The 71731-nt window shown below is 50.2% G+C and overlaps 1 long non-coding RNA gene across 1 annotated transcript; it reads right to left on the bottom strand.

The window, feature by feature from the left end:
• Positions 1 to 27647: 27647 nt before the first annotated feature.
• LOC107970286 (uncharacterized) lies at positions 27648 to 46821 on the bottom strand. The gene is made up of 3 exons (XR_001712809.3): positions 46673 to 46821; positions 39475 to 39598; positions 27648 to 28359 (listed from the first exon to the last, which is right to left on the bottom strand). It is a non-coding gene; the product is annotated as an uncharacterized LOC107970286 (long non-coding RNA).
• Between the last annotated feature and the right edge of the window lie 24910 nt (positions 46822 to 71731).

The following is a 71731-nucleotide window of genomic DNA, read 5'->3' as shown; positions in this document are numbered from 1 at the left end:
CAGTTCCCAGCCAACCTGCCAGCTAAACACAGCCACATACCTGAGCCCAGGCAAGAAGATTCACCTAGGAAACCTGGATTCACGAGAAATGATAAATTGTGGTTATTTTAAGCCACCAAGTTTTGGGATGGTTTGTTACACAATAAAATCTAATGGACACACTTTCCTTATTGTTCAGGCCATTATGAGTCTGCATTGTTTGTTCCTCATTGGTAGAAGCATCCTAATAGGGGACAATCATCCAGCCCAGGCTCCAACCCAAGGCAGGGTTTTCATCTACAGAATCCGGTTGCTGCCACTTTGCTGATGTCTCTTCAGAGCAGGCTGTCATTGCTAAACTACATCCCTTTCTCTTTTGAAAATGCTGGTGCGTATTGAGTAGAGCCCTCCGTGTCATGCCCATGAGTTTGCCTGCTCAGCTAAGCATCATAGAGTGAACCGCGTGTTTCCTTCTGCAGAGCAGCCAGGGCTTGCTTCCCCCTAGCCTTTTCATCTCCTCTGTGACCTCTTTCCTGAGGGTGAGCTCACGGGACCTACTCAAGGTCTTATGACAAGGAGGCTACCACAGGGGACCCCAAACCTTGCAGAGTGTGAGAGATATGTTTACTAAGGCCTGGGTTTATGTTCTTAAGATCCGGTGAGATCCTTAAAAAATTATTTTTAATAAAAGTATTTTAAACTGTTAAGTAAAACAGAAATGAAGAGAATTCTGGAGAAAAATGTCAAAGCATATGTATAGAAAAAAGTCCTCCATTTTAATAATTAGTGCTAAAATAAACCCAACATTGACTGGGCACAGAGTGCTGGGCACTGTTCTCTGCAAAGGTCACAGAACAGTACCCTCTGGTCTTTCATGACGGTGCTGCCCAGAGCTGTTTCTGTTGCATGAAACCTGAGACATGTTTGTCATAGACTACATGACATTTAAACCTAACATTTTATAATGAGCATTTTCCACAACTATTAAAAAAACTTTCAATGTAACTTTTTAAAGACTCCATCGTATTCTGTTTCACTCTTTGATGGTTAGACACTTAAGCTTTTCCCTACACCTCGTTTTTATAAACAGTGCTGGATTCACCAGCTCATTCATTCCTCCAATCAATAAATAAAATCGTACCAGCTACACTGCCAGGGATTTTGTAATAAACCGCGCTTGGCCTGGGCCTCTTGGGCCCTAAAGCTAGAGAGAGGCCAGCAGGAAAGCAATCGGGTGCCTGGGGCCAGGCTTCGGGGACTGAGCTGCTGGAGGGGCTGATGGCCCCATGAGGGTGGCCTCCTGGTGGCAGTCATGGGGAGAGGGTGGTGGGGCAGGTGGGCCGTGACAGAAGCTGATGACGTGAGGACCGTGAGCCCAGCAGCCTGGGGGGTGGGGGTCAGTGTCAGCATTAGGGGCCAGGCAGGGTCATGAAGGGGGCCAGGATGGCACCACTACCACCAGCCCTGCAGCCCTCTCCCTGCGACTGCCTCTAGGAGGTCAGGGTCAAGGTCAGGGTCCAGGCGGGGTCAGCAGGGGGATGCAATGACATCATGGCCACGTCCCCACCTGGCAGCCTAGGGGTCAGGAAGGGTGGGGACACAGGGCAGCAGACAGTGGGCTGGACACAGGGAGGATGGTGGGGTCAGCAACCCTCTGGGCCATAGACCTCAGCTCAGGCGGACACAGCCAGCGGCCCACCCCGCAGGCCCCGGCGTCTGAGACCCTGAGCGGAAGTCCCAGCGCGAGCAGAAAAGATGATGGGAAGGGGGTGGGGCTAGAGTCGTCGCGTGCAGCTGCGATGGACGACGGGAAGAAGGTGCCCAGGAGCCGCCCTCCCCTCGCTGGGCAGCCAGGCCTCGGGCCTGGTGGCCTTAGGGGCTGGGCCGGGAGCCCGCGTAGAGGACAAGGAGGAGGCTGCGGTGATTGCCCCCGAGGGCTCCGTGGGTGCGTACTCACCGCCCGGGGCCCTCGGGAGGCAGCGGCCTGCTCCCCACTCCACGCCCCCAGGGCCGCCATGGATCCGGCTGCTCTGCGCGGGAGCTGCGGGTGAGGCGGACTTGGCTGTGGGCTGTGGTGGGGCCGCGCCCGTCCGCAGCTGGGCAGGCCACGTGCCTCGCAGGCTGGACCTCCCGGTGCCCGCGCCCTGGGCACACCCTGTCTCCGTCTCCGCTTTCTCCGCTGCCCCAGTCACCCCCTTCTCACCCCTAAGAATCGCGCGTCAGCCTGTGACCTGGGTGGACTGGAGCCGCCCAGGGACTGCGCATTCGCTCCCCAAGTGCGCAGCTGAGGAGTGAGGCCGGGTTCAGGGCTAAGGAGCCGGGAGGAAGCGGCCGGGCTCCTGACCCTATAGGGAGGTCATCTCGGAGGAGTGGGATGAAGGGCGGCGTGATGGACTGTTGTGACTTTGCGAAATCTGCTGTAACAGTAAATGCATGACTTCTATCAGGAGGGAAGACACTCCGAATGAGCGGAGAGGCAGCTGGCCTGGAGGGGCCGGCCCAGGCCATTCCTGGCCCAGGCAGAGCGTCTGCGCACGTGCGAGGGCAGATGTGAGACCCGGTGCCACCTAAGAGTGCTCTCCAAGAACCTGCAGCTGCAGGTGCCATTGATCCTCCACTGGAGCCGGCTTCCACCAGGAGTGGGGAGCAAACAGGAAACTCTGACGCTCCTGTGATGGCCCCATTACTCCGCGCCTGACTCCTCACCCAGCAGACCACTATCGTGGCTTTTCGTGAATTTTCCTCAGACCCTGTTTCTACCCTGGCTTTGTCTGTGAAGCTGAAGGCAGCCTGGGGAAAACGTGCAGTTTCTACAGGACATGAGCTGGTGACTTACATAATGGCTTATATAAGCCCCAAACTCAAATAAGCTAGAATTCCCTTGGCCCATCAGAGGCCCATCATGAAGTTCCTTGTTCCATCAAATGAAGTGTGAGAAGCCCATAAACATTTAGCATTGAGCTCCTCTCTGATGCAGGAGGGAAAGCAGCAGGAAGGAAGGCACCCGGGAGACCCAGAGGAACATCTTTGTTTATCCAGCGTGGCTCTGTGGTCCTCCTGCCCTTTCTCACCGCTGGGCTGGGGTAGACAGCAGCCCACCACCAACATCCTAAAATACAGACGGTAGTTCTGCTATGCTTGAGGTGGCTGGAGGTCAGGAAGCCAGGCTGAGGGCAGCCCGCAGATGGGGGCCGGCTCTTTCTTCCAGAGGAAGAGTAGGGAAACATTCACTTCATTGCATAAACGAGTCCCAATTTGCATTTTACTGTATGGTAAAACCCGAAGGCCTTACTTTAGTGTCTGATTTAGGCAATCACAGTTTCAGTAGGTTTTATTTTAGCAATATTGGAGTATTTTACTGACAGAATGGCATAAAAGTTGACAAGCAAATTAAAAATGGAAAATTAACTCCAACTGGTCATCTTCCAACTGCCATCAGTAAACAAGAGGATGAAGGTCAGAGAGATAATGTGTGTTCGCGAGGGGAGTGTGTTTGAAAGGACCATAAGCAGTTGCAGTTGCCGTTGGAATCAAGATAATCTACTTTATCTCACCAGGCGTTTTATCGGTATTTGTTTTACATTAGATTGGGAATGGGATCCATTCCAAATGATGGTTTTAGTCTTAGGAAACATAGTTGAAAATTGCTAGCCAGAGTGCTATTAAGAGGTACACACACCACTGAATTTTATACAATCCAGTTCTGTTTTCTTTTCCATTTCTAAGTTTCTCCCTTGGCAGGTCTCTTCTTCATTTTGCGGGTGTGCCAGGATTGGAGGCTGGGACTACCTGGTGAAAGGATGGAGATTTCCTCTGCAGAGACTGGAAGGACAGCAGGTGTGGGAAGTTGCTAGAGGGTGAATTGTGTTCCTTCCCAGGTTAATATGCTGAAGCCCTCAGCCCCAATGTGACTATACTTGAAAATGGGGCGTTTAGGAGATAATTGAGGTTAAATAAGGTCACTAAGGTTGGGCTCTGTAGGAGATAATTGAGGTTAAATAAGGTCACTAGGGCTGGGCTCTGATCTGATGGGACTGATGTCTTTACATGAAGAGGAAGAGACACCAGTGGGGCTCTTGTCTGGGGAAAAGGCAGAGCGAAGACACAGTGAGGAGCCAAGGAGAGAGGCCTCGGGAGAAACCAGCCCTGCCAACACCTTCATCTTGGATTTCTGGCCTCCAAAACTGTAAGAAAATGAATGGCTGCTGTTAAGCCACCCGGCCTGTGGTGCTTTGTCACTGGAGTCCCGGCAGGCACATACAGAAGCTAATGATGGAGACAAAGAGAAGATGAACTGGGATGTGTCTCCGTCAACCCTCAATTGTCCAAAGACTTAAACACAGAATTGAGCAGGGTGGGGATAGTGTCCTCGTTTTGCTGCCCTGGGAGAAAGCTGGCTTAGGCAGTCATGAGAGGGTGGCACCATACCCAGGGTGGCTTGTAGGGGTCCCATGGTGTTGGAGTTCTGAAGAGCCGGCAGTGCTGGGGCTCCATTTGGTGGGTCCGGCTATCACATCATGATGGAGGGTAGGGGGCAGGAGGAATGGCAAGTCCTCTGCATTCTCTGTGTTGCTTGTCCAGTCTCTGTGCTGCCTGACTGCAGGATCTCAATACCACAGCCACCTGGAGAAAGGCCCCAACTCTTCTCCTCAGCCCCGTGGGGGTGCAACTCTCAGAACCCCCTGAGAAGGGCCCTCCCCACCTTTGTCTTCCATAACCTCCCAGCCTGTCTTTCTGGATCTCCTCCTGCTGGGATTAAGCCAGATCACTTAGAGCCAAATCACTAACTGTCAAATCACCTAAAACTAATTGGCTTAATTATCAATTTGCCTAATGGTATATTTAACTAAAATCTATATTTATCAAATTTACATTGCTCACATGACAGAGCAATTCCGGCTCCGTCGGAGGTTCCACATCGATTCAGTTGTCTTCTGTGTTTGCTTGTTTTTGATAATGTCACAAATTTTTAGCTGGTCTAAGGATATTTCTGTCTCATTTTAATATTTCAGATAAGAATTGGTCAAATTTGTATTCACCTTATAAGTGAATATAAATAAGATTTGATCAACTTTATATTCACCTGGTAAGTTTTTGAGAAGCCTTTTTGTCGCCTTTGTGAACCGTATTGTTTGTTTGCTTGTGTTTTGAGACAGGGTCTCAGCTGTGTCAGGCAGGCTGGAGTGCCATGGCGCCACCATGGGTCACTGTGGTCTTGACTTTCCAGGCTCAAGTGATTCCTCTTCCACGAGTAGCTGGGATCACAGGCGTGTGCCACCATGCCTGGCTAATTTAAAAAAAATTTTTTTTTTCAGGAGAGACAGGGTCTCACTACATTGCCCAAGCTGGTTCTTTTTCTGTTTTTAAGATTGTACTGATTTCCTTTTGTTTTCAGCAGTTTTGTTATGATGGAAATAAACATTAGTTTTCTGTATGTTAATCGAGTTTGAGATTGACTGAATTTCTTAAATCTGTGGGCTGATATATTCCATTCCTTTTCTCACGTGCTTGGCTGTTCTCTTTTCATACCACCCTCTATTCTGTTTCCTCTCCCCAGACCTTCTGACTGATGGGGCGGGGGGGAAGGGGTCATCTGTCAGAATCTGATAATCGGGTCATTTTCATTTTATTTTATTTTTTATTTATTTTTATTTTTTTGAGACGGAGTTTTGCTCTTGTTGGCCGGGCTGGAGTGCAATGGCGCAATCTCTGCTCACCGAAACCTCCTCCTCCCGGGTTCAAGCGATTCTCCTGCCTCAGCCTCCTGAGTAGCTGGGATTACAGGCGTGCACCACCATGCCCAGCTCATTTTGTATTTTTAGTAGAGATGGGGTTTCTCCATATTGGTCAGGCTGGTCTTGAACTCCTGACCTCAAGTGATCCACCCGCCTCGGCCTCCCAAAGTGCTGATATTACAGACGTGAGCCACTGTGCCCTGCTAATTGGGTCATTTTTAATCCTATTGTGAAATGATAGGCTGGGGCCGCACGGGGAAGGATCATCTGGTCAGAATCTGATAATTGGGCCATTTTTAATCCTATTTAATTGTGAAATGATACGAATTATGGCATGTAAACATTTTGATCTGACTTAAAGTATATAACTGATTGTTTTTATTTAAAAGGTAATAAATGCTTATTAAAGGAAACGCCATAGAACTGAAAGAAGAAACCGATGGCCCTGTAGATCCAGGGAAAAGTATCTTTTAAAAGTTTAGATCAAAGGGATTTAAAAAATATCTTACATGAGAACCAGACATTAAACTCACACTTCTCTCTCATCTGCCCCAGTGTTTACTCTGTTAGAAGTCTTCTTCAGGAATGTCTTTACTTAACATCCTGTCACCAAGGAGCTGCCTCTGCCTCCGCATGGAAACCAGCACTGAGGTCTCCCCTCGCCTCCCACCCTGTTAATGTCCTTGCTAGCAGGAGCATAAAGGCCATCACGGCGGGGACTCTGCAGTGAAGAGGAGGCCCAGCTCGTGGAGCCTGCTGTAGAAACACTTGCTAACTGTGAGTCCAGGGATTTGATTCCTGACAGAGATTCTCTCCTTGAGAAACTCCACGCAGCCCCCCTGAACTTTTCAATGAGACCTCAACTTTTGGACTTCTGTGGTTGTCTCTGCCTTGTCCGCTTTTGGCAAGAACCCCCACCTAGATAACTGGTCAGGAGACGCCGCCGTTCCCGGGTGATACCCTCACTTCAGCAAGAATCCTGTTAGGTTGGTTTCACCAGAACCCTCTGAGCCCGGTGTTTTGTCTTGGTAATTTCCCGTCCCCTGCCCCCACGCTGCTCCTTGGCTGTGATCCCCTTACTCCTGCTGTCTTCAGAGCTGAATCCGGTCTCTCTCCCCCTATTCAGGAAGGGCTGAGTAAAATCTGCTTTTACTGCTTCGACTACTGCCCAGCTCTGGTTTTCTTCGACGTCTCCCTATAGCCTGGTCTTCCAGGCCATGTTTTAACCACTTTCTCACTCATGAAGGGATGGCCTGGAGTTTCCTCCTCGCGTCCGCAGGGGGCACTGAGGGCTTCCGCTAGGCATTAAAAAGACGTAGTGACCATCTTTCTATAAAGAAACTTTTCTTTTACTAGATTCTCAGAAATAAGGAGTCTGTGGTAGATGTGTCCAGATTCTTAGGTTAATACAGTATGATTTTTGTTCTTGTATTGTGTTTGCCCATTTGCAAGCAGATACAGTTTCCTGCAAACTAATCCAAGAGTCTCATGATGACCCAGTCCTGTTCTTCCTCTGACTTAATCTGTAAACTCAGGAATCTTTATGCTAAGATGACTTTTTTTGGATTTGTAGAAACCTAACAGGAAAACCCCTTAGCCGCCTCGTTGCCTTCTCCTGTCTCCAGTCCTGTAATTAGGCTCAAACTCTCAATCACGCAATTGTTCACTGCCCCGGCCTGGCTTCCTGATGCTGCGGTCTTGTTCCCAATCTGAAGGATGCTCCTGCTGCCATGGCCCTTGTCTCTCTCCTGGGGCTCGCTCGGCCCCGTCCCCACTCTCGGGGCTCCCTTGGCCCCTGCCCACTCTCCCGGGGCCCCCATGGGCCCTGCTCAACCTCCGGGGATTCCCTCAGCCCCCTGCCCACCTTTCTGGGGTTCCCAAGGCCCCTGCTCAACCTCTGGGGATTCCCTCAGCCCCTTGCCCATCCTCCCGGGGGCTCCCTCGGCCCCTGCCTACCCTCCCAGGGGCGCCCTTCGCCCCTGTCCACCCTTCCAGGGCTCCAATGGCCTCTGCCCACCCTCCTGGGGCTCCCTGGCCACCTGTGTCTGAGCTGGTCTCTGCTCAAAATCCCCCTCAGGGTCTTTTCCTTAAAGGGCCAGACCTCAATTCCATTCTTTACAAACAGTGGGAAAGCCTCACATGCAGGCCTGAGCGTCCTATCCCACTTCCCCTCACGTTGGCACAGGCATTCTTTGGTCCTTTGGAAGGTGCATATCAAATCATGACAGCAAAAAATGAGGACAAAAATTTAAACCAAAGGAAGATTGAGCCTGCAAAGCTTTTGCCCTGCAGTCCCTGTGGCCCCGGCCCTGCAGTCCCTGTGGTCCCGGCCCTGCAGTCCCTGTGGCCCCGGCCCTGTCTGGCAGCTCCTCAGGGCTGTGCAGCTCCATTGACGCCGCGAACGCCCAGCGCTGGGTTAATGTTGCAGTGCAGTGGGGGCCGTCATCACCATTTTCTTTAGAAGTCCATTTGGTTCCTGTAATTTGGTAACAGCAATACACAGGGCTGGAAAACTGCCACGAAGCCAGACAATTACCCCGGCTTCTGTCTGGAAGATAAGTTGAGGATTATAAGGACTTGGTGTTTTGAGAAGTTTACCTTGAGGAGCTCTATCAAACAGCAAATATCGTTAGCAAAATGAAATGTTCTTCGCACCAGCAAAAGGCCGGCAGGTAAATCACTGCTCCTGCTTGCGTGGGTACCTCATGGCTGGGGGGGGAGACCAAATTAAAAAAAGAGGAAGAAAGGAATTAAATTGGTGCTTCAGGTATACTATGTGTCAGCTACAATTTAAAGAATAATGAAGCATATCTTATTGCAGAGGTTAAGAGATTAGCAGTCCCTTAATTATCACAGAAATGTACTAACATCCCTTCCAGGCTCCTAAGTAAATCCCTTAACTGAATCATCTTGCTCCACTCTATGTGATTATGAAAATCTGTTTACTTAATACAGTAGAAGACATCTTTTAAGCATGTGTGTGCCTATAGTTGCTGCTTGCCATTATACAAATTAGTTTTCTCACGTTTAACCTGCCTGACCCTACATCCCTCGTTAAATGTCACGCTGAGCGGGGTGCGACGGTGACCGGGCAGATGGGGTTGTGCAGTCACACGGGGACTCCTGTGGGGACGGGCCAGCTGTGCTGGCGCTTGGTGTGGCCACAGGCAGGCTAATGAAGATGCTGCCAAGGACGGAGAATATCGTGAAGACAGAGAACGCCGCGTTGCAGCTCCTCTGTGTGTTCCCAGTGCCTGGGAAGGTTGGGTGGGGTGTCTTCTTACAAATACTATTAAGCTTGTCAAGAAAATTAAGTTATCAGAAATAAGGTAATAACAGAGGCCAAAACATGTTTGCTGCTGAGGCGAGTATAGAGAAATGTAAGATGTTGCTTCCTAAGACTAAATCACAAATAAGAGGACTTAACAAAAGAGGGAGGTGCAGGGGGTGACGGCGGCAAAACAGCTCCAGAGTCATCAGCGTGAGGGCCGTGGGACCTATGGGTGTGGCCACATGCACCTTAGGGTCAGACACAGAGCCAGAGGGCTGCTCCATGGTCCCTGCGGCTCAGGGCCTTCGCTCCCTCGGGTGCAGATGTGGTGGCTGGGAGCACGGTGTTGCCAACTTTTTACTGTTAGCCCCAGGCCATGGGGTCTGGGTGTAGGGGACACTCACCCCCTTCAGCCTCACTCCCCCAACTCCCTCTGCCTGGTCCTCCGCTCTGCTGGCTGGGGCAGAGGGTCCCGCAGAGGACTCTAAGGCTCTGGAAGAGGCAGGACCCGAGGTGGAGTGAGGTGTCGCCGCGTGCTACGGGAATGAACTAGTGACACGTGAGGTTATAATGTGTACGACGTTCTGGAAAACAAATCTCCAAGATGCTGCAGGTTTTGCGTCTATGTAGGATGGACACATTTTAAAGCTTCCAAGTAATGAAGAAAAGATTCATTTAACTATATAAACATTTCAACCTTTGGGCCAAAGACAACTCTCACACCTAAAATAATGGCACAAATGGGCTGGGTGAAGCTTTTACAAAGCGTGTTAAAGGGCCAGCATCTGTATCAGTTGAAGAGCTTAAGAGAAGTGGACAGTGGGAGCGGGTGGGGCAGCGCGTCCTCCGTGAGTCCTCCTGGTCCTTTGGCTGCTCCAACACCCTCCACAGCTCCAGAATCTGGAGACGGCACCTGCAGGAGCCCTCCTGGGTGTTCCAGGGTGTCTCGGGCTCACTGTGATCAATACCGGACCACATGCCGTAGTCCACCCCTCTCTCTCCCCACTCATTTGACTTCCAAATCCCATGGGTTCTGCCTCCTGCTCCCTCCAGGATGCTTCCATGGTCAGCGTGCCTACGGTGCCATCCTCTTCTCCCACCTGTGACCGGCCCTTGTCCACTCTCAAGGGTCTGCTTTCCAGGGAAGCCTTCCCTGGCTACCTGCAGGGAGATGCAGTCCTCTTGGGTCCCTGCCAGGGAGGCCTCTGCCTGTGTTAGAGTCGGTGACAGATGGCCTGGAGGATCCTGGCCACTGTTATGGCTGCGTGGAGAAGGGGCCAGGGTGGGACCCACTACACAGCACGGCGAGGGACCCTGGGCAGTTGGCCTGGAGCCCAGTTTCATCTGCTGCACTTTGCTTCAGAGCCCACACCTGTCTCTTCAAGGCTGAAGCTGGTGTCAGCTGGACTCTGTCACTGGCAACCATTGCTTAATGACAAATAAAACAGGACTCATGCAAAACAAACACCAAACCAGAAAATATTTGCTCCTTTGCTCCTTTGCTGAGACTGTGGCTGCAGAGTGTGAATTTACACCTGAGCGGGGGTGGGGAGATCCCAGGTGAACGTGGAAACTTCATCTGTTGCAGGAACAGAGTTCCTGGTGGTGGCTACATGTTTCCGTCTTCTGTTTTTGCTAATTACGTAGAATTTGTGTAATCTTTAGGCAGAATTTTAAAGACAGGTCACACCTGCACTTTGGGCGGTCGGGGTGCTCCACCCCACAAAGACTAAAACCCCCTTGGTTCCCTGACCCATGATCTCATCCAGGCCCAGAGTCATGGGCGTGGGGGGCAGACCGTGAGTTTGCTCAAGAGTCCCACTTTGGGGAGTGGTACTTATGAGCCCGTGTTGGTGAACACAGCCTTGATTATGGGTTACATGATCCATAGGTAAACCATGAAATCAGACTCTGCATGCTTGGGTCTGGTACTAGACACAGAAATGATCGATCACACATGAATGTCACAGGTTTGCTACCTGCAAGGAACTTAAGCCCGAGTAAGGGAGAGAGGCACAGAGATAGAGACACACCTGGGTGGGGGAGAGAGGCGCAGAGATGGGGACACGCCTGGGTGGGGGAGAGAGGCGCAGAGATGGGGACACGCCTGGGTGGGGGAGAGAGGCGCAGAGATGGGGACACGTCTGGGTGGGGGAGAGAGGCGCAGAGATGGGGACGCGCCTGGGTGGGGGAGAGAGGCGCAGAGATGGGGACGCGCCTGGGTAGGGGAGAGAGGCGCAGAGATGGGGACACGTGAACTTCACTCATGCTGAACTCCAGCTGCATTGGCTTCCCGGGGTGGCCACAACAAGAGGCCGCAGACCGCGTGGCTTAAACAACGGAGACTGATTTTCTCGCTGTTCTGGAGGTGGCTTTCTCTTGGGCCTTCCCTCCTTGGCTTGTGGACGGCCAAGGGCTGTCACATGGCCTCCCCTCTGTGTGTGTCCTGCCTGTGACCACATCTCCCCTCGGATGGGATTTCCAGTGATGGGTGGGGGCCCACCCTGATACCTCCACCTTAACACTATCATCTTCGAAGAGGAGACCCTACTTCCAAGTCAGGCCACAGTCGCAGTACTGGGGGTTGGGAGTTTAACATCTTTTGGGGGCACGATTCAGTCTGTACACCCACGGAGAGGCTCTCTGTGGTCATCTTTGGCTGGCAGGCTCGATACATCTTGCAGGGCTTCAGAGGAGAGCCAGGATGTGTGTCCAAGTCTGGGAAGCTCTGGAAAGATGTGGGGCTTCAGTTCCCTGTTGGAGGAAGAGCAGAGTGTGCCGGGGTTGGGTAGGGCGGGAGGTGGAGGCAGGGAGGGCTGATTGTTGCCCGCTTGGAGGCTGTGCGGCTGGCAGGGCCTGAAAGTTGGCATGGATTAGAAACAGACAGCCAGGGCTGCCCCTGCCTGGAGCGCCCGTACTCCTCTGTCTCCTGAAATCTGTTAGAGCTTCGGTTGCTGGCTTGCTTTCACCCAGTATTTTCTCCTTCAGAGTTTGAGCTGGTGCAGAACATGAGCACAGAATGTCTTCTTTATAGCAGAGAGTCGTGTTCCCCATGCAGGGGAGAAAGGCCCAGAGGAGGTGTAATACCAGATGTGTGTGGCTGCTGCTCCCCTCTGGCTGCCTTCACTAGGAACTTTGCCGGCTCCTGATTCTTCACGCGGGCCATGCTGTGGCCAGCCTGCGCTTCCTCCGTGGTGCCCTGCTCCCCATGGACTCACGCTCATCTGATGTACGATGCTTTCCTAACGAGTTTCTAGCAGGTCCTCCAGAGACAGGATGGGAAGCAGGGTGTTCTCTTCTATCAGCCGCTCGTGGAGAGTAACAGGTGCACTTGGCCTCCTCCTGCTCTGGGTGCAGTTCAGCCATGGGGAGCTGACTACACGGGCCCATCCAGACGCCCTCCATCCACAGGCAGGGGTGGGTGCAGGGCTTGCAGGCTCAGCCAGGGTCAGGCCAATGCAGTGAGCCTGGGAGGAGGAAGTGGGACCTGGGACAGACTGACTTTCTGTGTTTGCCCGTTGTGCCGTCTCTTGCTCATATACCACTGGCATTCGCCCTCCTTCCTCATCAATATGAAATCAAGATAATTATGGGTCAGGACTGATGGCCTCTGTGCCCAGATGCAGAGTGGGCCTGCTCCATGCACCAGCTAGGGACAGCCATGCTGGGCTGACACAGACCCAATGTCGCCAAGCATGGGCTCCTCCAGGAACTGCCAGGGGCATCTGGTGGATGTGTCTGCAGGTACATGGGCACAGCCACCTTCCTTGTGGCCCTTTATTTCATTAAAGCACTGGACATGAAAAATTAGGATAAAATGTCTTCACATTGAGAACTAAAAATAAAATCCTAAGCCCCCCAACAGACTGAACAGACCCTGACTTGACCAAGGGGATCCCAGAGGAACCTCAAAAACTGAGTTCCCAGCCATAATGAGACAAGAGGTCAGACATGCCTCATGGTATAGACAGCAGCGGAGCAGCATTTGTGTTAAAATAGAGATCAGACAACCAGCAGAACGGAGTCTTGTGGCCATAGGATACCAAGCTATGAACAGAGTCTAAGGCCAGGTCAGACAAGGGTTAGGTCATGTACCCCTAAGCTGAAAAAACAAACTGTGTTTCAGCTGCCACAAGGTTTTATTTTTTCCTTTTTCTCTAACAGCTCAACAATCACAGGACTTAACAATATGAAACAATTCCAGCTCATGAACCATCAGACAGTGATGGACTCCCCTGCTCTGCCAGCCATGGCTACAGCTTTGACTGGTCAAGAGGCTGATTGCAGTAACTTTCTTCTGGTAGGAGACGCAGACATGACTGGGTCTGGCCAGTTTACAGAGGCTGCACCCTGAGGGCTGTCGTGTCCCGCTTGCCTTTTGACCTACAGGGCCTAATATAATGCATTTAAATGTTACGTCTCCACCTGCAAATGACAAGGGATGCGTGGAATATGCATGTTTGCTTACCACGCATGTGTGTGACTCCCCCATCATGAATATTCATAACTCCTGTAACCTGTTACATACGTATCCTTGAGCAACCATTCAACATAAAGCCCTGTTTCACCCTCCCCTCTTTCGAAGCACCAACTCTGACTTCAGCCAGAGGCTACGCTTCCCAGCCTGTCAAAAAAGCCAGCTCACAGATGATACTCTTTATGAAAAGCAAAGTCTGCTTTCTAAATTTATAATTTTTAAATGTACGTATTTGGTGATGAGGATGGGATTCAAACCCAAGCACGCATGAGCACTAGAATGATAAGATACTTAACGTGAGGATGGCCTTTGCTTTAACTTTCTCTGAGTTGCTTAGTGAGGAAGGAGGCCAGCCTCTGTCCCGCAGAGGCCCCGCATGTGGGTTCTAAGGAGCCCGTGGTGTCCTGGTGAAATCTGCAGAGTTCAGCTGTCGGTACTGAGGAGGGGGGGCATGCCAACCCTGTGCCCACCCCCAAGCATGGGCCATGAGAGATCACGGTGGCAACTCCCTTCCTAACAAAGAAGGGTCAGAGTGAGCTGTGGCCCAAGGCCCAGGGCCTCCCCAACCTGCTCTGGACTCACTTGTCCAGGTGTCACAGGGCCTCCTACACCCCCCTCTAGACTCACCTGCCCAGGTGTCACAGGGCCTCCTACTCCACCCTCCGGACTCACCTGCCCAGGTGTCACACTGCCTCCTACACCCCCCTCCGGACTCACTTGCCCAGGTGTCACACTGCCTCCTACACCCCTCTCCGGACTCACCTGCCCAGGTGTCACACTGCCTCCTACACCCCCCTCCGGACTCACCTGCCCAGGTGTCACAGGGCCTCGTACTCCCCCCTCCGGACTCACCTGCCCAGGTGTCACAGGGCCTCCTACTCCCCCGTCCGGAGTCACCTGCCCAGGTGTCACACTGCCTCCTACACCCCCCTCTGGACTCACCTGCCCAGGTGTCACACTGCCTCCTACACCCCCCTCCGGACTCACCTGCCCAGGTGTCACACTGCCTCCTACACCCCCCTCCGGACTCACCTGCCCAGGTGTCACACTGCCTCCTACACCCCCCTCCGGACTCACCTGCCCAGGTGTCACACTGCCTCCTACACCCCCCTCCGGACTCACCTGCCCAGGTGTCACACTGCCTCCTACACCCCCCTCCGGACTCACCTGCCCAGGTGTCACAGGGCCTCCTACTCCCCCCTCCGGACTCACCTGCCCAGGTGTCACAGGGCCTCCTACTCCCCCCTCTGCACTCACCTGCCCAGGTGTCACAGGGCCTCCTACACCCCCCTCTGGACTCACCTGCCCAGGTGTCACAGTGCCTCCTACATGCCCCCCGCACAGACTCACCTGCTCAGATGTCACAAGGCCTCCTACTCCCCCTTCCAGACTAACCTGCCCAGGTGTCACAGGGCCTCCTACACCCCCCTCTGCACTCACCTGCCCAGGTGTCACAGTGCCTCCTACATGCCCCCCGCACAGACTCACCTGCTCAGATGTCACAAGGCCTCCTACTCCCCCCTCCAGACTCACCTGCCCAGGTGTCACAGGGCCTCCTACACCCCCCTCCGGACTCACCTGCCCAGGTGTCACAGGGCCTCCTACATGCCCCCCGCACAGACTCACCTGCTCAGGTGTCACAAGGCCTCCTACTCCCCCCTCCAGACTCACCTGCCCAGGTGTCACAGTACCTCCTACACCCCCCTCCGATCTCACCTGCCCAGGTGTCACAGGGCCTCCTACACCCCCCTCCGGACTCACCTGCCCAGGTGTCACAGGGCCTCCTACATGCCCCCTGCACAGACTCACCTGCTCAGGTGTCACAAGGCCTCCTACTCCCCCCTCCAGACTCACCTGCCCAGGTGTCACAGTGCCTCCTACATGCCCCCCGCACAGACTCACCTGCTCAGGTGTCACAGGGCCTCCTACTCCCCCCTCCCAGACTCACCTGCTCAGGTGTCACAAGGCCTCCTACTCTCCCCACCCAGACTCACCTGCCCAGGTGTCACAGTGCCTCCTACTCCCCCCGCCCCAGACTCACCTGCCCAGGTGTCACAGTGCCTCCTACTCCCCCTGCCCAGACTCACCTGCCCAGGTGTCACACTGCCTCCTACTCCCCCTGCCCCGGACTCACCTGCCCAGGTGTCACAGGACCTCCTACAACCCCCCCAGACTCACCTGCTCAGGTGTCACAGGGCCTCCTACACACCCCCCCCAGACTCACCTGCCCAGGTGTCACAGGGCCTCCTACACCCCCCCCCCCCGACTCACCTGCTCAGGTGTCACAGGGCCTCCTACACCCCCCTCCAGACTCACCTGCTCAGGTGTCACAGGGCCTCCTACTCCCCCTGCCCTGGGCTCACCTGCCCAGGTGGAGGGGGAGGCTGAGCAGCAGGAGATCTGTAGGCCACCATGCTGCTCCCTTGGAGAGAGGTGGCTGGGAGAGGGGAGGGGAAGGGTGGTATTGATCCCACCCCAGGCATCAAAGGAGGGTATGGCATTTCAGCTGCTGTGTTCTGGGGAGGGTGGCCAGCCCCTCTCACAGGCTGGAGCCAGGTCCTACTTCCAGAGGCGCTGGTTTTCCTTTGTAGTCTGGGATTCTCCCTTTCATGGCAGGCAAAGCCATCGTCAAACTCCCTGCTTCTTGCATACCACCTGTGGGGCAGCCACAATCTCAGGTAAGAAATTCTCACTGTGGAGGGCAGACTGGGCTGCGCAGCTTGTCTAGGGTCATCTTGCTCCAGCTTCAAGGATCACTTCATTCTAGCAAAAGGAGGGCCAATCTCGTGGAGGTGGAATGGCTCTGCAGCAAGTTCTCGAGTAAATGTGGACATGCAGACCACAAGGACCACAGACTGCTCCCACTGAGGTTTGGGAGTGACACTATGTCAGGCAGTGGCCTTGCTTGTTTACAGATCTGCACGTCTGTGCTCGTATGTGCACAGGCCAGCATCCTTGCAGGCCCACGTGTACCTCGCTCTGTTCTGTGTGTCTGTTCATGTGCACAGATGCATGCACACAGCTGCACGTGTGCACGTGTCTGTGCATGTGTGTGCGTGTGCCCATGTGCAGGCTTATGTCTGTGTGCATGTTTGTGCATCTGTGTGCATGTTTGTGCGTCTGTGTCCATGTTTGTGCGCCTGTGCATGTTTGTGTCTCTGTGCATGTTTGTGCGTCTGTGTGCATGTTTGTGTATCTGCATGTTTGTGCATCTATCTGCTTGTTTGTGCATCTGTGTGCATGTTTGTGCATCTGCATGTTTGTGCTTCTGTGCATGTTTGTGCATCTGTGTGCATGTTTGTGCATGTTTGTGCGTCTGTGTGCATGTTTGTGCATCTGCATGTTTGTACTTCTGTGCATGTTTGTGCATCTGTGTGCATGTTTGTGCGTCTGTGTGCATGTTTGTGTGTCTGTATGTTTGTGCATCTGTGTGCATGTTTGTGCATCTATGGGCATGTTTGTGCGTCTGTGCATATTTATGTGTCTGCATGTTTGTGCATCTGTGCATGTTTGTGCATCTGTGTGCATATTTGTGCATGTGCATGTTTGTGTGTCTGTGCATGTTTGTGCGTCTGTGCATGTTTGTGCATCTGTGTGCATATTTGTGTGTCTTCATGTTTGCGTGTCTGTGCATGTTTGTGCGTCTGTGTGCATGTTTGTGTGTTTGTGCGTGCACATAAGTGTCCAGGTCTCCTCAGCCACATGGGCTCCTGGGTGAAGCTGCTGACACTGAGATCCTAAGGAACACGTGCACCTTAATCTTTGCAAACACTTCTGTGTATATCACAACGTAGGTCCAGATGCCCCTGGAACCATCTCATTCCCTGACTCTTTGTCCTCTACATGTCTTGACCCTAAGAAGTACTGAGGAATCATCGTTGAATTTTAATGTCAATTGCTGTTATTTAATTTATACCAAGAAATTCAGGAAAGGAAAAAAGTGCATATCCAAAGAAGTGTAAATCTGATACCTGATCAATCCTTTAAGAGGTGATAAATACAAACAGCCTTACTTTTGACATTTATAAATTATTTGGTTCATTACAACAAACAGCGTTTGACATTTTGTGAGCTGTGCAGGGTGTCTCCAGTGTCAGGGTGGAAAGAAAACCATTAGGTGGGTTTCAGGTGTGTGAGCAGATATGGTTGCATTCATTACGGCAGGAAATGCCAATTAGAACCAGAAAAAGGAGAAGAATTGGTTAAATTTTTCTCATCAATTGTTACTTATTTGTGTGTCTCATATGACAAGTCCAAATCTGGAATGCCATTTCTGCTTGATTGATTTAGAAACCGTTTCCCAAAAATAACGAATGCCAGCCTGCTGTAAAACCACAGCAGACAACAGCAGCCTATGTCATGCATCATGAGTGGACACAGAGCTTGGTGCCTGCACACACAGGTGCACACACACACCTCCCACACAAACTCAGATGCATGCCCCCATGCCCACACGGCTACACACTGCACACCCAGACCTACACCCAGCCCAAGCTCACAGCACATGCCCCCACCCCCGCCCCGATACTCACACAATTTGTCCAAGCCTCAGTCAAAAGCCTTCCTGCCCCTGCCAGATAACAGAATCTTAACCGCAAATTTCATATGGGGTTGTACCTTCGGGCATGTTGGGGGCTTTGGAGTGAGACAGACCAGGAGTCAAATTCTGGCCTTGCTGCTTGTGGGTTGTGTGACTGTCAGCAAGTCACGTAACAGTGGAACTGACCTCCCATTTGTGGTCAGCCCTGAATGAGATGCGGCAGATGAGGGGTGAGCACGGGACTGCGGCCACGTGGTGTCCACGAGAGGCTCTGGGCACACTGTGCACTTGGCTGTGATTCCAGCCACCACCCTTTGTCCAGCAGCGCCTGGACTGCCCCCTTCAGTGGAATGTGAGCTCCCCAAGGCTGTCCTGTTGCAGCTCCCATTACTGTCCCCAGGGTCAGCCTTGTGCTAGGCACGTTAGGCAGCCAACAAATATTTGTGGAGGGCGAAGAGGCGTGGTCAGTCGGGATCTCCGAATTTGGGGTAAAATGCAAGCGAGGCCGTGGTGTGCTGTGCCCCCAGTCACCCCTTCTGAGGACCATGGGGCTTCCTGGTCACTGCCTGAACCTGAGCAGCGGGAGAAGCAGACACAGTTTCCTAACAGGGAGGTGGTCCCCTTCATGCCAGAGAGCTGGGAGCAGAGTGGGAGTGAGGCCAAGAGGATGGATAGGTACATAGAGAGCTCCTTGGACAGGCCTATCCGGGGCAGCACTTGAGAAATGCAGAGCTCTGGTATGCAGCAGCTGCCTCCCCAGCACATGGTATGCAGTCAGCAGCTGTATAATTTATTTTTATTTTTTTGAGACGGAGTCTCTGTTGCCTAGGTTGGAGTGCAGTGATGTGATCTCAGCTCACTGCAACTTCTGCCTCCGGGTTCAAGTGATTCTCCTGCTTCAGCTTCCCGAGTAGCTGGGATTACAGGGACGTGCCACCATTTTTGTATTTTTGTATTTTTCTTTTTGGATTTTTAGCAGAGGTGGGGTTTCACCATGTTGGCCAGGCCAGTCTCGAACTCCTGACCTCAAGTGATGCGCCCACCTCCCAAAGTGTAATCTGAAAGTGTTGGGATTACAGGCGTGAGCCACTGCACGTGGTCAGTAGCTGTGTATTTTAAAGCAGAGTGTGGTGTGTTCTGACAGATTGTGTGTTTGTCTATGTGTACGTGTGTGTGGTGTGTGCATGCATGTGCGTACGTACCCATGTGTGCATGTGGATGCATGGGATATTTTATATATGTGTGTGTGTGTGTGCACAATTGTATGGCATATGCATGTGTGCACTCGTGTGTGAGCATGTGTGCATGTGGGTGTGTACGGGTGTGTGCCTGTGTATACAAGTGGTATATGCATGTGTGCACTTTTGTGTGAGTATGCATGCATGTGGTGTGTGCATGCTTCTGTGCTTGTAGGTGTGTATGGATGTGTGCCTGTGGATACGTGTGTGTATGCACAATCATGCATGTGTGCAACTGTGTCAGTGTGCATGCACGGGGGAACCAGGGAGAGGAAGATGGGGACAGGGTCGTGTGTGCACATGTGTGAGGTATGTGTACGTGTGTGCACTTGTGTGAGTGCATGTGTGTGCAATGCCCATGTGCACTTGTGTGTTCCAGGGTCAGGGCCTTGGCACTCAGCCCAGTCAACCCTGAAGCTCTTTTCTTTAGTCGGAAGTGATTTTAGAAAAAGTAAATAAAAACGGAACTGAACTCCCTCCTCCTTTTTTCATTCATTGTGAAAATGTTAATCTACTGTGTATGAGGCTTAACAGAATCTCATGCATTACCAGGCCTCCTGCTCCACTGGGCGCTGCTCCGTGGAGCTAAAACAAAACGATTTATTTATGTGAATGACCACAGCGTTTAGGCCTCCAATGATGTCTGTCTTTAAACTCGGTCTACAAGATGAATTGAGGTGTACAAGCGAAATGGAAATGCTTTTATGCCGGGGTGCAGGTGGGGGCATGCTGTCACCTTGTTAAGCTCAGCCTCCCTCAAAGCACAACACGTACTCTCACCGTTATGGGGACAGCTCCATTCCAGCCGGATGATGCCTCCGTATAAAACACCAGTTTGTCAACAAAGGTGGCCTCTTTCCTTGAACCAGAAGAGAAAACAGAATAAGAATGAGAAACTCCGGCGTCTTGTGCTGCTGTGGAGCTTGTGCTGTCTCCTAGTATCTTGGCCCCTAAGTAAGCTCATGCCCCCCACCCCCCACCCCGGGGACCTCCCTGAAGGAGCCTCCAGGAAACTCTGAGGCTGCGCTGCTGCCGGTGCTGGGCCTGGAGCAGGAGACCAAGGCAGGGAGAGCCCACAGCACCCCCGTGGTACCTCCCGGACCTGCGTGGCTCCAGGATCTTGAGCCTCCAGGGCAGGGGCACCACGTGTGCTCAGCAGAGCACACGCCCACCACATTCCCCTCTGTGGTCAGATATCAGCTCAGAGCCTGGTGAGGGGTGAGCCATGGAAGTTGCTTTCAAGTCCTCCTGCCCAGGGCCCGTGCCGTGCGCCTTCTGTATCTTGGCTTGGGGGAAACGGGAGGAAAGCGCAGACCCAGAGGGAGTTGATGGCAGTGCTCTCTATGGATGCCAGTGCTCCGCACAGAGAACCAAGGCAAGCCCAGGAGGACAGTGCAGGAGGACTGTGCAGGAGGATGGGCTGGCAGCCTGGGAGGAGCCAGGAAGGGTCCCAGGGCTCACTCGACAGAAACACGGCGGTGCTCTCAGAACCCCAGGGAGCTTGTTAGCATCGGTTTCTGTTGTGGCAGGCAGGCCTGGAATGGGCTCTGCCCTGAGCTGCATGTTGCACGGCCAGAGCCTGGGCCAAGGGGCTGTGGGCTTTCCTCCAGGCTAGAGCTGTGCGGTTGGCTCTGTCCTTTGGAATAGAACCTTCTGTCCTACACCACCTGCACCCGATCCCCTCCCTCCACACCCTTGGCATGACTGTCACCTTTGAGACCCTGCATCTCACCCAGCAGGACCCTTCTCACCCTGATATTCTGTCGGTATTACAGCCAGTGTGGCCTCCTGCTGACCCCCTAATGCAAGCTCCTTCGCAGCCATGAGCTCCTGTGCCCCACCCCAGGACGGCCTTCAGCTGTGCTGGCCTGGGTCTCCTGGTCCCCAGTTCAGTCACTCAGCAAAGCACAGTGGATGACTGAACCCTGGAACTGAGCTTCCCTGAGGTGGTGAAATCCTTGAGTCAGCTTGGCTTGGCTACGATGCCCAGAGGTGTGGTCAAACACCAACCAGATGCTGCCGTGAAGGTATCTGCAGGTGTGATGCACATTTACATCCAGTAGACTTGGATGCACCGTGATGTGGGTGGGCCTTGTCTGATCAGTTGAAGGGCTAGAGAGCAGAGACAAAGAAGGACTTGTCCTCCAGACACAACAGTAACCTGCCCTGGTCTTCAGCTGCTGCTTGTCTGCAGGTGTCAGACATGCCAGCCTCCATGATTGCATGAGCTCAGTCTGTAAATCTCCCTCAGCCTCTTCTCTGCATGCATGTGTGTGGGGGTCTGTGTCTGTGTATTTACATTTATATTGCACTGGTTGTCACGCACACCTGTCCTGGAGGCCTTGTGGATTCCACTTTGCTGGAGGTCTGGTGGCTGCACTCTCTTGTGCTTGTAGATCTCCAGCAAGGATTCTTTCTAGGTAGGTGCAGCTGGTGAGGAAAGGGGATCTAGGGGGACACCCTTGCTCTCCCATCGGGGTCAGCTTGGGCTGCAGAGACTTCAATTATGGGGACAGTGTCAGCCACCTTATGTGGCTGCACACATCGGCCACAGCAGAGGCATCACATTTGTAACACATCTACAGGCAGAGGTCCACGTGGCCGTTCTGAAGAGCAGAACATCCTGAATGGTGAAGCAAAGGCCTGAGAAAACTCTCCACAAAAGCAATGAGAACATTGACAAAATATGCCCAAGCCAGCTTTTTCAGAACACTGGAGACTCACCAAAGGCTTGCAGCTGTTCAGGGAGTATTCAGGAAAAACAGCTGAATCTTGGTAAGAACAGTGAGTTTCATGGCATTTTAATATCCTGTCCCCATCTTCCTCTCCCTGGTTCCCCCATCTCATTGAAAGCCCATCTCCTTGCAGTCATGGAGCTGGGAAAACCAGCTGCCTGGCCGCGTGGGAGGGGAGAGACTGGGATTCAGAACCCAAAAGCCCCATCTCCAGAGAACTGTCACAGCGTGACATGTCCAGCAGCTCTGTGGGAGGGCCTTGCTGGCAGGGCCTGTCCTGACTCCATCTGCTCAGAGCTCATTGTCCCCAGGGCCTGTGCTGACGATGGTGAGTGGTGATTGCTGAACACGGCGGCTGCCTGAGATGGGACTCCTAGTTGGACAGACAAGAAGCGAACAAGCGCTTTAGCAGGAAAAGCAGGGGAATGAGATGTCCACACGACACTTTGAAGCACTCTGGCGTTTTCCTGGGGATCTGGAGGGGCACTGAGGGCCGTGCCTATGTCCAGAAGAGGCACGAGAAGGCTCTTCTCTCTCCCTGGCTGACTCGCAGCCCAGCGCATGCAGAAAGTGAGGGATGAGGCCACACTGGGAACTGCTGGGTGTTGGCGGCGTGCCCATTCACAAGCACACATCGATAGGGCCTAGTATCCAGAATATGTCAAGAGCCCTCATAGACCCTGTCATGTATGTGGAATCTACATCCAGGAAGCTGTTTTGCAAATATGATTCCTCTGCCGTGGCCGATGTGTGCAGCCACATGGGGTGGCTGACACTGTCCCCATAATTGAAAAGCTCTCTTCACCCGATCATTGGCAGCCCTGGGTGACTGCATGCCCGTGTGGGAAGCTGCCCTGTAAACCCTTCTGTGAGGAGGAGCTGTGCAGGCCTACACCACACACACCAGGGTGGGCTCCCCAGTCCTCGCAAGGCCGGGTCTGTGGGTGCCCCATGCATGCCCACTCTCCTTCAGGGCTTTCCCCGCATCGCAGTGGAGGGACAGCAATCCTGGTTATCACGGAGTGATTCATAATAAAAACCATAGACGAGGCAGTCTAGCAGTTACCCACATAGGCACGATCATCTACATACAGTCCTAACCCTGAATCATGGAGGTTTCACATTTGTTGGCAAAGTAAAATATCACAAACACACAAAGCCCCTGATGCCCTCCCCGTGGCAGGCAGACCTTAGCGTGTCCCTCACGACCCACCTCTTGGTGCTCATGCCCATGTGGTCCCTCCCCTTGAGTGCGGGTGGGACCTGTACTTTGCCTGCAGCACATGGTGAAGGTGAGGTGATGGCACTGCTTCACGTTACGTGAACAAGACTCTGCCTTGCTGCCTGCCTTGCTCTACAGATGCCCCTTGCTACCCTTATGGGGCACAGGGCTACATCGAGAAAGTCCACAGGACAGGGGACTGTGGGTGGGCTCTAGGGGCTCCTGGAATCCTCCAGGGGGTGAAGGAAGCTGGAGAGTGGACAGCAACCTCCAGCCAGCAGTCAGCAATAAAGCATGGCCCTCAATCCTACAAATAATGTGAATTCTTCCAGTAATCCACGTGGACTGGGAAAGGGATTCCTCCCCAGCCAAGCCTCCAGATGAGGCCACAGCCCAGATGACATATGATTGCAGCCATGTGAGATGCTGAGCTGAGGGCCCAGGTGAGCCACACTTGGACTCCTGACCCACAGAGGCTGTGAGGGAATAAACATAGAGGAGTTGTTCCAGCTGCAAGGTGGCTGCAGTTTGTTACACAACAATAGACAATAATATACCTGGCAAGGTCATAGTTCTCCTCTTTTCTCTCCAGAGGAAGCCGTTGTCTTTAAGGTAATAGCCAATAATTCCTCTTTTTTTTTTTTTTTTTAAGACAGGGTCTTGTTCTGTTGCCCAGGCTGGAGTGCAGTGGTGCGATCTTGGCTCACTACAACATCCGCCTCCCGGGTTCAAGCAATTTTCCTGCCTCAGCCTCCTGAGTAGCTGGGATTACAGTCACCCACCACCACGGCCAGCTATTTTTTGTATTTTTAGTAGAGACGGTGTTTCACCATGTTGGCCAGGCTGGTCTTGAACTCCTGACCTCAAGTGATCCATCCGCCTCAACCTCCCAAAGTGCTGGGATTACAGGTGTGAGCCACCACACCCGGCCCCTCTTTACATTTTTCTTAGAAGAATCTCTAGAATTTTAAAAATTATTTTGCATTTTGTAAACGTTTTTGTGACTGTTTATATACGTTTAATACATTTCATAGTTTCTGTATGGTTTTCACTCAAGAGTCTGTTCTGTAGGTTTACCCACATGGACACGTGTATCTACGGCATTAGTTCTCACTCCTGTACTCCGGTTCATCTTCCACTACGAGTTAACTTGCTGACTTATTCTTTGCTGTGGATACTGGGTTATTTTAAAGTGTTTTTTTATCACAAGGAACTAATGAAGATTCTTGTACGAACCTCTGTATACACCAGGGAGGATTTCCACAGAGGACGTATCTAGAAATAAATTGCTGAGTGGTAGGGAAAACACATGTTCAACTCCAGAATTTAGTGCCGAGGTTTGTTTGGAAAGGGCTTCACTGATTTAGGGGTCCGAAACCAGTGCATGCAGTCGGCGGCCGGCACTTGAAGTCATCGGCCGCTTCTAGCTGTGAATCTTCTGGGCTGCCGGTCAGACTGTGATGGAGTTCACGCATCTTTTCAGTGCTGCTCGGAACTCAGCTTTTCTCTTTGTGAATCGTCTGTTCACATTCTTTACCCATTTTTCTACGAAGCTATTTGTCTTTTTCTGAGCAATGTGCAAGGATTTTTTGGTCCATTCTGGAGACTATTCCTTTTGTATTGACACAGATGGAAAATATCTTCTCTTATTCTGTAGCTTATCTTTTTACTTCATTTGTCTTTTGTCAAACAGGACATCTTGATTTTGTGCTATCGCACTGATTGGTTATCAATATTTCCTTCATGCCTTAAGTTTTGTGTGGCCCTGAGGTAGAGAAACCTCGCCTCACCCCGAGTCACACGTATTGTTCCCGCGTTTCTTGCTAAATGCTCCTCCGTGTTGGTTTCTTCCCTGAAATCTCCAACGCACCTGAATTTTGTGCTATGCTAGAGGTGGATCCTCCTGCTTATTTGGTCATCACTCTTCCAATTTCTGGAAATTTCTAAAATTTCTGCATAAAATTTTTAGTTAAAAAAACTGTAACAGTCTCTTCGTTCCACTGGGCTGCATGTGCATCAGCTGTGTTAACTCTGTTTGTGAGGGGTGAGTGATTGACCATTAAGAGAAGGCCCTCAGCACTGCCCTGCACGGAGACATCAGTGAGGTGAGAGAAAGGCAGGGCCCCTCATCGGGGAGAAAGGCAGTGCCACAGATAAGCAAATCCCACGGGGGCCGGGAACCTGCGGGGGCTAAAATCCCAGCCCCACTGCTTCCCAGATGTGCTGCTGGGCTGCTGGGGCAAGCTTCTCTGCACATGAGGCGTTCTTACCTTCGGGGTGTGTACGGCGAAGGCCATTAGCTAAGAGGACTGTGAGGATGTGAGGTTTTCCCCGGGGAGCCTGGTGCGGGGGGGCGGTGGGGGGCTGCCGTGTGGACTGTTTCTGTGGCTTGTGCCCTACGCCCCACATGTTTCCGCCCAGAGGGGCTTCCCGGGAACTCTGGGTCCAGGGGAGGTCACGCTCCAGGGGCGTCCTTGGGCTGTGGTGTTCCCCGCCCCGTCCTACAGGCACCTCTGAGAGCCAGGTAGTAAAGTCACTTATTGTCCCTGGAGCATTCATTTCTGGCCTATCCACGTTTAAATAAAACTTTTATATATCTCAATAATTATATCAATAGATCTTAATCTAGGTAATTAAAATTCAACAAGACATCCCCAAGGATGTAACAAACACCCACAAGCCGTTTTAACGACTGCAAGCTGTCCCCCTGAAGGTATGTGTCCTCGCCCGGGGGTGTGGCACCGTCTTCAGGCTCTTCCAGGACGTGCACCTGGTGGCATGTTTTCATTAAGTATTTTATGAGCCTGCGTTGGATCCTTTAATAAGATGACACGCAGTGCATGACAGAATGCAGGAGGGCCGGGCCGCTGTGCTTGCACGCTGTGGCATGGCTCGGTGAGTTGCTGGCCTTCTCTGAGCTGCTGAAACTCTGGGAGGATGATCCCCAGCTCCAACGGACATTTATCCATTCAGATGACGTCTCCTGCAAACCCGCTCTGCAGGTACGGGGGCAGTGGCTGCGAAGGTTATACAAAGAGGTGTGGAGGGTTGCGGCTTGATGTTCCGTGCGTTCACCTGGCTCTTTTGCTGTGGTGTTTGATGACACCAGGATGCATGGCAGTTTCCAGTTCTGGTGAACCGCGCTTCACACTGGCTGAAGGAGGCCAGGCTGGCCTTCACCATGGTGCATCAGTCAGCCGCCTTCTAAGGGTCTTCTGTAGGGCAGTGGGGAGGGTGGTTAAGGTTGGGGGGCAGTAATGACCAGGGCAGGGCGGGTGCTGTTTTGGGGTGGGGGCCAGCGAGGCGCCCTCTGGCTCAGACAGCCTTGATTCTCTGGTCCTCATGTTTCTCAGCTCTAAAACGGGGGCAATGACGGGACGTGCCTTATAGCTGCGTTGAGGTGATGTGGTGTTGGAAAGTGGTCAGGGAGGTCGAAGAAGAAGCCGAGTCTCCAGCTCTGCGCCCAGGCATCGGAGCTCGGGGACTTTGTCCCTCAGATGGCGTCTGGTCCTGTCCCTTACTCCATGGACTGGGTGTGGAAGTCCTTCAGGGTCGTCCTGTGCCAGTGCTGTGGCAGGAGCAGAGAGGCTATGGGGCAGTGGTCTGTGCTTCTTGGGAACCGAGGGATCAAAGGAAGCAGAGCTGCCCCAGGGCAGGTGTGCCTTCCTTCCCGTCTTCGGTCTGGCTCAGGTGTGGCTGAGATGGGATGGTGCCTCACACCTGCATGGGGAGCCCACCTGGACTAGAATCTGAACCTTGTGGGTCAGCAGGGTTTGGGCCTCCAGCCAGAGGTGAACCTGCTGCCTGTGGTTTCCTGGGCTTCCCACAGAGCCGGGGGCTCTAAGAGGAGTTGGGAGCAGTGAGAGCTCTCAGTAAGGCCTGGAGCCTGATGCCTAATGAGATGCGGTGGCCAGGGCCCAAGGGGCACAAAATTATTCAGCAGAGTTGAGAATTGTTGCGGTACCCACCTCTCCCAGCTATTGGATTCAGAAATGGACTGGGATGCGAGACACTGTGAGCCACGCGAGGGGCTGAGCGTCTGCAGCCGTCATCACAATGCCACTCTTAGGAGGGGACGGGAGGGCAGTAACCCCAGATGACTGTCCCTGAGCAAAATGGAAAGGGGCTTTTTAGGGAAGGGTGGGGCAGGAAAAAACAGGAAGGGCTGGATCAGGCATAGAATCCGGAGGTCAAGACCCATCCCTCCTCCCTCTCTCCCTCCCATTCCCCTCTTCACTCAAAACAGATCTACTCTGCGTCCAAAGTCGCAGCACAGGCAATGTGGGGACAGTTTCATCTCTTTGGGTCCTTGCTCCCTCATCTGTAAAATGAAGGAACTGGATGGTGGGGTCCAAATATCTTTCACTTCTATGGCTTTTTACTTAAAACTCTATATTATTTTACTTATTGAACAGAACTGAGAAGAATTGAGTTTACTTCAGTATCAGTACATTTATGTAAATCCTTTATTGAAACATCCAAGGGTCTTGAAGAATAAATAAAATGCTTATTAAAATGCCTATGTCTTGGCATATAATAGATGTTCAGTAAGTGGCAAGTTACTTTTATTGTTGTTATTAGATAAGACATGAGTGTTATTAATAATGTATAGTCCTTTATAATTAGCATTAATGCTAGCGTTGAACAGGACCATCTAAACTGGAACCGTGACTTCCCTGAGGGGTGCCATGTGGCCCTGATGAGCCTGTGGCATACAGCACTGTATGGGACACATTCGTGCATAGGTCTCTGCCTTGGAGGCTGATGAGCTTTGTGGGCTACCTGAGTGAGATTTTATGCTTTTTATTCCATGGAATCAAAAGAATTAACATTAGGAAGGGTGGAACTATGGAGGAGGGGTTAGCTTAAGCCATTGGAGTATCAATTTCAGGGCAAAGATGATTTAACTTGACTGAACAGAGCACTGCTGGGGAGAGTCAGTGGGTTGGCATCAGTTGGATGGGGAGGTATTTAGGGACTTTGGGATTTAGCATTCCTGCAGTTTTGTGACTGAGAAAGACAGGCTGTGGCGATCGGAGGAGGAGAGGCACCTCTGCCTTGTCACTTTGAGCTCGTGAGGAGGAGAGGCGGGATTCATTTATGTGCTTGGTGATGGATAGGAAACCAGGGTACGTGTATGCCAGATGTTCAGGAGTCGCTTCCTGCAGGGGGAGACAGAACGAACGTCAGAGTGGGATCTTGCTATTGTCCTTCAGCTCAGGCTCAAGTTTGAATTTGAAGCTGGTATTTGTAGAGGCTTATGTTCATGGCATGTCAGAAAAAGCATTGCACAATTCCTCCCCCCATGGCTGCTGATGAGAAAATTCAGAAAGCATTGCCAGCAGGCCTTCTGTGTTACCTTCACGCCACCTCTTGGGGGATCCTGCATGGTCCAACCTGTCTCCCATGCTGTCCACAATCTCACTCTCATTATTAATAAAATGTCACTCCCTAAAGAACTCAATGCAATGATTTTTTTGCTTTATTTACATTAAAATCAACAGATGTTAGCAAGTTAATGTCATTTATTATATAAGATATGATGACAATACAATTAGTATTTCTAAAACTGTAATTGTAAAATTGACCTTATTAAAATTCCACTTCCTCCGTAATTAAAAAAAACTAATTACTTCTAGTAGATGGACCAGAAATGACATTTTCAGTTCATTAATATTCAGCAAATTGTTGTTGAAGATGTTCTTGGCGCCCTGCACTGTCAGGCTCTATCATTTCTGTTCGTTTCTTATTTAAACGTCATCTGGAAATAATAGTTTGCATTTTAACAAGATGTGTATCCATGAATTGATTTTATAAATAAAGTTTTTAATTGCTAATTAATGTGTGGGGCTATGTCTGTGTAACAGTTTCCAGGCATGAATGTGGTGGGGCTGGCGAGCTGATCCCGGCTGCCGGCCTGGATGGAGCCCGCCCGCTGCTGATACTCCTTTTGAAAGCGATGAGGCAGACAGGGACCTCAGGCCACGCTCTGCTGCTCCTGAAAGTCTCTGCCTAATCACTCAGCCTGGAAGGCGGAGGCAAATCAAAATAACAGAGTGTGAACTAGTTGTGTAATTAACTGGGCTCAGCTGAGAAGATTTTTAAAGAACAGAAATCAAGCCATTTAGGGCTGCCCTGGTGCAGTGGTTCTGTGTTCCAGAGCGCAGACACTGTTTGGACTGGGGGCAGGGGAGGGGCATTCTCTCTAAGATAAGGCGGAGCTTGCTGGAAGGGCTGCCATGATCCCATTCTCCCATCGTCCCCTGCAAAGTGACTGTCTTGCCATGTCCAATATGGGCTTGTTTGCAGAGAAGCATTTTCCTCACCAGCTCCCCTGAGTGTCATGATGTCCTCCTGGCGTGTGGAGAGGAAGTGTGAGTCCTGAACTGGCAGCTGCTTCCGAACAGGGTGGGCAGGGGGCATGGGGCCCCCAAGAAGGGGGATGCTGCTTTTTCCAGCAGTGGGGATGCTGGATGCCAAACGGGGTCCCTCACCGCATGCACACTGCACACATTCTGGAGAACCCAGGAGCTGGTGGACGTGAGGAGAAGATGGAGTTGGAAAAACACATGAAAAGGAAGGGGCAGGAAGAGAACAGTTCTAGGTCTTCACATGAGGCAGGGACCCGGGAAAGCCGAGGCTCGTCAGGAGGGAGCCTGGGCCACGTTCGCCTTTGTTTCTGCAGTGCCCTATTTCTCTAGAATCGACATGGCTTCGAGTAGGGAAAAATGCATGCATGTTTAAAGGAAAGAACTTCAAAGATAAGGGGACACCCCACCTCCCTAGGTGGGGATGAGAGTTGTCCCGGGACACTTTCTGCCCACTGTGCAAATAAAGACCACAGCATTGCTGTAAGGAAAGAGTTTAATTGAGGCAAGGCCAGCCACACCATGTGGAAGACAGAGTTATTACTCAAATTGATCTCACTGAGGCTCCTGGATTAGGGGTTTTTCAAAGGTAGTTTGGGGGAAGGAGCTGGGCTAGCTGGGAAATGGGTGCTTGCTGCTGATTTGCTGGGATGGAGATGAAATCATAGGGAATGGGAGTTGGGGTAGCTGGGAAATGGGTGCTTGCTGCTGATTGGCTGGGGTAAAATCATAGGGGGTGGAAGCTGAGGTAGCTGGAAAATGGGTGCTTGCTGCTCATTGGCTGGGGTGGAGATGAAATCGTAGTAGGTGGGAACTGTCCTCTAGAGTTGAGTTGCCTGTGGGTGGGGCCACAGGAGTGGTTGGCAGTTCCAGGTGGAAACCATGTAGGTCAGACATGCAAAAAAACCTGAAAAGATATCTCAAAAGACCCATCTTAGGTTCTACTCTAGTGGTGTTATCTGCGGGAGTAATTGGTGAAGTCGGATATTCTGTGACCTCTAGCATAATGGCTGGTAATCCTTTATGCCTGCGTCTTAGCAGGACTCAGGTGCCTCTCCTTCACCTAGCGGGCGGCTCTCTCATTAGCTTTACAAAGGCAAAAGCTATTGAACTTTGGGGAAAGCCTATTATCATTTAAACTATAACCTAAAGGTCTTCCAAAGTTAGTTAGGTCTAAGCCCAGGACTAATTAAGGCAGCTTGTGAGCTAAAGGCAAGAGTGGGGTGGGTGATATCGATCTCTTTCACTGTCATAATTTTCACACTGATAAAATTTCTGCAAAGGTGATTTCACCTGCTTCGTGCAGCTGGCACAGGACTCTGGGTCATGAATACAAGTGTCTAATACCCACAAGCCTGTCCTCCACAGATCCTTACTTGCAGCTCAGACCAGTGGCGCTCTTCAAGGAGTTGAGTCTAAGAAGTAGGGGGGTCATCTGGACACCCTCACAGAGGTCTGAATATGCAACGGATGTCCTCTCTATCCCATAATAATGAAACATGGGCACTCAGAGCCGGCCTTCTAGGCCACCTTCTGAAACAGCGGGTGCCATTTATCTTCATGCACTCAGAGTCTTCTCTGCCGAAGACCTTTTTCTCTCTACAAGATCCGCATACCAACTCAACACTGCGGGCTAATAAAAATGCCCAATAAATTCAGAATACACCTTCAAACAAGAACACCATATGCAAATGGCAAAGTAATTCCATTGTTAAATGTTATTCCTGAAACACTTGTGTGAGCCAGAGTTATTTAAATTGTAGGTCCAGCATAATTGCTGTTGTGTTTTCTGGCAGCAACAAAGGCTGTAGTCAAACGGCTATAAAATATAATAGGCAGTGCTCCCGGCTTTTGTTTTCCAATGTAAACTACTTGCATTACTATTTACATATCAATGAAACTTCCTTTCGCTAAATCATGCAAATAGAATAGCAGGGTTCTGCACAGTCCAGGAATGGAACACTGGAGATCACTTCGCAAGCTATTTCTTTTTTATTTATCCCAGATCCCCAAACATTTGGGCTGGCCAGGCCTGTAATGCAATTACTCTGAGTCTCTGGCTCAAAAGTGCTGGTATTTATTGTGCCCATTTGATCTGGCATAGATTTAGAGATTAGAAGGCGAGAGATGACTTCAACCCTTTGCTGAATCGCTGGCGCGCTGAGCAAAAGATGGGATTGATTGCAAAGCCGCCAGGGAATGCTAAAGTGGCCTGGATTTTTTTTTACTTTAGGAATTGCATGAAGTCTTTACACTCTTTTTACAGTCAGTAAAATCACAATTTAGTTTCAGCACAAAATATACAGTTATAAAGGGGATGGCCACTGTATTGGTTTGTTTAATGCTGCTGTAAAAAATACCATAGGCTGGGGGCTTATACGCAACGGAAGTTTATTTCCCACAATTATGGAAGCTGGAGGTCCAAGGCAAGGCTGCAGCAGATATGGTGTCTGGTGAGGACCTGTTTCCTAGATCACAGATCAGTGTCTCATGAGGACCCACTTCCTGGCTGACAGATCAGTGTCTGGTGAGGACCCACTTCCTGGTTCACTGATCAGTGTCTGGTGAGGACCCACTTCCTGGTTCACTGATCAGTGTCTGTTGAGGACCTGCTTCCTAGTTCACAGATGAGTGTCTGGTAAGGACCCACTTCCTGGTTCACAGATCAGTGTCTCATGAGGACCCACTTCCTCTTCATAGATCAGTGTCTGGTGAGGACCCACTTCCCGGTTCACTGATCAGTGTCTGGTGAGGACCCACTTCCTGGTTCACAGATCAGTGTCTGGTGAGGATCTGCTTCCTGCTTCATAGATCAGTGTCTGGTGAGGATCTGCTTCCTGGTTCATAGTCAGTATCTGGTGAAGATCTGCTTCCCGGTTCATAGATCAGTGTCTGGTGAGGACCCGCTTCCTGATTCATAGACGGTGCCTTCTCTCTGTGTCCTCATATAGTGGAAGGGGCAAGGGAGCCCTCCAGGGTCCCTTTTCTAGGGCACTAATACCGTTCATGGGGGCCCCACCCTCATGATCTTATCACTTCCCAAAGGCCCCACCTCCTAACACTACTGCCTGGGGGGTGAGGATTTCAACAAATGAATTTTGGGGGAACACTAATGAATTTTGGTTCTCCATTTTTTTCATCCATTTTCTCTATGTTCTTAAACATGGGTAATACAATTATTTTAAAATCCTGTCTGTTAACTCCAATATAAGGATCTCATGTGGGTCTACTTCTATCATATATGTTTTTTCTCCTGATCACCCATCATAGTTTCTTGCCTCTTTTCTTGTCTAGTAACTTTTTATTGTATGATTTTTGTAATCCTCCAATATCATTATTTTCTAGTACACGTGGAAAATTCCCTAACATAGACTGTGCCCTGAGTCAGAAAACAAACCTTAATAAGTTGGAAAGAAGTTAAACAAAGTATGTTCTTGGATATCATTAGCATTTGATTTGGGAAATCTGAATTAAAACATCTTGAGGCAGCAGTACATAGTTATTAGAATGGCTAAAATAAAGAATACTGACAGTACTAAGTGCTGACAAGGATGTAGAGAAAATAGAACTTTCAGACATTGCTGGTAGGATGTGAGATGGTGAGGGCCACTCTAGAAAATAGTTTCACAGCCCCTTCTAAAGCTGAACATTCACTTGCCACATGACCTATTGATTCCAGTCCTAGGTATTTACCCAAGCGGACTGAGAATTTTTTGTCCACATATAGATCTCTAGATAAATGTTTTTATATTGATTCATCATTGTTCAAAACCTAAAACAGTTCACCAAACAGGATATATGGGAGCAAACTAACTAAATACCCTTGAACAGGTGCATGGTTAAACAAACTTCGGCTGTGGAATGGAATACTACTTAGCATTGAAAAGGAATGAATGATTGATGTACATACCACCTGGGCGAATCTCAGAGACATTCTGCCGAGTGAAAGAAGCCAGTATTAAATAGTTACATATTATGTGTGATTCCATTTGTGTGATGTTCCAAATAAGACAAATCTACAGCAATGGAGAGCTGATCACTAGTTGTCAGGGTTAAGGCTAAAAGAGGTATGACTATAAAGAGACACAACATGAGAATTTTGGGGGTGATGGACTTGTCCTGTGTTCTGATTGTGGTGGTGGTCAAATGAATCCATACATACTAAAACTCTTTGAAGTATACACCAAAACAGTCCATTTTACTATATGATAATTAAAAGTTAAAATTAATAAAATATCTATGAGCCACATCCCTGCGCTTGTATTGTTTTTAGTCTGGTAGGTAAGACATACTAAGAATGATCTGAATAATAATTGCACCATTAACTGAATGTCTGCTCCTAAGATCTGTGAGTGATATATACATGTTTAATTTCTAGTAAAGCTCCTTGAGTTAAGTATGATTATTTTAATTTTACCCACATGGAATTTGAAACTAAGTGAAGGCAAATAATTTTTCCGAGACAAGGCTTCAACTAGATCATTCCTGTTAGTTTTTGTACACGAGTGTCTTCAACTTAATGGAAACAAACCAAAGAGAAATGGAAACCAAACAATAAACAGAAATCTTCTTATTTCCCTTCAGCTAATTGTTTTTCTCTCTCTCTCTCTCACACACCCACTGGTGCAAATCATAGTCCCAAAGTCACAATCCCAAAAGGTTAAAATCCCAAATGGCTGCAATCCTGAAAGCCACATTCTGGGGAAGGGATTGGTGTGTTTTCGGTTGTATGTAGGGTCGTTGCATTGTGTTAATCAGGGAGAACTACTACCTTGCTACTGTCATTATCTGAAAATCAATATGGTTTAAAGAGACACATATGAGTGCTGAGTGGACAAGGAGTGGACTTACAGCCTTAATTTTAGATGTCAACCTCTCTGGACTAAGGAATACCTAGAAATGTGGTGGGTGTGTCTGTGAGGGTTTTTCCAGGGGAGATGGGTGTGTGGATCTGGGTGGACTGCGCACGGAAGATTTGCCCTCCACGTCGGTGAGCACCATCCCATTGGCCAGGGCCTGCAGAGAACACATGTGGAAGGTGATGTGGAAGGTGAACTGGTCTCTCTCCGAGAGCTGGGACAGATTTTTCTTCTCCTGCCCTGGACATCGGAACTCCAGGCTTGGACTCCAGGACTTATAGCTTAGGCCCCAGGTCCTGAGGCTTTTGGCCTCAAACTGAGAGTTACCAGCAGCTCCCCTGGTTCTGAGGCCTTTTGACTTGGGCTGGGCCACACTGCCGGCTTCTCAGGGTATCCAGCTTGCAGACGGCCTGTTGTGGGACTTACCAACCACCATAATTGTGTGAGCCAATTCCCCTAATAAATTCTCTCTCATATATAGGTATTCGTATCTTATTGGTCTGTCTTTCTAGAGCACCCTGAATCATACAGATTTGATATCGGAGAAGCTGAATATTCGTTTTTCTTACTGTATTCCTTACAACCTAGTAGAAGGGACCTGCAAAATTGTTCCCTCGCAAAAAGGCTGCGGTCACTTAAGTGGACGATGCTACTCAACAGTGGAAGATAAACGTTTAGAAGCTAATTATCATCGGTGCCTCAAAAGCAGAAAATTGCCTAATTGCAACGACTGAGGAATAACTGGGCTTTTGAATGAACAGCAAACACTTACACAATTTGCAGACCACAGCCACTGCGCAGACACACATGCGGCAAGTGTCTTGAAGATCACAGGAGCCAAAAGGCTGGCAACAAATGTGAGGCGTCTCTTCTGCCAAACCGTTCAGTGGTGTAGGACTCCTGCCTCTTCACACATGGCACTGCTGTTTATTTCATCTCCATGTCATTTCCAATACTGGAGGTATAACTTGTGCGGAGACCTCCAGAGAGTTCTATTTTTTTTTAAAGCCCAGTGTGGTGATGCATGCCTGTAATCCCAGCTACTAGGGAGGTCGAGGTAGGAGAATCGCTTGAACCCCGGAGGCAGAGACTGCAATGAGCTGAGATTGCGCCACTGCGCTCCAGCCTGGGAGACAGTGTGAGATTCCATTTCAAAAAAGAAAAAAAAAAAAAAAAAGAAATGTGACCCTATTCCCTGGAATTAATTGTTCTTTGTCATCCCCAGTCCCCCTCTTCTGTTCAATGGGCCCAGTGGGTCCTACTGTTCTCTGCAGCTGTGACGTCTCCACCATCTTCCATCCCCCCATATCTTCTTCAGCTTCTACCTATCCAGCCAATGTCAGATTTTTCATTATGAGCGGACAGGGTTCACACCACGATTATACCTTCTTACCGCATGCTGTGTGCATTTCACTGTTATTTATGATGGGTTACCATATGGGCGCTCCCCAGGCTAGAAGCTCATGAGGGCTGGCCCGTTTCTATCGTGCACACAGGTGGGAACAGGGCTGGCATGTAGCACATGCTCAGTAAGCTTCTGTGGAATAACTAGATGAGTATAGAAAAGAACAAAACCCATCAAACCTGCGTGGGATGGAGCCTGCGTTTCAAGGCAGTTCTCATCGGCCAGAAAGTCAGGTCATTTCCATTTTGAATCCGACAAAAACGAACATCATGAGACTCCATGTGTAAGGAATGGAGAGTTAAACGGCACGACACACCTCCCTGTGCCGCCCATCTGGCCCTACGTGGCCGGTTGCCAAAAGGGTCACTGTGGATCCATCTGCGGTGCTGGCTGTGACCAGCAAAGCCACCTCCACCCGCACCCATTTGTTGACTCACTCACCCCCTCTGGGCTCTTCTTGTTGGTGATTTTGAGAAATAACATGAAATGCCATAAAGACAGAAGCCACAGGAACGAGGAGAGAAATACTGTGGGTCGTCGGCATGGCAGTGAGTCTGATATGCCTTGGTTCAATGTCTTGTCTTGTCCATCGTCATCATCATGACCATCATCACCACCACCTGATGAGGCAGGGCTGCTGCCCCCATCCCCCTATCCAGCAGGGCTAGCCACAGCTTAGGCCTGTGACAGCAAAGGGGTCGTCATGCCCACTTCTTATTATTTGAAGTTTCACTATTTGGCAGGTACTTGGCATGCTTTTTACATACGTTTCTTCATTTAATCTCCATGGATGGGGTCATTATTATTCCCATTTTACAGGGAAGAAACTGACAGGTGCAGGGGTTCATTATAATGCTCAAGATCACGTGGTTAAAGGAGGCATCTGAGATTAGAACCTGTGTTGGGTGGACTCCAGATTATGTGATCAATATCACTACCCCAGATCAACCCATTTTCTCCTAGAAATCACCTAGATTTGAGGTTGGGATGGCTCAGAGTTGTTGTTGTTCTTGTTGTTGTTCTTCTCCTTCTTCTTCTTCCTCTTCTTCTTCCCTTTCCCCTTCCCCTCCCTTCCTCCTCCTCCTCCTCCTCTTCTCCTCCTCCTCCCCCTCCCCCCCTTCTTCTTCTTCTCCTTCTCCTCCTCCTCCTCCTTCTCCTCCTTCTCCTTCTCCTTCTTCCTTTTCTGTGAGACAGAGTTTTGCTCTTGTTGTCCAGGCTGGAGTGCAATGGTGCAATCTCAGCTCACTGCAAACCCCGCCTTCTGGGTTCAAGTGATTTTCCTGCCTTAGCCTCCTGAGTAGCTGGGATTACAGGTGCCTGCCACCACGCCTGGCTATTTTTAATTTTTAATTTTATTTTTATTTTTAGTAGATACAGGGTTTCACCATGTTGGCCAGGCTGGTCTTGAACTCCTGACCTCAAGTGATCCACCTGCCTCGGCCTCCCAAAGTGCTGGGATTACAGGTGTGAGCCACCATTCCTGGCCCAGAGTACTTTTTAAAGAGTTTAGGCCACACTCTCAAAGTCCTGCCTCCCCTCCCTTCCTTCCTTCAAAATGTTTTTTGTACTAGCTCCATGATCTTTTTGGTTGACTCCAGCACATTCTCTAGGGCTGAGCCTAGATGTGCCCTCCCTAGACAACCTTCTGATCACCCTTGACTATGTTAGGTCGCTTATTTCAAGTTCTTGTTGCAAGCTACAGCTTCCCCTGGCGGCATTCATCACACGAGAGAAAGCGCTGTTATTATTAGATCATTGTTTTCCAGACTAGTGGGAGCTCCAGAGAACAGAGCTTCTTGTGATGGGCCCCTTTACCCAGCTCAGCAGGTTTACCATGGAAAAGGATGGATACCAGGGCCCGAGCTAGAAACACAGAGACATGAATGGTATGGCCCTCCCTCCAGCCCCCAGTGGAAGAAGCAGCATGGTGGCCCCCCTTTGGGTTAGAGGTGCTGAGTACTGCTGCCATGAAGCACAGAGGAGGGGCAGGTGCTCAGTGCCGAGGGATCAGGGATGGTTTCACAGGGAGCTGGGGTCAGTCCCCCACTGAAGGTGAGGAGATCTCACCGTGGGGAAATGGAAGAAGGACTTCTAGAGCTTCTCTGCGGATAGTCTGTATCTGGAGAGCTCAGAATGTCTGACTCCAGACAGTGTCCCCAGAGGTGCCTCATGCGGAGGGGGATCCATGCATTTTTAATACATGAATCGATTGGATTTGGTATTTCTGGCCGATCACGTTTCCTGGTCTGCTTATGCAGTGGTGTCTAAAGCACAGGCTGTGAAGTCAGAATACCTGGGATTGAGTTTTGATTCCTTGCTCATACTGTGTAACTTCAACCAGATGATGTAACCTCATGTGCTTCACTTTTCCCATGGATGTGTTAGGAAGAATAAATAGTATAATTGTCATATTAAATGTGATAATGAGTATTAAGTAGAGTTCCCAGTACATGGATTTAACTATCACCATCACCATTGTTATCATCATCATCATCACGATCATCACCACCATCACCATGACCATCATCACCATCACCACCATCATCACCACTATCATCACCACTGTTGTCACCATCACCCTCATCATCATCACCACCACCATCATCATTTTCGTCATAACTGTTATTATCATCATGATCATCACATTATCATAACAACTGTGATCATCTCCATCACCACCATCACCACTATCATCATCATCATCACCACTGTCATCATTTTATCATCATTATCATTATCATCACCATCATCCCATTATCATAACCACCACCCTAATCATTACCGTCACCATCACCACCATCACCATCATTACCATTATCGTTATAATCATGACCATCATCATCATCACCATTGTCATCACCATCACCCCCATCATTATTATTATCATTGTAATCATCACCACAATCATCATTATCATCACCATTACCATCATTTCTACCATCACCACCATGATCACCACCATCATTATTGTTATAGTTATCATTATCATCATCACCATTATCATCATATCATCTTTATTAACACCTATGTCATCACCACTGCCATAAATGCCATCATTATTGTTACCATTCTCATCACTATCATTACCATCATCATGTTAGAATCATTTTCCTTTCTTGTTATCAAAGTTTTGAGCCATGATATACTTATGGGAAATCTGATATTGACTTGTGTCCACAGGATTCTACAGGTAGCAAACACACATTTACTGTTTTCTAAATTGAATTGCGTTTTGCCAAATGTGGACCATTTGGAAACTAGAAATTACAGAGCTGTTGAATCAGCAAGAACAATGAATTTAACATTTGGACCTTGGCCATTGGCGATTGAACTTTTAGTCAGGTGTTGGACTATAAGGTTTCTGAAAAACTAGTAGGGTCTTCACACATGAGATATTGATGGCCTAGAATCAACCAGGGTGAACGAGGATAGTGTTGGGGCTGACCCGAAGTGGGAAAGGGTGGGATGAGGAATGGGCCACTCAGGGTTCAGTTAAGCTCAGCTTAATGGAATAGTATTCAGGGAAGAGTGAGTAGGCCCATGTTGTGGAAGGCTGGGCATCCGTAAGGGCTGGTGGGTAGCAGGGCGCCTGAGAGCTATAGATTCAGACAAGCCCAGGTAGGGGTCCAAGCTCTGCTGTGTTACCTTAGAATGTTCATCATACTTCTCCAAGACTCGGTTTCCCATCTGGAAAGTCACCATGCTGGGAGACACTGGTTTCTAGGTCTGTTGTGAACACAAGAGGAGATGTGGCAGCTGGAGCAGGCATCTGTGACACAGTAAGGGTAAGATCAGTGGGGATGATCTTGGTTTGTTGCAGTAATCAGAAACCTCAGATCTCTGTGGGTTGACATGTCAAAAGCTTATTTCTGACTCATGCAAATCCAGGCCAGTCCCTCTGTCTCTCAGGTAATCATCCCCCATGACTTGACTCAGAATTCCTCAGGCTGCTCTGACCCTAAGCACCCTCCATTTCAATGTAGGATTGCGGTGGCCAGGCAGCAAAGCACTGGGGGAATCACACCAGCGAGCGAGGGCTCTGGCCCCAAATGGCTTGTCCTGCAACTGCTCAGGACCATCACAGAGCTAGTCACATGGTCCCACCAGCTGCAAGGCAGTGGCAGGCACGAGGGCCCCTGGAGCCCAAAGGGATGAGAGAATTGGGCATAGGGCGGCATGGAGAGCTCTAGCCCATGCCTCAGCTCAAGTTAGGCAGGGTTGCTTCAGGTTTTGTTGTGACTGTTGTAAAACCCATAAAAATGCTTGAAACTATAATAACGTGGGTTTTGTTAAGCCATGTCTGAATGTTCCTGCATCAAGTTGGTCTTATGAAAGTTGCTTGCTCCAGATGGCCGTGCCAGAGTGTCTCGCTTCTGAGGCATAAAGAAAGGAATGAGTGTGGGAGGTGGGCTGTGGAGTTGGAGGGTCACAGAGAGGTCAAGTTTGGAGGAGTGGCCAGAGGGCTCTGAGGCCAAAGAGACCTCTGCTAGAGAACCAGCAAGTGGGGCCTTTATCATCTCCATCACCACCATCACCACTATCATCATCATCATCACCACTGTCATCATTTTATCATCATTATCATTATCATCACCATCATCCCATTATCATAACCACCACGCTAATCATTACCATCACAATCACCACCATCACCATCAACTCGGAGTTGAGAGACTCCGAGTAAGTTACTCCAGGCCTCTGAGTGTTGTCTGCATTTAACATTTTGCTGGGGTTGCAACCTGATTTCAAGACTTTAAAAATCTTGATGAGAAGTGAAAGCTGTTATTTATAATGTGCAAATGGCTTTCAACCTCAAGAGACAGACCCAGCCAAACCACACTGAGGCTGATTATAACTTGGTTTCAAGAAAATTAGCAGGACTGGCCTTACATGATAATTTAACCAAGGAGTTACTTGACATGTTCTACTTGACAACGTAAAAAGAAATTAAATTGTTTAAATTGGTGTAGCTCAGCCAGAGCTGAGCACTTCTTGAATTTCTTTTTCTTGGAAGTTGTATAGGCGAAAAATACATCTTGGCCAAATCGAAACTTAGGTGAACTGGGGTGTGCGGTACAGTTGGTCCTCCAGGAGTTAGGCACAATTTTATCCTAGTAAGCGCTTGTAAGATCTGTGCACATAAGGCCATGAGGCTGTCTTCTTGAATTTTGAAATTGGCCCAGGTGAGTTCACACATGGAGGTGGAAAGAGTGATGGGGGGTGCAGGTCCCCAAGATGTCACTGTGAGAGGGGAGGGAATGAGAGCCCAGAGATGTGGCCTTAGGTGGCAGATTTCAGCATTGAGGACAGAACCCAGTGGTGCCATGGGAGGCAGTGACCTTCAAGAGTGTGAGATTTTCCTGGAGCTAAAGGAGAAAGAATTTGGAAGGCGTGGTGTAAATTAAAAGGCTATGCTCCACTATGGGCGTCTTCCTGTGCCTCAATTCCCCCTCTTACCTCCACAGTCACTCCTTTGCCTACCCCTGGGGGCCGCATCAAGTATTCAACAAAAATTGGTCTCTGTTAGACATCAAGAGTCTGTCATCATCCTAGCCTCCCAGATGGGAAGCTGGCAGAGTTTCCGAGAAGGCAGCTCTATTTGAGGCATCCCAACGATTATGAGAGTGAGGCCAGAAGATGTCACACAGCATGGGATGTACCTGGTGTGACGAGGGAGCTGTGTCTTCACTCTGTACCCCCCGAACCCTGCTCTTGGATATCTGTGCTGATGTGGACACGCTGTTCCACGCTCACCTGCCCCTCTCCTCTGATTGTCAGAACTCCACTGACTCGAGAGAAACAGTTGGAATAAGGGCACAAGGAAATCTATTGTAAATTAATAGCGACAAATTCAAGCAGATGGAGAAAGTGAGAAGCTAATCAAAGTGCAGATCAAAGAAGTGGAAAATGAAGATTAAGGATCTGAAGCTCTTGCAGGCGTCTCGGCGGTTTCTGCTGTTTGCGACTTTTCAGTTGCCCTTTGCACCATTTCCGTGATGTCTTTTCAGTGAGTCACCATCCCTTCCAATACCACCACTGTTCGAATCTCCTCCCAGCTGGGGGAGGTGAAGCTGATTAATTCCCAACTTCCAACCATCACATCAGGGAAGATGAGTCCCAAGTAAAATTGGGCATTTTTGGAATTCAGCAGTGACATCAAAGAACAGAGGGTGTCTGAACTTGACTGAGGGGAAGGCAAATGTTTGAGTGTGTTTTCAAAATTGGTGTTTGGCATTTGGGTAAAAGGAATCTTTCAATCTGTAACTGAAGTCCTGACAACAGAGACAAGTCATCCTGAGTCTCCATCCTTCCAGCAGGTTCACATTGGTGACTCTATCTGGGTTTTCACAAGGTGTCATCCAGATTTACATTTTCCAATTTCAGTGTACATGAAAAAATAATCAATGTGATATTCTCTGCCGTATGATATCCCTGGTAGGCTGCATAAGAATCTAAATTCAATCCTGCCTTTCCCCATATGCTCCCCCACAGGCAGACACAGGCATGCTCATTTTTTGCATTGGAACATGAGTCTATGAGCATAGGATCCTGCTTTCAGAGCAAGAGCAAATGGTTCTTGAGCAGTGGGTCTCAAACAGGGGCTACTCTGACCCCAGGGGATATACGGAAATGTCTGGAAATATTACAGGCTGTCACAACTAGGGGTGGCAGTTGCTACTGGCATCTAGTGGGTGGAGGCCAGGGATGTTAGTAAATGTCCTACAGCACACAGGGCAACTTCCCACAACAAAGAATTAGCCAGACCTCAGATGTCAATAGTGCCAAGATAGAGAAATCTTGTCCTATGATAATTGTCCACAGACAGTAAAAGATAATTCATTATCTGATGATAGTGATGATAGATGATGGTGATGATCATGACAGTGATGATAGTCATGGTGATGGTGATGATGATGATGGTGATAGTGATAATTATAGTGATAGTGATGACGATAACAATGGTGATGGTGGTGATGATGATGGGGATAATGATAATGGTGATCGTGATGGTAGTGATGATAACAGTGATGATGATAATGAAGGTGATGATGATAATGGTGATGATAGTGATAATGATGGTGATGATGATGGTGATGGTGATAATGGTGATGATGGTGATATGATTATGGTGATGGTCATGGTGATGGTGGTTCATTGTGGTTTTGGTGATAGTGATGGTGATAATCATGGTGATGGTGATAGTGATGGTGATGATAGTGATGGTGGTGATGATGATAGTAATGATGGTGAGAGTGATGGTACTAGTGATGATAGTGATGATGGTGAGAGTGATGGTACTAGTGATGATAGTGATGATGATGGTGATAACAATGGCAATGGTGGTGATGATGGTGATGGGTATAATAATGGTGATGGTAGTGATAATGAGAGTGATGATGGTGATGATGATGGTGGTAATGGTGAAGATGATGGTGGTGATGGTGATGATGGTGGTGATGATCATGGTTTTGGTGATAGTGATGGTGACGATAGTGATGATGGGTGATGATGGTGATGATGATAGTGATGATGGTGATAGTGACAGTGATAGTGATAGTGATGGTAGTGATGATAGTGATAATGATGATGGTGATAACAATGGTGATGGTGTTGACGATAATGAGGGAATAATGATAATGGTGATGGTAGTGACAATGAGAGTGATGATGGTGATGATGATGGTGATGGTGATTAAGGTGATGGTGATGATGATGGTGGTGATTATTATGGTGATGGTGATTTAGTCTGATTTAGATCAGACTAAATTATACCACTGGCTTTCCTGGGTCTCCAACTTGCAGACCACATACTGTGAGACTTCTCAGCCTCCATGAGAAGGAGCCAGTTCCTGATAATTATCTATTTATCTATTATCTATCTATCTATCATCTGTCATCTATTTAATCTATCAATCTAATTATCTATCTATCTACCTATCTATCATCTATCCTATCTGTCTAATCTATCCTATCTAATCTATCTATCCATCTATCTAATCTATCTATTATCTATCCAATCTATCAAATCTATCATCTATCTATCTAATCTACTATCTATCTAATATATGTATCATCTATCTAATCTATTATCTATCTAATCTATTATCTTTATCAAATCTATCATCTATGTATGTATGTATTATCTATCTTTATCTATCAAATCTATCACCTATGTGTCTAATCTATCTACTATCTATCTGTTATCTATCTATCTCATCTATCATCTGTCTAGTCTATGCCATCTTATCTATCATCTGTCTTATCTACCTAAGCTATCATGTATCTCTTCTATCATGTATCTATCTAATCTATCATCTATATGTCTAATTTATGCTATCTAATCTATCTATCATCTATCTATCTTATCTATCTATTATCTCTGTCTCTCTGTCTCTCTCTCTCTCTCTCTCCCTATCTAATCCATCTATCCCCTACTGGTTCTGTTTCTCTGGAGAACCCTGGCTAATTACAGTGTCACTCTGGGTATGTGTGGAATTGTCTGCTCATTATTTCAGTCTCAGCTCTGCTGCCTTTTACTGTTTCCTTCTGCAAATGCACTTCATAGTCTCTTCAACATGGCTAAGAGCAGACATATCTGCCATGTCTGGTAGTGAAAACTTTATGGTCCTTTCATTCAGTGCTAAGCCTAACTTTTGGTTATATACATTTACATAAACTCATGAATGACAGTTGGGTGACAGTAATGCTGTCTCCCATGAGACCACATCAAGAGAGTGCTATGGGCAGGTTGGGGCTGCTGGGGGAGGAGACACCTCCTGGAAACCACAGCAGGGGTCCCAGTGCTTTGACTCAGTTTGACTAGGAAAGAGACTTAAGCAATTTTCTCAGTATCCCCAATTCTTTCATTTCCTGGAATTCATCTAAATATGAGACATGTTCCTTTCTTACTCTAGGAGTCCATAAGACATACTTAAAAACAGTCAGTACCAGTGTTTCTGTACAGAGAATCCATCTCTATCTCTATCTCTATCGCCCTATCTATCTATCTATCTATCTATCTATCTATCTATTTTTTAGAGACAGAGTTTCGCTCTGTTGCCCAGGCAGGAGTGCAGTGGTGCAATCTCAGCTCACAGCAACCTCTACCTCCCGGGTTCAAGCGATTCTTATGCTTCAACCTACCTAGTAGCTGGGATTACAGGTGTGCGCCACCCCACCCAGCTAATTTTGTATTTTTTTCTAGAGATGAGGTTTCACTATGTTAGCCAGGCTGGTCTTGAACTCCTGGCCTCAAGTAATCCACCTGCCTTGGTCTCCCAAAGTACTGGGATTACAGGTGTGTGCCACCACACCCGGCTAATTTTTGTATTTTTTTCTAGAGATGAGGTTTCACTGTGTTAGCCAGGCTGGTCTTGAACTCCTGGCCTCAAGTAATCCACCTGCCTTGGTCTCCCAGAGTGCTGGGATTACAGGTGTGCGCCACCACCCCCAGCCAGAGAATCCTTAGATATTTATAGGAGAAGATGCAGGCTGTTTTGGGAGAATTAATCATGTGTAATCCAAGGCTTTGGACGGCAGTTGGTGAGAGAGTTTTCAACACAGTTATTTTTAAGAACCAAGGCAAACAAAAGGGTATTCCTAGATGTGAGGCACTAACAAATCTGGCTATGGATACTCATTCTTGCTCATTTGTTTACACCTCCGTTCCCTCCGTTCCAGTCTGATTGGCCACCAAGGACTTCCCTGGCTGCCCTGTTTAAAATATGACCCTCCTCGTCCCTGCCGGGAGCCATTCTCTCACTTCGTGTTCTTCCCAGTACAAGTCAAGTGGTGCTCCCCACTAGCATGTAAGTTCCATGAGGAGCAGAAACTATTTTACTCACAACCCTCTCCCCAGTGGCTGGAAGGGTACTGGCACAGAGTGGGGACTCTAGGAATATTATATTCTGGCAATGAATAAAAAGAGTACGTGATGAGCGAGCTGTCGTATTTCATATCACAGGTGCGCTCAAAGTTCAGAGAAAGGAGAGAGTCATGTTTTCTGGGAAGCCAGCTGACAGGCATCTCCTAAAGCAAATGTGTGCTGAATTGGAAGGTTGGGCCAGCTTCAGGTGAGGAGGAGTGGGGAAAAAGATCAGGGGGTTCTGAGAGGCAGCAAGGACTTCGGCCACAGTGTGAATGAAGGTCAGAAGAACCTTCAAAGGCACCGGCCAGTTCCTGCCAAACGACTTGTGATGGAAAATCCACTGGAATGTTTGCGCCTCTTCAGTGTTAATAAATGTAGGATGTGCACTTCCATAGGACAAATATGCGCCCTGTTGGGTTCGAGGAGAGGCACTCCCCGTTGCACAGGTAATCGTAAGCCTGTTAATTATGTTATTCAGTCTTCTAAATGCTTACATATCATCTTCTCACTCATTCTTTTTTTTTTTTTTTTTTTTTGAGACAGAGTCTAGCTCTGTTGCCCAGGCTGGAGTGCAATGAATGGCATGATCTGGGCTCACTGCAAGCTCCAACTCCCGGGTTCAAGCAATTCTCCTGCCTCAGCCTCCCAAGTAGCTGGGATTACAGGCATGTGCCACCACGCCCGACTAATTTTTGTGTTTTTAGTAGAGACGGGGTTTCATCATGTGGGCCAGGCTGGTCTCAAACTCCTGACCTCAGGTGATCAGCCCGCCTTGGCCTCCCGAAGTGCTGGGATTACAGGCGTGTAATCCCAGGCCCGGCCTCTTCTTACTCATTCTATTAGAGTCATGCAGCACATAACAACCTTTTGATGCAAGAGGGACTACATACGTGACGGTGGTCCCATAAGATTATAATACCGTATTTTGACTGTACTTTTTCTATGTTTAGAAATGTTTAGATATACAGACACTTACCATTATGTTACAGTTGCTTACAGTATCCCTTATAGTACCTGTACATGCTGTACAGGTGTGTAGGTTAGGAACAATAGGATCTGCCACACAGCCTGGGCGTACAGGAGACTATGCCATCTAGGTTTGAGTCAGTATACTCTACAATGAGCAAACAATGACACAAGAATCACCTAATGACACATTTCTCCCTCCCTCTTCCTATTGTTACGCAATATATGATTGTATTTCCTGACAGAACTGTGCTACAAAGACCCTCCCATGGTGATTGTGAATCTTCCAAATTTTCCCTGTAATCCTTTCAGTTCTTAAAAATATTTTTGAAATTATGTTATTATTTGTATTTAATGTTCACATTCCTGTGTCTCCTTGATCAATTTTCCATTGGCCCTTTTTAAAAATTGGAATTATTCTTTTTGTTGCCTTATGTTATTTTCGCAAGCATATGCCTTGAGTATAATTCTCTTTCTCTGTGTCTCCTTTTAAAATGGCATGTTTCTTTACTTTTCTTTCTTTTTTTTTTTTGAGGCGGAATTTTGCTCTTGTTGCCCAGGCTGGAGTGCAGTGGCACGAATCTCGGCTCACTGCAAACTCTGCCTCCTGGGTTCAAGCAATTCTCCTGCCTCAGCCTCCCAAGTAGCTGGGATTATAGACGTGCACCACCACGCCCAGCTGATTTTGTGTTTTTGGTAGAGATGGGGTTTCACCATGTTGGTCAGGCTGGTCTCAAACTCCTGGCCTCAAATGATCTGCCCACCTTGGCCTCCCCAAAGTGCTGGGGTTACAGGCATGAGCCATTGGGCTCAGCATTTAATGGCATGTTTTTTCTAAACACCACGTAGCTTGAATTATTTTTAACCTAATTTGTTTGAGAGTCTCTGTATTTTAAAAAGTATATTTAACACACTTATATTTGTTGGATTTTTCATACAGTGGGACTAATTTCTGTCAACTTATTTTGTGCTTTGTACATATCAATCCCTGTCTTTGTTTTTTCTTCCCCCACTCTTTTCTTGACATTATTGTGATTGATTCAGTTTTCTTCAGAGGCCGTATTTAATAGTGGTTAAGGGCACGGACTCTGGCCTAGTTCTGAATTTTAGCTCAGTCACTTATCTGCTGAGTGTCCTTGGACAAGTTACTTCACCTCTGAGTGGCTCCGATTCTCCATTCGGGAAATGTGAATGTTAAAGAAAAATAAAGATGGAGGCCACACTTTAGACATACCTCATAACCAGCCACCCATAACCTCACAGCCAAAACAAATCATCCTGATTTCCTCAAAATTCTAGCTCTAGTCGTAAATGAAACACAAAACGTAAGCTTCACATTCTTACCGTCGTGATTCAGTGAAAGTAAACGAATCAACCTTCGACAAAACAGCTCAAACAGCTCTACTTGTGCTAAAAAAAAAAAAAAAAAAAAGTTAAAGTGGGCCGGGCATGGTGGCTCATGCCTGTAATCCCAACACTTTGGGAGGTCCAGGTGGGTGGATCACCTGAGGTGAGGAGTTTGAGACCAGCCCGTCCTACATAGTGAAACCCCGTCTCTACTAAAAATACAAAAATTAGCCAGGTGTGGTGGCACAGGCCTGTAATCCCAGCTACTCAGGAGGCTGAGGCAGGAGAATCACTTGAACCTGGGAGGCGGAGGTTGCAGTGAGCCGAGATGGTGCCACTGCACTCCAGCCTGGGCAACAGAGCAAGACTCCTTTTCAAAAAAAAAAAAAAGTTGAAGTATGCTAGTTAATCATGAAAAAGTTGGATTAGTTCCTTTTTATGCTTTATTAACTGGGCTGTGACTGCCATAAGACATGCTTTTTACACTTGGTTTAAAGTTTCTCGGATTGTGAGCTGTGCCTTCTCTAATTGTTTGACAATAGACTTTAAAATTTTTCCTAAGTTGATATGACTCCAATTTTGACAGATATAATAATAACTTCTTACCATAGCATTTGGGTGAAGAGTAAATAAATTAATGTCTGTTAAGTGTCATATAAAACTGCAGAGAACTATATAATTGCTAACCCTTGTTATTTTCAGTTTATTTCCCTCTGTCAGTTTGGTGCATTTTATGTGTGTACATTTGTGTATGAACACACAAGACATATTTATTACCCTTACATTTTAAGCATATCTTTTAAAATAAATCCAAAAGCATTCAGTGTCTCTATCCTCCTCCTGGATGAGACGGAAATTAGCGTGATTTAACTTCTGGCCACACTCACCCGTCCCCACAGCACCCACGATTCTCTCATCAATTATTTTGTCAGATGTTGTTATTTTTTGTTCTTATTTATCACCAATGCCTTTTGATATTTATGATGAGGCTCCACCATTTGTTTGCTGAGCCTTGATTTGTTGCACGAATGTGTCTCTGTGTTACCAGCAGTGTAGAATTTGGGGCTCGCCCTGGTGGTTCCTCCGGTGTGAAGGCTGCGTTGTCTCTGCGTCCTGTTGTGGGTGAGCACGCTGTTGCTGGTGAGCACCTGCAGTCAGTTCCAGGATGCTGCTCTGTAGATGGCCTGCCTTTGACCTGTGGGAAGTGTAGAATTCCTCTGTGTGTGATGTGTCTGGCTGCCCTAGATGGCCCAGGAGAGGGTTTTCCTCCCGCACTTGCGGAAGGTTCCTACCCACGACCTCTTAGACGGGACCTCCCTGTATGATCTCCGTCCTCCTCTGGCCATCCTCATGGCTCTGTGTGTCCCTCCAGCCTTGGAGTGATTCCCACTTCCCGTCTCTGGCTTTGGCTCTCAGAGCGTGCCAGCCTCTGCAAGCGCATGCATATCTGGCTGAAGCTGGGAACACAGGCGAGGCTGCCTCTTCTCTAGAAGTGAGAACTTGAGTGGGCTCTCCGTGCTTTGTTTCACTGTTCAGAATGACAGATTCCCCCTGCCCATGTGGATGGGGGCTTCTTATGGCCCAGAGTCTCCAGGTCAGGCCTGTCCGCACCCCAGGCCTGCAGCCTGCTGGGGTGCGCTCCCACCGCCTGGAGACCCCTGGGTATCTGCCCATCATCTGTATCCTAGGTGCTCCTGCAGGTGAAGCAAGGCTGCACACGGCCCCGGGCACCCCTGCCCAGCCCTTCCACACGGCCCCAGGCACCCCTGTCTAGCCCTTCTACGAGGCCCCGGGCACCCCTGCCCAGCCCTTCCACACGGCCCCGGGCACCCCTGCCCAGCCCTTCCGCATGGCCCCGGACACCCCTGCCCAGCCCTTCCGCGCGGCCCCGGGCACCCCTGTCCAGCACTTCCACTGCACCTGTGCCTCTGCTCTTGCTGCCTGCCTACCTGCCTCTCCCATGGCACCGCCCCAGGGCAGGGCTGGGTCCTTCGGCTCTGCCTCTCTGCATCTGCCCTGGGCCCGGGACAGCTGCTTCCATAGGCCTCCATGCCTATGGAAACCAAGCACACAGGTCAAGGTGTCTCTGGCTTCTAGGTCTCAGGTCAGACCTGAGCTCTCTGCTCCAACTGCATTGGAAGTGGGGGTGGGAGCACGGCCCCCCAGCCTACAGGGCTGGCTGAGCTGCAGTGAGAAGGCTCGGGCCTCCACTGTGTCCATCCCTGCCCAGGGAGCTCAGCCCATACTCACAGGCTGTTCAGCCAAACTCAAACAATAACCATGGAAGCCACTGGTGTCCCTGGCCCTACTCTCCACTAGCTCTCACTAGTGCCCCACGTCCTCAGCGTAGACTCTCTTGTGATCCCTATATTGAGGAGCAAAACCAGAAACAGTCCTCAGACAACTGAAATAAAGGAACCTACTGAGACCGGGTGTGGTAGCTCAGGCCTGTAATCCCAGCACTTTGGGAGGCCGAGGCGGGTGGATGACCTGATGTCAGGAGTTAGAGACCAGCCTGGCCAACATGGTGAAACCCCATCTCTACTAAAAATACAAAAATTAGCCAGGCATGGTGGCAGGTGCCTGTAATGCCAGCTATTCAGGAAGCTGAGGCAGGAGAATCGCTTGAACCCGGGAGACGGAGGTTGCAGTGAGCCGAGATTGCATCATTGCATTCCCTCCTGGGCAACAGAGCGAGACACAGTCTCAAAAAAACAAAGAAAGGGAGCCCACCAACCCGGGCCTCCCAGGGCAGCAGCCCAGGCCTGGGAATAGGGACACCCAACCTGTACTAAATCTAAAACCCTGATCTCAAGTGACAAGCCCCTTCCTCCTGCCCCTGCGGGAAGAAAGGACCCTGATGTAACAAGAGAATAAGGTGTGGCTCTTGAGGGAAAAATTATCAGTGACGTTCTCAAACCATCTCTGCAAAAGAAAAAAAAAGGTAAATAAGTCTGATGGATGGGTCTTTTACTATAATTTTTTTAAGAAAATAATTTTGTAGTAGGTTCATTACTTGACACTCCTTCAGCTGGAAAACCAGCTCCAAGCTAAGATAAACTTCAACTAAACAGCAGAATGGAATCCAATTTAGATGTTCCACGAATTCAGTAAACCTAATTAACTTGGTTCTGGTTTTTGAATCCATTTGCCGGGTGTAATGTTTCTGTTTGGTAAGCAGATAAGGAGATAAATGGGTCACTGTATTTATGACTCACTATTCCCTTTAATATCTACACTGGAGACAGTACGTTCTGATTACAATTAAAATGCTTTTATACCATTTTAGCAGTAATTGAGTGAACCCGGCAATTTGTACTTTGATTCTCTCGGTTAAGTAATTGACGATCACCAGCCATCATTGGATAATAACACATTCAATCACTCGGCCTCTGCCGGCGGACTTAAAAATAGCTCGGGACTGCACTGGCACGTTACGCAAGGAGACGGCCTCTCAGGAAAGGTGGGCACTTAGTTACTGACAGTGGCTTCTGGAGGTCACTGCTGTTTGCACAAACCTTCCCAGATTTAAGAGTTTGATGTTATCTCCGAGGGCTGTGGGTGAGCGTGGGTGACGGTACAGGCCCAGGAACCCATGTGGAGGTCTCAGCCTCTCTGATGAGCCCTGGACAGGAACCAAATACACACGAGTCGGAGGATCCACGGGCAAGTTCCCAACCCGCCTGTGGACCCTGCTGGAGTCCGGAAGCGACAGGTGCCACCAGGTGCACAGTGGGCCACCTTCCTTCCGGGGCAGCCGGCCGCACAGAAGAGGAAACCCCACACAGGAGTCAGGTTAGGAGATTTCGTCGGCGCCTTGGAACAGAGCCTGGAGGGGCCACTGGGTACAGCTGGGGGGCCACGGGCTTTGAGTAAAGGCTTGAAAGGGTTATGACGTCAGCCATGGGAATTTCCAGGGAAGGGTGACAGCTCCTTGAAGGCCCTGAAGCTGGGGCGGTCAAGAAACAGCAAAGATGGAGGAAGAGCAGATGGGGAGGTAGGAGGAGGGCCGGCTGTGCCCACCTGGGGGCCTGAGCAAGGCGTTTTAGAGATGGGGCCGGGCACGGGAGGGCCGGGGACCTGGGGCTGACCTCAGCCTGGGGGAGAACCGTCTGAGTGTACTTTGGGGGCCTCCTGGGGTCCAGGCCAGGTGAGCCCCTGATGTGAACCCCGGCGCTACACCTTCACGGCACTTGCAGAACGCACTTGGAGGGGGTGCAGCCCTCAAAGTAAGCCGGGGCGCAGTGCCTGACTTGGCTGCTTCACGGCGGGAAGGAGGGGACGGAAGCTGGAAGGCTGCTTGGTTGTGGGCAGCATCCCCAAACCACAGCTCACCCCCCTGCGAGGACCCGCACAGCCTGTGGGAGTGAAGGCCAAAACACCAGGGGCTTCAGAGGAGGGAGGCATGGGAGTGCAGATGGCTGGGGAGGGCTTCAGGGGAGGGAGGGATTGGAGTGTGGATGGCCCTGGAGGGCTTCAGGGGAGGGAGGGATTGGAGTGTGGATGGCCCTGGAGGGCTTCAGGGGAGGGAGGGATTGGAGTGTGGATGGCCCTGGAGGGCTTCAGGGGAGGGAGGGATTGGAGTGTGGATGGCCCCAGGAGGCCATGAGAGCCACATCAGGCCCCAGCACTTCCAAAGGGGTGCCAGGAGCACTTGGGGCTGCTACAGAGAAGGGGCTCCCGGCTCACTTTGGGCACAAACCCCCGTCTGAGCTGCCTGGTCTCAGAGGCCCCGGACAGGAGGGACTGGAGAGGAGTGTTCCTGTGTGGGACGGAGTGGCCGGTGGACTGAGTGGCTTTCCTGGGTGGGATCCCTTTCTTGGATATCCCAGAGCCATGGGAAGGAGACCTGGACCACATTCCTGGCATCCAGCTGGGGCCAGAGGGGCAGCCAGTCCTGGGCGGCAGAGACGATGGTGAGGCCAGGCCTGGGAAGAGGCAGCTGCAAGGAGGACCCCTGGCTCGTGGGAGGGCCTGGTTGCAGCCTGGAGGAGCTGGGCCTGGAACACAACCCCTGACTCGATGGAGGAAGCAAAACCAAACATCTCTGCAGGCACCTCTGGCCTGCGCTGGACAGGATGGTGCTGGCCTCCTTTCCCTGTTTCCTGGGGCACAAAGGAACGGGCAGGGAGGTGTTAGGGCGCTCCTGTCCTACCCAGGCCCTGCCCCTCAGGACACCGGTCCTGGGCCTTGTCCGTGAGCTCCCGTGCGCTGCCTTCTTCTGGCTGCTGGCCTGGGAACTGGGCTGATCCTGCCGGCAGCAAACACTGCATCCACCTTTCAAACCTGCAGTGACGGATTTGCTCGAGGTCTCCGCGGCTGGGCCTGCCGGGCTCCTCCTTGAGGTTTTAGTTGCGCTATGGGCGTCGGGCTCGCCGTTCACATGGGTCCAGGCGGTCTATGGGTTGGGACCCAGGCCATGGATGTCTGGGAGTCGGGGAAAGGGGGGATAGGACTCTTGGTTTGGGATCCAAAGACCCAGCGCTTGGGGCTGAGCCAGGCTGGGCTGCTCCAACCACGTCCAGCACCAGGGTACGGCTGCCTGCCCTGAGGTCCATGCAGCCCCCACACTCAGCCTTTCCAGCAGGGCCTGCGATTCTGGCTTCTCCCCACCTTCCAGGGCCTCCTCCAGGTCCCCAGTGAAGAAGCTGCTGTGCGGGGGGCGCAGGTGTCTGGCTGTTCATTTCCATGTTAATGAGGCCTTCATGGTGTCGTTATCATAGATTCTTCCGCGATCTGGGGATGGGAATTGGGAGAAGACCGGGCTGCTCTCTTTAGGGAAGTACCAGAAGAAGCACAAGATATAGGGCGGACCTGGCCGGGATCCAGGATGCAGCTGTGGGAAGATAAAGAAGGGAAGGGGGCCTGGGGGAGACGGGAGCGGGGCAAGGCTGGGAGAAGGTCAGGGCCCCAGCAGAAGCTCCCGCTGACAGGCGAGTGGGGTCTGCCTGCTCTCCTGCCTGGCCAGTCCGCCTGCAGTGCCCACCTAGACCAATCCCCTTTCTTTCCACAGCCTCGCAGCAGCCTCAGGATGCAAGACCCTGTTAGGCAGTTATGAGGTGGGCCTCTTGTTCCAGGTTAGTGTGACCAGGACCCCATTTCAGCACAGAGATAGTGACATGAGGCTGGTTCAACAAGACCACCTGGGCAGAGAGGCTGAGCTACCTGGAGTGGGGCCGTGGCAGCCGGGGTTGAAGCCTGGGGTCTGCTGGACCCTGGATGAGGCTGAGGATACCCCAGAGTCAGGTGGAGGTGGCCCAGGCCTCTGGCTTGGCAGCAGGTGGGGAGTCACGCCCAGGCAGTGGGTGAGCTAACGAGGACCTTGGAGGGCTCCATGGGCCTGGGGAAGCGATGAGACCAGGCCCGGGGTTCCTTAAGGAAGCAATGGCTGCTGCCAGTCACCAGCAGAGCCAGAGGGTGTCTGTACCCAAGGTGCGGATATCACAGTGGGAGGGCATCTGTACCCACAGTGCAGATATCATGGTGGGAGGGCGTCTGTACCCACGGCGCAGGTATCACGGTGGGAGGGCATCTGTACCCACACAGCGCAGATATCACAGTGGGAGGGCGTCTATACCCACGGCGCAGATATCACAGTAGGAGGGCGTCTGTAGCCACACAGTGCGGATATCACAGTAGGAGGGCGTCTGTACCCACGGTGCAGATATCACGGTGGGAGGGCGTCTGTACCCACACAGCGCAGATATCACAGTGGGAGGGCGTCTGTACCCACGGCGCAGATATCACAGTAGGAGGGCGTCTGTAGCCACACAGCGCGGATATCACAGTAGGAGGGCGTCTGTACCCACGGCGCAGATATCATGGTGGGAGGGCGTCTGTACCCACGGTGCAGATATCACGGTGGGAGGGCATCTGTACCCACGGCGCAGATATCACGGTGGGAGGGCGTCTGTACCCAGGTGCAGATATCACGGTGGGAGGGCGTCTGTACCCACGGCGCAGATATCACGGTGGGAGGGCGTCTGTACCCACACAGTGCGAATATCACAGTAGGAGGGCGTCTGTACCCATGACTCAGATATCACAGTGGGAGGGCGTCTGTAGCCACACAGCGCGGATATCACAGTAGGAGGGCGTCTGTACCCACGGCGCGGATATCATGGTGGGAGGGCGTCTGTACCCACGGCGCAGATATCACGGTGGGAGGGCGTCTGTACCCACGGTGCAGATATCACGGTGGGAGGGCGTCTGGACCCACGGCGCAGATATCACGGTGGGAGGGCGTCTGTACCCACGGTGCAGATATCACGGTGGGAGGGCGTCTGTACCCACGGCGCAGATATCACGGTGGGAGGGCGTCTGTACCCACGGTGCAGATATCACGGTGGGAGGGCGTCTGGACCCACGGCGCAGATATCACGGTGGGAGGGCGTCTGGACCCACGGCGCAGATATCACGGTGGGAGGGCGTCTGTACCCACGGCGCAGATATCACGGTGGGAGGGCGTCTGTACCCACGGCGCAGATATCACGGTGGGAGGGCGTCTGTACCCACGGTGCAGATATCACGGTGGGAGGGCGTCTGGACCCACGGCGCAGATATCACGGTGGGAGGGCGTCTGGACCCACGGCGCAGATATCACAGTGGGAGGGCGTCTGTACCCATGGCGTGGATATCACGGTGGGAGGGCGTCTGTACCCACGGTGCGGATATCACGGTGGGAGGGCATCTGTACCCACGGCGCAGATATCACGGTGGGAGGGCGTCTGGACCCACGGCACAGATATCACGGTGGGAGGGCGTCTGTACCCACGGTGCAGATATCACGGTGGGAGGGCATCTGTACCCACGGTGCAGATATCACGGTGGGAGGGCATCTGTACCCACGGCGCAGATATCACGGTGGGAGGGCGTCTGGACCCACGGCACAGATATCACACTTGCTCCTCGCCAGTCCCCCCAGTGAGGCCCACAGGTGTCCATAGATTCTGCTTCTTTTCCTGATAAGCAGGTCGGGGGGCACCTTCCGGTTCTCTGTCTCCAGGCATGGGGTGTGTGTCTAAGCAGCCCTGACTTCCATCTGGCTTTCTGGAGCCTGGCCTGAGGCAGAGGTGCCACCTGCAGACCAGGGTGCTGCTTTGGCTGGGCCTGGGGATCTGTGGAACCTGCCTGTTCATGGCCCTGGCCAGAGTGCTCAGGACGATGAGGACAAACCAGCCTGTCCTTGGCACACCTGAACGGTCACCACCGATGCCGCGGTCAACTGCCAGGCAGTTTTCTTGGAGAATCGTTGTCTGTGAGCCTGCAGAGGGCATGTGGTTTAGAAGCTGTTGTTTGAAGGTTGATAAACTTGCACCCATTTTAACCTCCAAGGAGCACTAATGTCTTTTCTGGAAAGCAGACAGTCATGTGGCCCCATGGGGGGACTTCGCGTCCGGCATAATCTTTATCTGAAATCTTCCTTGTCATGCCTAGAATAAAGTGTCATCATTCATTCAAATGAATATTCAATAAATATAAAAGTTTGCCAACTTTCTGGGTCTGAGATAAGCCCCTTAAGCCTCAATCTCATATTCTTGCAATGTCTAAATATCGCTTAAATTTGGGGCTAGATCCCACTGCTGTCATATTTTACAAGTTACAAAAGCTGTGACTTTTTTTCATTGTTTAATGAAGTTGTAAATGTCAAAGCCGATTTAGTGCCTACAGCGAAGTTTCTTTCTCTTTACTGGGCATGTGATTAAGAATTTATATTTCATTTAATTTTCTGTGTGCAGACTAGAAATAAAGCATTTCTCTCTGATTTCTTTTATGAACAAAACTATAAAACTTATTTTTCCAGTAAGTTCTTTGATGTCTGGGGGAAATGTCTGAGGAACATGGGGGCTGTTGTGTTGGGGGTTTGGCGCGTGGTGACCTGAGCAGACGGTGTATCTGTCATTGGTCACCATGAACTCGGCACATGACAAAGACCCCAACACCTCAGGGACAAGACATAGTGGACACTGGGCTCAGCTCAGGACTGTGGGTCTGCGATTTTGGTGGGGGTTGGCTGGCAGTTCCCTGCCCTAAGCCGGGCTCTGTCATTCGTCTGGGTCGGCTGAGAGTCGACAGAACTGGATTGGCCTGGGCTGGGTGGCCGAGGTGAGCCGGTTCAGCAGGCCAGCCCAGGTATGCTCACTAGGAGAGGATGAGGAATCATACAGGAATGCTGATGTCCCCTGCCATGCCTGCGGGTCAGGAAGGTATAGGAACCTCCAGTGAGCTGTAAGAACTCAGTAGGACTCCCACATTTGAAAGAAACAGACACAGCACACAGGAACTTGGCAAAGCATCAGAAAAGAGGAGAGGAAAAAAGATGGTACCAAAAAAGTAGAGTTTAAAACAAATAAGAGAAAAGAAAATGAAGAATATGGACGAGGTCTTAATGAGAACAGAATAAATTCCCCTTTCAGTGAAAGAATCACTGATTCATTTAGAAGACAAAAGTCAGCTCCATGGCTTATAGGAAACACCTGAAACTAAGTAGCAGAGGAAGGTCAAATATAAATTAGTGGCAATTTTAACTTCATTCAAGGAAGAATATAGACTTAAAAGCAGTCAAGGGGAAAGTAGATGATTACATAATGAAAAATTGTCCAGTTGATAAGAAATTTAATTAAATTGACAAAAACTGCTAAGTAACAAACAGGACACCCACTAAATGTATGGAGCAAAAACTACCAGAAAATCCAGAATAGTGTGAACAAAAACAGAAGCAGAGTGGGCTGTCTGCATACATCTCTTGGAACCCCAAGCAGAAAATACATAAAAAAGAATATAGAGGACACAAACAATAAATAATACAACATAATTTATGTTCTTCAACAAGAAAAAAAAATCACATTTTGTCCTATCAGTTGAATATTCCAAAAAATAGATTGCCTTTAGCCACCAAGTCAACCTTAACAAATTTAAAAAGGAAGAATCTCACAAATTGTAAACTCTGTTTATAATCCAGTAAGTTGAGATGCAAAAATGGTTAGAAACCAAAAAATCTAACATCATGCAATATATCAACAGATTTAGAGAGAAAATAAAGAATTTGTTTGTTTGTTGTTTTGACAGAGTTTCGCTCTCTCGCCCAGGCTGGATTGCAACGGTGCGATCTGGGCTCACCACAACCTCCCACTCCCGGGTTCAAGCGATTCTCCTGCCTCAGCCTCCTGAGTAGCTGGGATGACAGGCACCCGCCACCACACCCAGCTAATTTCGTATTTTTAGTAGAGATGGGGTTTATCCATGTTGCTCAGGGTTGTCTCTAACTCCCGACCTCAGGTGATCCACTGCCTCGGCCTCCCTAATTTGTGCTAAATATTATTAAATTTGTGCTGGGATTCCACATGTAATAGTATTTGGAAGGTATTCTTAATAAAACCTGTGGTAAACAGAGTTCCGCGGTGGTCTGGGTGCACAGGGTCTGTATCATTCCCTCCCTTGGTTGTTGCTGGAACCTATGAGCTATCTGGGTGGGCCTCTCCTAATCAGGTGATCCCTTTACAAGCAGCATTTTCTCAGGCTGGATGTTGACCTGTCCAAGGCCCATGCTACCACTGGCTATGAAGAGCAGCTATGTTGAGTCCTGCCTAGGGCCAGGTGGCAGGATCTGGGGTGGCCTTCAGCTGCTGAGAGTGGCCCTTCACCAAGAGCTAGTTAGGAGGTGGGGCCTCAGTTGTACAGCAACAAGGAAATGCATTCTGCCAGCCATCCCAGGAAGCACCCCCAGTCCAGCCCCCCAGTGAGGATGCTGCCAGTGGACAGTTTCAGCCCGATGGGACCCTGGGCGGAGGACCCAGCTGTCTCAGTCAGCTCCAGTGTCTAATAAAATACCACAACCTGGATGCTCAAATGACAGATGTTTACTTCTCAATTTTGGAGGCTGGAAGTCTGAGATCGAGGTGCCCTCAGGGTTGACCTTTGGTGAGGGCCTGATACCTGGCTTGCAGCTGCCCACCCTCTTGCTATGTCCTCACATGGCAGAGACAGACAGAGAGGGAATGTGCCTCTTCACGTAGGGACACCAGTCCTGTTGGATCAGGGCCTCGCCCTAATGTCCACATTGAACCTTAATTACTTCCTTAACGGACCTGCCTCCAAATACAGCCACACTGGGGGTCAGAACCTCAATCGATGAATTGTCAGGGGACACAGTTCAGCCCACTGCACCAGGTAAACTAGACCCTGCCAATTCTTCGTCCATAAACCTTTAATATAATAAAATTTATGTTGTTTTAAGCCACTAGATTTATGGTAATGTCATGAAGCAATAAAAACACAAAAATCCAAAGCAAATATGTGCTTAGACAGGAAATTAGGAAATGATAGAGACGACTGAAAACACTAAGGCGCTTCCTTTAAAACTGGGGCCACTAAACACCGTTATTCAGCACCACTTTGGAGGCTCCAGCTAACATAAGAAAGCAAATACTCAACAGTTAGTATAAATATTGGGGAATCAGAAAAAAGGCATCCTTTTAGCCAGTGGTCTGATTGTGCAGCCAAGAAACCAAAGAGATATTTTTACAAAAGAAAAAGCAAAACAAAAAACAAAAAACAAACCAAACAACAACAACAACAAACCCCCTACTATAATTAATTTCAAAAATTTGAAAAAATTGCTGGGTATAAGATGAATTTTCAAAACCAATAGATTTCCTTTATATTAGCAATACGGAGTGGAAAATTAAAATCAGAAAAATGTTTACAGTAGGCATAGCTTTGCTGTTAAAAATAACCGTGGAGCGATGGGATGCTGTCTCAGCTTGGATGCTGTAAGGGAAACACGGCTGGGCCGCTCAAACAGCAAACATTTATTTCTCACAGTTCTTGGAGCTAGAAGTCCAAGGTCAGGGTGCCAACATGGCAGGTTTCTCCATGATGGTGGGTTTCTCCGTGAGGGCAGGTTTCTCGGTGATGGAAGGTTTCTCGGTAATGGCAGGTTTCTCGGTGGTGGAAGGTTTCTCGGTGGTGGAAGGTTTCTTGTCAGGGCAGGTTTCTCGGTTGCGGCAGGTTTTTCGGTGATGGCAGGTTTCTCGGTGATGGAAGGTTTCTCGGTGATGGCAGGTTTCTCGGTGATGGAAGGTTTCTCGGTGATGGCAGGTTTCTCGGTGAGGGCAGGTTTCTCGGTGATGGAAGGTTTCTCGGTGATGGAAGGTTTCTCCGTGATGGCAGGTTTCTCGGTGATGGAAGGTTTCTCGGTGATGGCAGGTTTCTCGGTGGTGGAAGGTTTCTCGGTGGTGGAAGGTTTCTCGGTGATGGAAGGTTTCTCGGTGAGGGCAGGTTTCTCGGTGATGGCAGGTTTCTGGGTGATGGAAGGTTTCTCGGTGATGGCAGGTTTCTCGGTGATGGCAGGTTTCTCGGTGATGGCAGGTTTCTCGGTGATGGAAGGTTTCTCGGTCAGGGCAGGTTTCTGGGTGATGGCAGGTTTCTCGGTGATGGCAGGTTTCTCGGTGATGGAAGGTTTCTCCGTGATGGAAGGTTTCTCGGTGATGGCAGGTTTCTCGGTGATGGAAGGTTTCTCGGTCAGGGCAGGTTTCTCGGTGATGGCAGGTTTCTCGGTGAGGGCAGGTTTCTCCGTGATGGAAGGTTTCTCGGTGGTGGAAGGTTTCTCGGTGGTGGAAGGTTTCTCGGTGGTGGCAGGTTTCTCGGTGATGGAAGGTTTCTCCGTGATGGCAGGTTTCTTGGTGATGGCAGGTTTCTGGGTGATGGAAGGTTTCTCGGTGATGGAAGGTTTCTCGGTGATGGAAGGTTTCTCGGTGAGGGCAGGTTTCTCGGTGATGGCAGGTTTCTGGGTGATGGAAGGTTTCTCGGTGATGGCAGGTTTCTCGGTGATGGCAGGTTTCTCGGTGATGGCAGGTTTCTCGGTGATGGAAGGTTTCTCGGTCAGGGCAGGTTTCTGGGTGATGGCAGGTTTCTCGGTGATGGCAGGTTTCTCGGTGATGGAAGGTTTCTCCGTGATGGAAGGTTTCTCGGTGATGGCAGGTTTCTCGGTGATGGAAGGTTTCTCGGTCAGGGCAGGTTTCTTGGTGATGGCAGGTTTCTCGGTGAGGGCAGGTTTCCCCGTGATGGAAGGTTTCTCGGTGGTGGAAGGTTTCTCGGTGGTGGAAGGTTTCTCGGTGGTGGCAGGTTTCTCGGTGATGGAAGGTTTCTCGGTGGTGGAAGGTTTCTCGGTGGTGGAAGGTTTCTCGGTGGTGGAAGGTTTCTCGGTGATGGCAGGTTTCTCGGTGGTGGAAGGTTTCTCGGTCAGGGCAGGTTTCTCGGTGATGGCAGGTTTCTCGGTGAGGGCAGGTTTCTCCGTGATGGAAGGTTTCTCGGTGATGGCAGGTTTCTCGGTGATGGCAGGTTTCTCCGTGATGGCAGGTTTCTCCGTGATGGAAGGTTTCTCGGTGATGGAAGGTTTCTCGGTGATGGCAGGTTTCTCGGTGATGGAAGGTTTTTCGGTGATGGAAGGTTTCTCGGTGATGGCAGATTTCTCCGTGATGGAAGGTTTCTCGGTGATGGAAGGTTTCTCGGTGATGGAAGGTTTCTCGGTCAGGGCAGGTTTCTCGGTCAGGGCAGGTTTCTCGGTGATGGAAGGTTTCTCGGTGATGGAAGGTTTCTCGGTGATGGAAAGTTTCTTGGTCAGGGCAGGTTTCTGGGTGATGGCAGGTTTCTCGGTGAGGGCAGGTTTCTTGGTGATGGCAGGTTTCTCGGTGATGGAAGGTTTCTCTGTGATGGCAGGTTTCTTGGTGATGGCAGGTTTCTCAGTGATGGAAGGTTTCTCGGTGATGGCAGGTTTCTCGGTGATGGAAGGTTTCTCGGTGATGGCAGGTTTCTGGGTGATGGAAGGTTTCTCGGTGATGGCAGGTTTCTCGGTGATGGCAGGTTTCTGGGTGATGGAAGGTTTCTCGGTGATGGAAGGTTTCTCGGTGATGGCAGGTTTCTCGGTGATGGAAGGTTTCTCGGTGATGGAAGGTTTCTCGGTGATGGAAGGTTTCTCGGTGAGGGCAGGTTTCTCGGTGATGGAAGGTTTCTCGGTGATGGAAGGTTTCTTGGTGATGGAAGGTTTCTCAGTGAGGGCAGGTTTCTTGGTGAGGGCCCTTTTTAGTTATGGATTCACATGACCTTTCCTTGGTGGTGCACAGAGAGACCTCCTGGCTTTTCTACCTTTTGACAAAGGCACTCATTCCGTCATGGGACCCACCTTCCTGACCTCCTCTGACCCTAATCACCTCCCCAAGGCCTCACCTCCAAATGCCTTCACAGTGGGGATCAGGGCTTCAACTTGCAAATTCTAGGGGCACAAAGCATTTAATTAATTACAGCAGTGATCCCATGTTCTTGGAGAGAAAGTCTTCATAGAAAAAAACAAAGTCAATTCTCCCAAAACTAAAATAAAAGTTCAGTGAGATTCAGGATGAAAGTCCCCATAGACTGATTGTGAGGAGTGGATAGGATGATCTTCCAGTCCATACGGCAGAGTCTCAGAATGCCAAGAAAATCATAAAAGGAATCAGCGGTTGTCTCAGTCCGTTTGTGGTGCTATAAAGAAATACCCAAGGCTGTGCAATGTCTAAAGAAAAGAGGTTTATTTGGCTACCAGTTCTGTGGGCTGTACAGGAAGCATTGTCCTGGCATCTGCTCCCGGCGAGGCCTCAGGGAGCTTCCTCTCTTGGAGGAAGTGGAGCTGGGTGCAGAGATCCGGCAGTGAGACAGGAGGCAAGAGAGAGAGGAGGAAGACCCCAGGCTCTGTGTAGCAACCAGCCCCTGCAGCAACTGCAGAGTGAGACCTCCCCAGCATGAGGAGGGTACCAGCCATTCCTGAGAAATCCACCCCCACAGCCCAAGTACCTCCCACCAGGCCCCACCTCTAAAACCAGTGATCACATTTCAGCCCGGGGCCTGGGGGACAAACATCCAAACTCTAGCAGTGGTTCTAGGAGGACTATTCAATAATCAGGCGTTAAGTTATAGAGATGTGGGAATGGAAACCATTTGATAACCTCCAGGAAATGAACAACTTGGTCTGTGGGAGCTGGAGTGGGTCCCAGCACACGTGGGGCTCGATAGGAAAGGAAGGCGGCCTGACTGTGGTGAACATTTGAAGAGGGAATGTATTTAGCAGCTGTGTGAGGTTCGATTCAGGTGAACCCATTTAAATAAGCGTATAAGCGTGCAGAGCCCTCTCTGTGTACACAAAGGCCTCTGAGATAGTCTGAGCTCGAGGTGGTGACGGAGATGCGGCCCATCTAACCCCATTTCACCCCCACGGATCTTCCAGAAACAGCAATGTGTGCAGCGTTTCGGGGGCCCGGCAGGAGAGGTCGGACGGAGGCACAGCTAAACCATACACAAGCCGAGCTTTTTGTAATTTTCCAACTCAACAGAAGGGGAAACATTTACAGAGCCTTCTGTTAACAGTGCACATTTAAAGAACTATTAGCTGAAAATGGAGTTTGAATTGAAAACTTGCCTCGTCATCCATGTTCCCAGATGTGCAGGGCCAGGGAGGGTGTCAGGAGCTGGTGTTGGGAGAGCCGCGGCCGCCGTCTGGGTCTCTTCCTCTGGTTGCCGCTGCGACCCCTCGCCCTGGGAAGTGGAGGAACCGGCGTCCAGGCCCTTCAGGGAGAAAAGGGAGAGGCCATCTTCACAGCACATTGTCCCAAGGTCTCCACGTGGTGGCCTCAGACAGGTGCCCAGCACTGCGGCCTCTGGCTGGGTGACTCTCAGCAGCACACACGCCCCGCCCCGCTCCCCCCATGGCAGTTCTGTGCACTTGGCTGGTCGCTGAGCTGGGTCCTCTGCGGCCCCTCCTGCGTGTGGGCACCGGCCTCAGCAGCTCCAGCGCTGACCCAAGGAGTCCCAAGCCACCTCCACCCCCTCCTCTTTCCTCTCTCTTTCTCTTTTCCTCTTTCTCTCTCTCTCTACCTCTGTCTCTGTCTCTCTCTGTCTCTCCCTGTCTCTCTCTCTGCCTCTGTCTCTCCCTGTGTCTGTCTCTCTGTATCTGTCTGTTTCTCTCTCTCTGCTTCTGTCTCTTCCTGTCTGTTTCTCCCTGTCTCTGTCTCTCTGTGTCTGTCCCTGTCTCTCTCCCTGCCTCTGTCTCTCCCTGTCTCTGTCTCTCTCTTTCTCCTGCTCTCACATCCTCTGCCCTGTGGTTACCCTGGCCTGGAGCTCTGTTGCTGTCCTCTGTTCCCTTCATTCCTCTTTGTCCCCTGACCCTCACCTCCAGGAACCTGTGCTGGTGCCAGTGATTGCAGCCCAGCCACCCTCACCCTCCCTTCTGTGGGAATTCCTTCACTCCCCTCCCTGCCCATGGCCTCCTGCCAGCACACCCCAGAGGCTGGGGCGGCCGCCGACCTGCATGGCTGTGACGGCCTTCGGAGACAGATGTGGTGGCTGACAGCTCAGCAGAGAGGCCTCCTGTGCGTGCTCAAATGAAGTCAGGGTGCCAGAGGGACAGAGGGATCAGAGAGAATGGGGGGTCTCGGAGAGGACAGCGGGGAGACTTGGAGAGGAAAAAAGGGGACTCGGAGAAGATGGGGGGACTCAGGATGGGGGGGACACAGAGAGGACGGGGGATGGGGGAATCGGAGAGGAAAGGGGGAACTGAGAGAGGAAAGGGGGGACTCAGAGAGGCCAGCAGGAACTCACTGGCTCTTTGTCATGGGTCTGGTTTGCTCTGAGCCTGATGCCCACGTTCAAGAGCCCCTCAGTCCTGGCTGGACAGACATCTGCCCCCTGGCCCTCCCGCCATCCTTCCCTAGCTGTGCAGGCTTCCTCAAAGCTTTACCGTCTTCCTTCTCTGGGGTGAGTTCCTTGAGAGGAGGAAGCACTTAGCGTTCCAGTCTGTGCTCGAGGTGTAGGAAGTATGACGCCGGGCACGGAAGCGAGGTGAGTTACCAGGTGGCCACCTGAACAGGCACCCCGGCTCTCACTGGGTACCTCTGTGATAGGAATTTCTTCTAATGTGGCAATGCATTGAATTTTCACCCGCGTCTATGAGGCAGGTACCATAATTATCCCAACTTTATAGATGAGAGTTTGTGCCATTTTCTGAGATGACCCAAAGGACTGGATTTGCAGAATCAGTTGTCTGCCTCCGAGCCCCCATCCTTCCACACGTCAGAAGGGTCCGCACCATGCAGCACGGAGCTATGCAGATAAAGGGGCCGTTTGAGACAAAGCCGCAAGCTGTAGGGAGAACCAAGCCACGAGGAGTTCTAAGGCCCAGTTCCATCCTTGAAGGAAGGGCCCAGGACCACCCGCGCCTCTCTGATCCCACTGGCCTTTGTTCTGCCCCAGCATGATGTGACGGGCATGGTGTCACCTGCAGAGGCGTGTCTGTCACCTCCGGGGCATGGGCACGGTGTCACCTGCAGAGGCGTGTCTGTCACCTCCGGGGGATGGGCACGGTGTCACCTGCAGAGGCGTGTCTGTCACCTCTGGGGCATGGGCACAGTGTCACCTGCAGAGGTGTGTCTGTCACCTCCGGGGGATGGGCACGGTGTCACCTGCAGAGGTGTGTCTGTCACCTCTGGGTGACGGGCACGGTGTTACCTGCAGAGGTGTGTCTGTCACCTCCGGGGGATGCCTGGGTGAGGTTGTGGGGAATCTGCACTGTCATCCAGGATGTACTTGCTGGGAGGAGACTCACCTGCACCTGGGAGGCGATTCCACCTGCTATGAGCTTTACGCCGTGGTGGGGGGCGGGCAAAGGAACACAGCCTTAACCCTGCGTGGTGCTATACTGTGCTAACAGTGTGTAAACTGAAGGGATCAGCCACACCCCCAAACAACCCCCAGTGTAGCAGGAGAGGAACGCACAGGTCCATGATTTTAGGACATCCGGTGTTTAAAAGCCACAGGCTTCTCACCAGTTGCAGGTTCCTGGGCCTGGATCCCATCTGGGGTCACGTCTGGGGAGCTGTGTGTTAACGAGCAGGTTGAGTGGTTCTGTCGCACAGGCTTTTGGACTGTGAGCGGGCAAAACCGAGATGATCAAAGAACCAGTGGGTCACGGGATGCAGGCTTCTGGCTGCTGCATGCAGGGCCCTCGCCACACACCGCGGAGGGGTCCTGTTTTATTGATAATAGTGCTAATAGTACCTTTCTATTATCTCTGTTATTATGACAGCCGGCTGCTTCAGGGAATCAAGACTAGCGCAAACTTTGCACCTTCCTCAGAGGCTCATGGGGAATGGGATGGGCTTTAACAGACAGGAATGGCAAAGCCCCACATGTGTACACTGTAGGTCCCCGCGGAGGCCTGCATCCAGAGGTGCGAATGCCATCTTGGCTCATCGCTAGGGGAACAGGGCAGCTCTGGTAATGCCCCTGCCAGGTGAGGGGTGCTTATCACCCCAGGAATCTGGAGGCAAAAGGCCTTCTCACTGGGCCTAGGTTTATTTTGCAAGTAACTGCCTACCAGGGTGAATAATTCATTTATTGCTTTGCTCTGACTGTAATGGGCTTATTAAGCCATGGAGTCCGGGATTCCTTCCAGGGCCTCATCTGTTGTGCAGTGGCCTCTTCTCTCACAGGCTCCCGGCTCATTTGTGCCAGGGAAGGGGTGGCTCACACCTGCAGCTGACCTAGACCTGTGGCGGGAGGAAGGGGTGGGCCTCCAGGCACAAGGACCCCTTTGGAAGGTGACACCTCCACCACATGTGTCCGAAGCTCTTTCTGGTGGCTGCTCAAATATTCTCCTACCCTGTTACCAGCTCCGGCCCCGCTCACTCTTCCCTCCTGCCTTAATTTTGCTCATGACCCTGACCGTCGGCGTAAACCGTGGAAGTGCGGCCGCAGTTTCGCTCAGGGTCTGCCCTTTCCCAGCGAGTGGGACCAATGGTTGTTTCATCCACGGCTGAATCCAGGCATCCAGAGGAGGAGAAACAGTGACAGCCACACCCCTTCCCATCTCCAGTTCTCTGACTTGAGGGAGAAGTCAGACAGAGTTCTAGGGAGGAGCAGGTGCTGCCCTCCTTCCTCTCACACTGGGGTGACTGTGAATTATTAGCGAGCTCCAGCACTTACAGGGAGGAGGTAGCTGATTAATAAGACTCAGTTCTGTTTTCTTCTGATCGTCTATTTTTTCCTGCATAAATCCTCTGAATGACATGTAGATAAATTCTTGAAATGAGTGCCCCCCCTTGAGACAGGATTTCATCATCTCACCTATTTAATTAATTTATTAGTTACAATTACAACTCACAATGGCACCAACTTCAGCATAATCAAAACTACATTTCAATTATTCATTGAGCCTTTAATTAAGAAGCCCTACTAAATTAATAAAAACTTCAGTGTGAATGAAATGAAAAAGCCCGTGGAAAGTCTTGGCCAACTTTTCTCCGTCTCAGGGATTAAGTTTCCTTCTACAAATGGCCGCGAGCTCCCTCCCGACAGGCGGGGGTCCTGCCGGCAGGTGGACACGCGTGTGTGAAGGGAGGCGGCCGGGTCGTGCTTCTCACCTCGACAGCCAGGAAGGAGTTCTAAGTTATCACTTGTGCAATGGCTGCGGACGCCCAGGGAGGAGGATGCCAGTGGAATGGAGGTGGGCTGCGTGCAGCCTCGGGTGGGAGATAGTGTTCCATGCGTGCAGCAACCGGCCTCCGTCTCCTTTTCGCCCTGCCCAGAAGCTGCCTGTAAGCACAGGTTTCAGAAGCTGGAAGGAGGGAGCTGACCGTGATGCCGACGCCCGTCCGGGCTTCTTAGGACCTGGCAATTCTCCCTGCAACTCTGTCCTGCCCACAGCGGAGGCCCTTCTGGGCTCCTCCTTTGCTCCTCCTCTCCGTTTCCTGCCGTGGGAGACACGTCTCCTACCCAGGGTCGGTTTTCCAAGTGCTCAGCCTTAAATTCAGGGAGGAAATGCAAATTAGGGTGAGGCAAGAGGCCCGTTCAATCTTGTCTCCCGCTGAAGGCTCCATGCCAGCCCCTCAGCTCAGGCAGCTCCTATCCCTGACTTCCCGACGGACAGAATCCATCCTGCTCTGCTCATCACCAAGAGCTTAATTCTCACGCGGCTGCAATCAGCTAAACTGACACCTCCCTTGTCCCTAAAGCTGCTACCTCCGCACCCTGCTGGGGAAACCCACCTGGGTGTGCGCCAGGCGAGACAAGGGTGTAGCAAAGTGCCCACACAGGCAAACCCCAAGAAGACGCCCTGACAGTGAGGAGAACACAGGCTGCTCTGCTTGCCTGTCCCCTGGAAGGGTGTGTCCACATCTCCTTTAAAATGCCCCCACGTCATGAGCGCGCTCTGCAGCTCTGCCAGTTTAGGCAGCCCAGCCCCCCATCACCCCGAGGTCAGGCGGGGGCTGGAGTCATAGCCTGCGTGGGAGGGCTCCCTCTCTCTGGCCAAGTCCCAGATCCAGGGGAAGGCATAGATATGAGTCTGCTATTTTCTTTTTCTTTTCTTTCTTTCTTTTTTAGAGACTGAGTCTCGCTCTGTCACCCAGGCTGGAGTGCAGTGGCACGATCTCGGCTCACTGAACCTCCGCCTCCCAGGTTCAAGCAATTCTCCTGCCTCAGCCTCCTGAGTAGCTGGGATTACAGGCACCCACCACCATGCCCAGCTAATTTTTGTATTTTCAGTAGAGACGAAGTTTCACCATATTGGCCAGGCTGATCTTGAACTCCTGACCCCAAGTGATCCGCCCGCCTCGGCCCCCAAAGTGCTGGGATTACAGGCGTGAGCCACTGCGCCTGGCTAATTTTTGTATTTTCAGTAGAGACGAGGTTTCACCATATTGGCCAGGCTGGTCTCGAACTCCTGACATCAGGTGATCCACCCGCCTCGGCCTCCCACAGTGCTGGATTCCAGGCGTGAGCTGCCGCACGCAGCCGAGTCTGCTATTTTCAGAACTTGGTCCCCACTTGCAGGGAGACGCCACTGAGGACACCGCTGAAGAGATCTTGAAAAATTGAAGAACAAAAAATTTATGCGAGATTAATTCATTGCACTTTAGCGCTTGTCAGAACATTACTGAGATGGTCGCTGCCAATTAATAATGAATCTTTATGTAACATCATTTATTTTATTTTCCTTAGCATTAGGGGCTCGAGTACTGCAGTCAGCATATGTATTCAATTATTTATTAAAAACACAGGCAAGAAATGACAATACAAGCAGCATTTACCATCCAAAAACAGTAGAGAAGGATACTGCCCTAGAGTACCTGGTTTCTGTGCAGAAAAGTAAAATATGTGCAGCTTCTCAAGGGGACACTGTTTCTTTGGGTTTTGTGTCAAAAGGGTCTTAAGAAACAAACATCCTGGTTTTTGTCTGTGTCTATTGATGCTTCCCTGAAGCTACGCTCACGTGATACATCTCCTCTCGTCCCTCTTTTCATGTTAATAAAGAGATTATTTTAACCCTCCGGGGCCTAAGACCAGAAGGAGGGCAGTGCGGGACTTCCCTCCCCATCTTCCCCTCCCTTCCTCTCAGTCCCTCTCAATCTCCCCTTCTCCGTGTGTCCTTCACACACACATGCACGCCCGCACGCACACAGACACACACACACCCCTGTACCTGATAATCTCCTGCTTTCTGGGGGAGAATCTCAGAATCTCAACCTGGAGATGCTCACCTGTCCCTGAATCTCCTCTAGAAAATTCTTTGCTGGAGTTGATTCTGCCATTGCTCCGGTGCCTCCAGTGAGGTCAGTCTCCAAACAGAAGCAGCTTACGGAGTCATCGCAGGATAAGATGATGAGGAAAAACCTCTAACGGCACAAGTTAAACACAGAGAAATGCCATCCATACGTTCAGCTGTAATCTTTCTCTCACTTCCTGACCCTTCTGTATTTCAGGTTGGCCCCTGGAGAGAACACACACACACAAACACATTCTCTCTCTCTCCTTCTCTCTCTCTTTCTTCTACTTGAAATTTCCTCCAATATTTGAAGGACTCTTTCATGCATTCTCTTCACCTTTTCTGAGCAGGGCAAACCCAGGCCCATCCATAGATTCAAGGGTCCCAGACTCTGTCACTCTAACATCCACCCAGCTTCAGCAAACACCATGGAGCACCTGCCACGGCCGAAGAAACATTCGTGAACACGTCACGAGTCCCTGTGTGGGTGCTGCGTCCCAGCTAATGCCTCCTGCCCAGTGCTCATGCCATGTCCTCCTGGAGCGGGGGCCCTGGACAGACAGAAGTCTTAAACACTGCATCAGGGACCCTGCAGACCACAGGATCTCACACTCTGAGTTTTCTACTTTCATTATACAGCCCAGACTTACCTACGTGCTTCTACATCACATCACATGGACTTTAATGCAAAGTTCTTTCCCTTTTCTTTTCTTTTTTTTTTTTTTTGAGACGGAGTTTTGCTCTTGTCACCCAGGCTGGAATGCGATGGTGCTATCTGGGCTCACTGCAACCTCCACTGCCCAGGTTCAAGCAATTCTCCTGCCTCAGCCTCCTGAGTAGCTGGAATTACAGGTGTCTGCCACCACAGCCAGCTAACTTTTTTTTGTATTTTTAGTAGAGATGGGGTTTTGCCATGTTGGCCAGTCTGGTCTTGAACTCCTGACCTCAGATGATCCACCCGCCTCAGCCTCTCAAAGTGCTGGGATTACAGGCGTGAGCCACTGCACCCGGCCAATGCAAAGTTCTTTTTCTTTTTCCTTTATTTATTTTTTTCGAGACAGAGTTTTGCTCTTGTCACCCAGGCTGGAATGCGATGGTGCGATCTGGGCTCACTGCAACCTCCACCTACCAGGTTCAAGTGATTCTCCTGCCTCAGCCTTCCGAGTAGCTGCCTGCCACCAAGCCCAGCTATTTTTTTTTTTTTTTTTTTTTTGTATTTTTAGTAGAGACGTGGTTTCACCATGTTGGCCGGGCTGGTCTCGAACTCCTGACCTCAGGTGATCCTCCTGCCTTGGCTCCCAAAGTGCTGGGATTACAGGCGTGAGTCACTGCGCCTGGCCAATGCAAAGTTCTTAGATGGAGTTTTTTGGTTCTTTAAAAGATTTCTTCATGATATGGCTTGGATTTGTGTCCCCACCCAAATCTCATGTAGAATTGTAATCGCCAATGTTGGACGAGAGGCCTGGTGGAAGGTGATTAGATCATGGGGCAGACTTTCATCTTGCTGTTCTCATGATAGGGGAGTGAGTTCTCGCAAGATCCGGTTGTTTAAAAGTGTGTGACGCCCCCTCTCCTCTCTTCCTCCTGCTCTGGCCCCATGAAGGCCTTGCCTGCTTCCCCTTCACTGTCCGCCATGATTGAAGGTTTTCGGAGGCCTCCGCAGCCATGCTTCCTGTACAGCCTGCGGAACTGTGAGCCAATTAAGCCTCTTTTCTTTATAAGTTACCCAGTCTCAGGTAGTTTTTTACAGCAGTGTGAGATGGACTAATACACTTCGTTTAATGATTTAAAGCCTAGAGATGCATCCTTGAAGCTCTTTTACGTTCTTTTCCAGGTGAAATCAGAGAAGCATGACTGGAATTAAGAGGAACTTTAGACTCCATCTGACCCTGTGCCCCCATTTTACAGGAGTGAGAACAGGGGACCAAGGCATGAGCTTCTTCATTCATTCATTCACTCACTCATTCATTCTGTGCAATAATTTTATTGTTGCTGTAGCCATCTTCTCTCCATTAAATTATTTTTTATCAGCATAATTTTAATGACTAAGTTCACTGACTCCGAATTCTTCATATTCAAGGTAGACATCTCAGCACAGCCTTGTGGCACATTCATTAATTGATTCTTTTACTCAACAAAATATTTTAACTT

Source organism: Pan troglodytes, chromosome 23 (assembly GCF_028858775.2).
Source record: "Pan troglodytes isolate AG18354 chromosome 23, NHGRI_mPanTro3-v2.0_pri, whole genome shotgun sequence".
NCBI lineage: Eukaryota > Metazoa > Chordata > Mammalia > Primates > Hominidae > Pan > Pan troglodytes.
This window is presented reverse-complemented; position numbering and strand designations above follow the sequence as displayed.